The 67,223-nt window shown below is 35.4% G+C and overlaps 5 protein-coding genes across 10 annotated transcripts in view; 1 reads left to right on the top strand and 4 right to left on the bottom strand.

Moving 5' to 3' along the window:
• The window catches only part of LOC120777937 (probable serine hydrolase), a 3,019-nt gene extending 2,640 nt beyond the window's left edge, over nt 1–379 (bottom strand). The window contains exon 1 of the mRNA XM_040109536.1: nt 359–379. The gene's annotated coding sequence lies outside the window, so the exon portion shown is untranslated. The remainder of the gene's footprint in view (nt 1–358) is intronic.
• A 6,579-nt stretch (nt 380–6,958) lies between these two features.
• Nucleotides 6,959–22,038, bottom strand: LOC120776633. 2 transcript variants are annotated; one of them, XM_040107449.1, is made up of 11 exons: nt 21,416–22,038; nt 20,384–20,509; nt 19,482–20,021; nt 16,204–18,759; nt 16,035–16,146; nt 9,472–9,584; nt 9,194–9,413; nt 8,938–9,130; nt 8,391–8,881; nt 7,564–8,330; nt 6,959–7,496 (listed from the first exon to the last, which is right to left on the bottom strand). In XM_040107449.1, the coding sequence occupies exons 2-11, from the start codon at nt 20,498–20,500 to the stop codon at nt 7,194–7,196; spliced, it is 5,412 nt and encodes a 1,803-aa protein (XP_039963383.1). In that variant the 5' UTR covers nt 20,501–20,509; nt 21,416–22,038; the 3' UTR covers nt 6,959–7,193. The 2 variants fall into 2 exon arrangements, with proteins under 2 accessions (XP_039963383.1, XP_039963384.1); XM_040107450.1 differs by lacking the exon at nt 20,384–20,509 and having other exon boundaries at nt 21,416–22,037.
• A 721-nt stretch (nt 22,039–22,759) lies between these two features.
• On the top strand, nt 22,760–24,959 carry LOC120777758 (IST1 homolog). Of its 4 annotated transcripts, XM_040109258.1 has the most exons (6): nt 22,760–23,064; nt 23,126–23,517; nt 23,575–23,858; nt 23,975–24,064; nt 24,421–24,483; nt 24,597–24,959. In XM_040109258.1, the coding sequence occupies exons 1-6, from the start codon at nt 22,883–22,885 to the stop codon at nt 24,810–24,812; spliced, it is 1,227 nt and encodes a 408-aa protein (XP_039965192.1). In that variant the 5' UTR covers nt 22,760–22,882; the 3' UTR covers nt 24,813–24,959. The 4 variants fall into 4 exon arrangements, with proteins under 4 accessions (XP_039965192.1, XP_039965194.1, XP_039965195.1 ...); XM_040109260.1 differs by lacking the exon at nt 23,975–24,064; XM_040109259.1 differs by lacking the exon at nt 24,421–24,483 and having other exon boundaries at nt 22,761–23,064.
• A 48-nt stretch (nt 24,960–25,007) lies between these two features.
• Nucleotides 25,008–26,093, bottom strand: LOC120777759 (ribosome maturation protein SBDS). Its single transcript, XM_040109262.1, has 2 exons — nt 25,868–26,093; nt 25,008–25,798 (listed from the first exon to the last, which is right to left on the bottom strand). The coding sequence occupies exons 1-2, from the start codon at nt 25,996–25,998 to the stop codon at nt 25,171–25,173; spliced, it is 759 nt and encodes a 252-aa protein (XP_039965196.1). The 5' UTR covers nt 25,999–26,093; the 3' UTR covers nt 25,008–25,170.
• Nucleotides 26,094–29,687: 3,594 nt separating this feature from the next.
• On the bottom strand, nt 29,688–43,899 carry LOC120777875 (radial spoke head protein 3 homolog A). 2 transcript variants are annotated; one of them, XM_040109433.1, is made up of 5 exons: nt 42,946–43,899; nt 38,621–39,075; nt 36,359–36,443; nt 30,332–30,744; nt 29,688–30,267 (listed from the first exon to the last, which is right to left on the bottom strand). In XM_040109433.1, the coding sequence occupies exons 1-5, from the start codon at nt 43,567–43,569 to the stop codon at nt 29,745–29,747; spliced, it is 2,100 nt and encodes a 699-aa protein (XP_039965367.1). In that variant the 5' UTR covers nt 43,570–43,899; the 3' UTR covers nt 29,688–29,744. The 2 variants fall into 2 exon arrangements, with proteins under 2 accessions (XP_039965367.1, XP_039965368.1); XM_040109434.1 differs by having other exon boundaries at nt 43,063–43,899.
• Between the last annotated feature and the right edge of the window lie 23,324 nt (nt 43,900–67,223).

The raw sequence follows: 67,223 nt of genomic DNA, 5'->3' as shown, positions 1-67,223 counted from the left end.
AGATGTCGCTTGCAGTCTGTCACGCTCTATGTGTACCGAGCGTCATTTCCAATGAGATGTGAGTTGGGCATCTCTTTATCTCTGATTCATCACTTTTCAAACTTGAACGCCGTCTTGATATCAATTTTTCCAATCCAGTCGTGTACCAACTTGACAATAAGAGTAAAACAGCTGATCACAAAATTGAGGAAACAAAAACTGATAGAAAATGCAATTGTATCAAACAATTTCTGCATAAATTAAAAAGTCTATTTTTCGTATAGTGCAGAACAAGTAAAACTTAATAGGGATAAAAATGCAGATTTTGAGTATATTCTAAAGTTGTTTTCGTACAAGAAGATGTCCTTTCGTGACTCACCTCTTTTTACCCATTCCATCCTTCTATTAAATTATTAAATTCGTGCAAAACTTCTATGAATTTTGAGTGCTTTCTACGATAACGGCATCGTGAAGCTTTTGTAACTAATGGAAGGCACACGCATCAATTATTGTACCAATTTCATCGAATTGTACAACTGATTGTTATGTATATGGGGTAGTTGTATGAGTTGTACCAACTGATTGGATGAAAAACAAAATTTTTTGATATTTTGTCAAGTTGGTTGTGTTAGTTGGATCGTGTTTGGGTTGGTCGTGCGATTTAAAACGATTTCGCCATTTTATTTCGGCTGTCGAAGAGAGCGCGTCATATATAATAAGTAAAGCAACAACTTCCGAACTCATGTTTAAGCAAGGAAGTGAATATTCAAAATGAAGTTGGCCTCAAAATTGTATTAAAAGTTGTGTCGTATGTAGCGACAAGGGCAATTTCTAGCCCAAGTTGCCAGAGTATTCGAATGGGGATGTTTTCGTATCTCTGATATCAAGCGCCAACAAAGTTATTAGAATTAAACCTTGAACAAATAGTGCCCCTAAGGTATGATATCTAACTTGCGAAAACGGACCATTACTTTTCAAGTCCCCAGAACTTTTGTACCGAATAATTGGTCAAACTCTAGGGTATAATATTCAAATTCAGACAGAATCATTTCCTGATAAAAGTTTGTCATTGAGTCAAATTTGGGTCAATACAAACTTAAATACATTAACCCCCATTTTCCTAGAGTAATGATTTAAGATGAGAGATATCTTATGATAATCAGAGAGCTTCTCTCTCTAATAACATTGAGCCCTTGTAACTAGAGTGGATAAAATCGGGCCAATACTACCCCTAAGGACATATACATAATTTAGGAATTTAAAACTTCCGGTCGAATATATGTATATCGTGTATATCGGCTAACTTAATTCACATTTTTGTTGTTTGCCTATTTTATTGATTCATCACAGTGTATAAGTAGAGGCTTACATGTTCCAACGGCAGTCGGGTCTATGTAACCAGAACGGACACGAATTTTTATTCTGCAAAAGACTGTCAACTCGCCAGAATTCTGCCGCTTCAACAACAACAACAATTAGAGACTTACAATTTGTGAAAGTATCACATTACAATCAGCGTTCTAATTAAATTTTACGCTGTATAGTTTTTCTCTTACTAAAATAATAAAATTCATAAATAGGAGGATGGAGTCATATGTAGAAGTTCACGCAAGTGAGGAAAGTTCTCTGATTGCCATTCACTTGGGAGTGGTCCTAAACTAAGTATTCTTTGGGTAGGCAAAGCCGTACAGTCAAAGTCGTGATCTACTTCGCTGCATATTTCCAGCATAGAAAAATTCACTAAGCTATCTGGCTGCCTCCGGATCGAAAAGTCAACCATATCGATCAAGTTGTGATAGACGGAAGACATGTCTCCAGTGTTTTAGAAGTGCGTACGTTCCGAGGTCCTAACATCGACTCGAACCATTATCTTGTTGCAGCCAAGATACGCACCCACCTCGGTGCAGCATAAAACGCACGTCAACAAACAAGGTTCGACGTCGAGAAACTGCAATCATAACAGACAGCAGAACGATTTTCTACTCGCCTTGCACTCCTGCTCACTGAAAGCACTCGTCAACAACTCGGTATAAGGGAACTGTGGGACGGCATTCATTTCCAATTCTTTAGCATTGGCTTTCGGGAAAGGCAAAATAACAGCTGGTACGATGAGGAGTGCCGCGTCGCAGTGGAGAGAAAGCAGACTGCCTACCTCGCAACGTTACAAGCAACCACAACACGTGCGGGATGGGATAGATACCGAGAGCTGAAGAGGGAAGCGAGACGCATTTGCAGACAAAAAAAGGGAGAGGCCGAAATGCGTGAGTACGAAGAGTTTGACAAGCTAGCCGACAGAGGTAATGCTCGAAAATCTATGAAAAGATGCGGCGACTAACAGAAGCTTTCAAGACTAGAGCATATTATTGTAGAACCCAAAGAGGTGATAATCACTCATGCCCACAGGTGCATTTCTTTTAGAAACTATGTGTCTAGTTTGTATGGAAGCTATATGCTATAGTAATCCGATCTGAACATTTTTTTCGGAGATTATGTTATTACTTCATGCAGTAATCCATGTCAAATTTCGTGAAGATACCACGTCAAATGCGAAAGTTTTCCATACAAGCCTTTGATTCCGATAGTTCGGTTTGTATGGCAGCTATATGCTAGAGTGAGCCGATCTGAACAATTTCTTTCGATATTGCATTGTTGTCTTAGGAAATAGTCTATACCAAATTTCGTAAAGATATATCGTTAAATGAGGAAGTTCACATGCAAACACTTAATTCCGATCGTTAAGCTTGTATGGCAGCTACATATGTACATAGTGGTCCGATATCGCCAGTTTCGACAAATGAGCAGCTTCTTGAAGAGAAAAAGACGTTTACAAAATTTCAAAACGATATCTTAAAAACTAAGGGACTAGTTCGTATATATACAGACAGACAGACGGACGGACAGACAGACAGACAGACGGACGTGGCTAAATCGACTCAGCTCAACATACAGATAATTTATAAGGTCTCCGACGCTTCCTTAATATACTCTGTTCAGGCTATAATTATGGAGGGAACACTTCTCCAGCCTGCTGAATGGCAGTAAAAGTATAGCGCCCGGAGAAGGCGAACTCGATTCCCCAATCGATGACGATGGGCCATGAAGAACAACAAAGCGACGGGGGCCGATGGATGGCCGACCGAGCTATTCAAACACTGCGGCGAAGAACTGATAAGGAGCATGCATCAGCTTCTTTGTGGGATAAGGTTGAACGAAAGCATGCCAACGATTGGAATTTAACTGTGCTCTACCCAATCCACAAAAAGGGAGACCCCACAATCTGCGCCAACTACGGCGCGATATGTCTCCTCAACATCGCACATAAGGTTCTATTATTGTGTGAAAGACTAAAGCCCACCATCAACAAACTTATTGAATCTTATCAGTGTGACTTTAGACCCGGGAAATCTACAACTGACCAGATATTTACCACGCGCAAATCTTGGAAAAGACCCGTAAAAAGGGGATCGACACACACCACCTCTTCGTCGATTTCAAAGCTGCTTTTGAAAATGAGCTGCCTTTATGCCGCAATGTCTGAATTTGGCATTCCCGCAAAACTAATACGGCTGTGTATACTGACGTTGAGCAATACCAAAAGCTCCGTCAGAATCGCGAAGGACCTCTCCGAGCCATTTGATACTAAACGAAATTTCAGACAAGGCGATTCCCTATCGTGCGACTTTTTCAATCTGCTGCTGGAGAAAATAATTTGAGCTGCAGAACTAAACAAAAAAGGTACCATCTTTAATAAGAGTGTACAGCTTCTGACGTACGCCGATGATATTGATATTATTGGCCTCAAGAATTGCGCCGTTAGTTTTGCTTTCTCCAGAATGGATTAGGAAGCGAAGCAAGTGGGTCTGGTAGTGAACGAGGTAAAGACGAAATATCTCCTGTCATCAAACAAACAGTCGTCTTACTAGCCTTCTTTTGCATTTTGGAATCCTAAAAATATATGAAATTATTATAAATGCACCAAATTTGATGGATTTACAAAATTACTCACTTTTCTTGCTTGTCCGTTTTTTGCATTGTGAGGTTTGCTTACAGACATCACAAATTTGTGAGCATTTGTGCTTTTGAAAGTACCTCAGCCAGAGAACTTAAAACATAGAGAAGGTGCAAATTGAATTCTGTATGATGGTTCGATTGGACGGTCAACAGAGCTGATAGAATTGAAGTAAGGAATTCCCAATTCTCGCTGCTATTTAGCAGAAATGAGCACGTTCAATGGCAAAAATATATATATAGAATAATGGCAGATGACAAACAGAGATTGGCACGACATGACTACACGACATGACTGCGCGACAGTGAACTGTAAATGGCGTCGTGAAGCCTGCTACATGAACATTTGTAAGGCGGCAGCGACATAACAATGGCCGGCACGTACACAAAACAACGCAGCTGTCCATTTTGTATATACAAATTATCGTGCAATTAAAATTAAATTTTAATATTTTGTTCAAAGCGAAATTTTTTATGCAAAAAATAAGTAAATAGTAATAATGTAAAATAAGTAAATAATAATGTTATTACAAATGATATAACAGAGCTATTTAATGCTTTTCTTTGTAAAATAACGTCAGGCTTGTTAGAGCTTTGAATAATGTTACATTTTACATTTTAGTGGTATCCTCTTCTCTCCTCTCTACTGTCGTCGGTAAATTTAGAAATATTTTTAAATTAGAGAGAGCGACAACTGAGAGCCTGCTGTCGTGTAGTCGTGCAGCTGCCTAATAACTGTGTCCATAAGAACATGTGTATTTTAATATTTGAGAGATGTCGCTTGAAGTCTGTCGTCTTCTATGTGCTCAGCACATGACGAACACGGAAGATAGAACAACATCGAATCGACGATAAATTGTCAGAATCAAATAGACAGCGAAATTTGTAGATGCCAGAGCTATAATAATATAGGTAGATAAAATGGAATGTATAGCAATTAAAATGGTACTTTTATTTAACAATTCAGTGATCCTGAAAAACCCGTTACACTATTGTTGATTATCAAGTTGCTTGTTGTAGATTATCCATTATTTTTCACATAATTCCGTCTTAACATAGCGGATGTTTTGAATATTACCAAAAAAGTATCAATGGCGACTTTTATTACAGAAAATATATAAGTATGTACATACATGTACATATGTATATGTGTTTAATCTACGAGAAACAATTTCCTTTTTTAGTCCTCTTTGGATTTAGCATTTGCATGTATGACCGCACAATAAAATTAGACGCCAATTCGAATATTCCTGTAAAATTCATTACTGGCATGTGCAGCCGTAACGTAAAATCCTGTGATGAACACGAATGTATCAACAAAATAGCATCGATGATATGTTGCCAAAATCAACCAGATACCGAAATTCATAATTGGCAAAATGGCTCAAAATCTATGTTTACATGTATTCATATATGTCGCAAAATCGGAATTAAAAATCGAATATAATTTAATAATTTCATTAACATTCTTTGACGTGAGGTATTGTTTTTACCTGTAAGAGTTCTGTCAAAATCTTACCCTGCACACCAAAAATGTCAAAAGTTCGCTTTCAATTGACAGAAATTTGAATAATTGTGATATATGCTATGAGTTGTTTACCTTTTACCTTCCTAACTATTTACCTTCTCTCTTTGCAGAACTAAAAGCTTCTGATTAGAATTTTCTCAAAAATATGTATGATTGATCGAATAACAAGAATGATTCGAAACATTAGTAAATATGTACTATATTTATGTAGATGCGCGCATATGAGTGCACATAGGTAAACACACCCCACACACATTTATTTACCCATTTATATATTTGCACGAAAGTTTGTTGTAGTTAACCTTAGCAATTACGACAGTGTACATACATGGAAAACCATTCAAAATTTACATGCAATGTACATACAAACATACTAAAAAAGGGACAACACATGATGGCAGGGAATGTTTTTGTATGTATCATGTATACCATTGTTCAATTACAACATAACCTTCCATTTTATACTACACATAAAAATGTACTCATTCTTTGTAATAACTGCATTTAAAGTTAATTAAATTAACATCTGATTTAAATAAATCACTTTTAAGATGTTTATAGTTAGTATTATTTATTCTTTCGTAACCTTTTATGCACTATATGTGCACTTCGCCACTCCCATGTATGCATAACTTACATGCTTAACCAAAAAAAAAGGTTGCTCTTTCTTATCCCGTATTTGAGACTCCCATGTATGTACCCATATATGTATATATCTCCAACTCCTCACTTAAATGGCTATCCACTATTTGGTAGTCACTTTGTATTTTTGTTTAGTTGTTTATAGAAGAATAAAACTAAAGAACCATTTCGAAATATAACACATTTTTAGGAGATATCCTTCCTCAAGCTGGATTGGTTTGTTACTTGTATGTAGCAATATTGCTTCGCTCATGTTGACATTGCCAATCATCGTGTAGACAAGGGACACAACCAAAGTACTCAATCAGCTGATAGCACAGCAAAGCGGACTATAAACCGTACTTTGGTTTCGATTTCAGAACCTTTTGATGTAATTCGCACGTACATATTTTGCAATACTTTTAAATATAAGATCATTTATTCTACTTTATATATTCAAAATTAATTTCATTACATTTATTTAACCCCATTATATACAATGCTTCTTATGAATTAATAATATAGAATTTTGTCCAGCAAAAAACATCCATGTTTATTACTTCAATATAAAAAAGTTTTAGTATTATCAGTAAAAGCAAAACAAAATGACAATATTTTTGCAACAAATTATTTAGTTAAAAATTAGAATTTGTAGTTTTTATTTTCAGTAGGAATAACGTATCAAATTTAAAAATAAAATTCTATACAATAAAAATTAATTTTGTTTTTATGTGGGTTCCGTTATTTACTTAGTATATATATCTATATATTTAAACCAAATTCTAATGGTACTCATTTACTGATAAGGTTTTCATTCTTTCCTTTCTATGCACATATAAATTATTTAGTAGCTTAAGATATATAAAACTATCTTATAAAGCACACGTATCAACGAAGATAACACAACAAAATAGCTGGGGACTAAATATAAGTGTCAGCATTCACTAAACTAATGCATATATTATTAAATAGACGAGTTGGTGCTTCTAACTCTGCAGTCATAATGAAACGCTAATATAGAGTTTTATCAATCTGCAAAAGTAACCACTTATGTAACTTATTCGAATTTGCGATATTTAGCTTGGTTCCCACTACGTATATTTTGCCCCGCAACTCCCGCTACAACCGACGTTGTTGTGTTCAAATTTTCGCTATTATTATTACTAACTGTTGCGCTGCTCACTTGTTGCAATCGCCTTTTAACGACAATTTTTCGTCCTTGAGTGGGAACTAGGGCTGTTGTTGTTGTCGCCGTCTTTGTAGTTGGTATTTTAACACTAACCAGTTCATCAGTATGTGTACTACTAGCAGTACCGTCCGCATCATTCGGTGTACCATCCACATCTGTATTATCATCGTCCTGAAATATTTTCAAATTTAATTGAAAACATCATTTTTAATAAAAAAAAAAAAAAGTAAAATTGTACCTCTTCGGCAGCTTCTTCACCAGTTTCCTCCTCTTCGAATTCAATGTTATATCCCTCAGGGGGTTCGACAAGCTGTCCATTTGAAGTGGGCAATGGTATTTCCGGCAAAATAACTTGATGATTTGGTCCGTTTCTCTCATTCATTAACTGTTGCAATAGTTGCGAAATGTCTTCGCGCTTGCGCGTTACTGTTAATGTGTCAAACCAATTACTTAACTGTTTGATTGGCAGTCTGTAGTCTCTAATTGGATCTTTAAAAAAATGTTCTACATATTGCAATAGGTATAGACCACAATCTGTGAAGTTATTTTGCTGTGGCACTTTCACGCAATGCCCTGGCATATTATCTTTGTTGAATACGTGGGGAGTAACATCTGACATTTTCGCTCGATATTCACAGGTCAGGTAGTCTCGTAATGTGGCAACAACACGACTACGAGAAGCTCCCGCCAGAGAATCGAAAATTAATATTAACGGTTGTTTAATTGCTTGAGATTTAATTCCGCTAATACTTGTATTGCTATTTGACAAACTATTGTTGGCTGCCGCCACCCCTCCACTTATTGTAGCAGATACAGCCGAAGTGCTTGCACCACTGTCAAAATCGCTATCATCTGATGCTAAATCACTTTCGTCGCCTTCTGCTTCATCACGTTCGCTGTCATCATCACCTACTCCACACACTTCTGCTAACATCGTACTGCTATCCCGTTTGGAGAGAGGTGTAATTGTCGTATTACCAATTTGCAGCGAGACCTTTTTCCCTTCTATCAAGATAATTTCTTTATTAATAAGAATTGAAATGCTTAAATTATATAGATAGTTACTTTGTTTTTTTAATTGTTGAGGCTCCACTGGGATATTAGTATCATATGTTACAGGACCTTTCATCGTAGGGAAACATATAATAGCTAGGAACCAATGCGATTGCTCATTAATTGGTATAATGATGAAGTCCTTCTCAAATAGATTAACATTTTTTGTCCAATTTTGAACACGAGCATGCCGTTTCTGCGCTGCTGTCTGTTTGACATCTTTATCTGGGTTGTGATGATGCCGTGTCAGCGTCGTTAAACGTTTATAAAAGAATGTACTGAAAATGAAAGCCCGTTCACGCTGCGCCTCTGGGACCACATTATTATGAACCCATTTTAAATAAAAGTCGATTATTATATCGTTTAAATACTGGTCCGTGGCGAGGCAAAGATAGTCTTCGGTATTGATCGAAATACCACCTTTACCAGGCGGATAAATCAGCAATTGTTTTATTTCGTTGGGGTTAAGTTGGGTCGTGGTTACACATGTTGTGGATGCGGTTCTGTAATGTAAATTATTATTAGGTCTATTGTGACGGAATATTTTACAGAAACATACTCGTTAGTTTTATTTGATATTTGTCTATCAGTTGCTTCTGCACGTTGTAAAAGGTCTTGTGCATCTACGTCAGATATTTCGTCGAAGAAATCCCAAATTGATTTTATTACATTACGTGATTGATCCGAGCATGAACTAAATTGCAGAATTATTTTACGTACTTGGTATGGACCATTGGGTGAAAAATAAGCAGCTATTAAAAAAATAAATAATATATAAGCAAACAATTTTCGATATTGAATTAAGTGTTATTTACAGCCATCAAGTGTTGTGCCATTGTCCTTCATTTGTAAACTGTTCTTTATGTACTGGGCACAATTACGTAAAGTGTAGAAACACAGCATAGATTCCGAAACTTTCGAGAAATGTGCAATAATTTTTACAACTTCCCTTTTATGTATATGCAAAGGGAAACTATCATTTGGATTATTAACCAAAGGAGCTACAAGGCAAACACCCTTCGATGTGAATGTCACCTGAAAACAACAACACCGTTTTACGCATGTATTTTTTGGGAACATCAAGAAAACTTACCGGCTCCTTTGGCTCATAGCGGTATGTTCCTATTCGTACAACTTTGCACTGCAACGCCGTACTTAGCTTATCGGTGCAATTAGATAGATCAGTCACATCATCACGTTGAAAATCTGTAAATAAAAACAAAAAGGTTAAATTCTTCTTTTTTTATGATGCGTCTATTAAATGTAAATAGGTATTATTCACAATGTTATAATAAATACAATTCCGGTATAAGAAATTGCTACTATCACACGTTTTTTCATGTTCTTTTGAATGACGTTTAAGCAGCAGAGGTAATAATTGTGGACGTTTCGTAAATTTGTTAATTTAAATTCCTACCTTCCAATTCCATCGCTCTGCTTTATCTGTACTTTTAATTACACTTTTCTATGCATCAAAATTGATTTTAACAACAATTTTACGACAATATGATTAATTTTCTCCAAGCTATTGGCTTTATCAAATTTTCTGACTTTACTTTGATTTTAACTTCGTCAAGTGATGGCGACGACCTGTGTCGGAAGCGACATCTGACGGCATTCAAAAGAAATGAATTCGAACAAGATGAAGAGTATTGCCATACCTAACAAGTAATGATGAAAAAAAAAGTTACCAAAACTAAAAGTACTCGTTACTTCTGCAAACAATGTATTAGTTTAATATCATACTTGTTTTTTATTTCTTATATTAATGTTTATTTATTCATAAATAAACTTAAAGTTTTACAAATACATATTACATCATTGTTTATAATTTTTTTGTATGTAATGTTCTTACATTGGGAACTCGTAAAAAGAAACCTAATTGACATTTGGGATTTATTATATCCTATATATATTTTCAGTTGACTTTGGATGTCTTTTGAAATAAAACTAAGGGCGAAAAGTTCTCCAAAAGGACAGGACAAAACTGAAGAAACGAGAATTGTCAGACCGCTCTTTTTTCGCAACCATATAAACACTCGAAAGTAAATCAATAATTAGTATTAAAAAATTACTTGCTAAGACCTTTTATTCTAATGCAAACGGTTAAATTCGGACAACATTGAGCATACCTACGTATATTAAGGATGTGTCGATAGCATACAAATAACAATTTATCTAAAGTAAGTAAGTTCCATAACGTCAAAGGCAGCTGGTTTTTTTTTTGTTTTTATGAATCAAAAATAAAATTTTCAAAATTTCAATCAATGAAAATTCGCTTTTTAATGATAACTAAATACGAATAGATTGTAAATCATACAAAATCATCAAAATGTAAACAGAAAATTCATGAGAAATACAAAAAAATAAAAAAAAATATCTTCGAAACGAAGAATTGTGTTGAGGCGACAAATAGGAAAAATGAAAGAGTTACATTAATGAATTTCACTTAATTTTAATTCCTTTATGAAACCAAAATTTAACTCTTATTTTCATAAAAATAATTATGTTTTTTAACTTCTAACTATCACTAGCTAACCAAGTTTCTGCTGGGAAAGCGTTCCTTAACCCAAAAATCTAACAGAAGAGAACGAAATTTGAGATGTGTTTTGAATTGTGAAAATAAAAATTCTTTCGATTAATTTTCAAGTGTTGATATTTTAGTATTTTCTTTTCTATTATTTTCTTCTTTCTTTTTACTAGTTCTCCGTTTCCTTACATTATCGTTTTTGCGTTCCTGGTAGCTACTAGCAGTTACAAATTTAAATAAATATTATTGGCTTTATGTTAAAGATATTTACGAATTTATGACTTCTAATATTTTGTATGACGCTTTAGAATCAATAACGGATTAGAGTCCTAAAATATTTATGCTTACTTCCTTTGGAATATCAACATAAATATCTTGAATTGTTTGTCATTAGTAGAAATATTTTTAATTTTTATTGAAGTACTTTACATACACTTATGGTCAAAATAATAAGTGTGAGTTTAGCTGGTACCGTTTTTCATCAAATAGTGATGCAACTGTTACTTTTTTTAAGACCTTATTTTTAGAGTTGGACTAAATGATAGCTAGCTATTATTTTGATAAATGCTTTTTCTTGTTTTGAAAAATATTTCAGTTTTAATATACGGAATGAAATATTTTCGATATATTATATTTCCATTTAATAAAGTAAAGCAAGGATATAACTGAAACAAAATTGTTTTAATTGCAAAAATTTCAAAGTTATTAAGTAACAAGAAAAAACGTTAACTGCGGCTGCACCGAAACTAATATACCCTTCACAGGTGCATTTTTTTTAGTAACTATGTGTTCAGTTTGTATGGAAGCTACATATGTATGTACATATATGCTATAGTAATCCGATCTGAATAATTTTCTCGGAGATTATATTATTATTTTAAGCAGTAATCCGTGTCAAATTTTGGGAGGATACCATGTCAAATGCGAACGTTTTCGATACAAGCCCTTGATTCCGATCTTTCGGTTTGTATGACAACTATATGCTATAGTGAGCCGATCTGAACAATTTCTTTCGATATTACATTATTTCTATGAACAATAACTCATAACAAATTTTGTGAAGATATATCGTCAAATGAGGAAGTTTCCCATGCAAGCATTCATTTCCGATCATTCAGTTTGTATGGCAGCGATCTGAACAATTTCTTCGGAGATTACATTGTTGCCTTAGAAAATAATCTATACCAAATTTCGTGGATATATCTTATCAAATGGAAAAGTTTTCCATACCATCACTAGATTCTGATCATTCAGTTTATATAGCAGCTATATGCTATAGTAAGCCGATCTGAACTATTTCTTCGTATACTATATTATTATTTTACTAAATAAACTGTGCCAACTTTTGTGAAGATACATTGTCAAATGTGAAAGTTTTCCCATACAAGAACTTGATTCCGATCGTTCAGTTTGTATGGCAGCTATATGTTATAGTGGTCCGATATCGGCAGTTCCGAATGAGCAGCTTCTTGAAGAGAAAATGACGTTTGCATCATTTCAAAACGATATCTTAAAAACTGAGGGACTTGTTCGCATACATACAGACGGACAGACAGACAGATGGACATGGCTAAATCGATTCAGTTCAACATGCTGATCATTTATATATATACTTTATAGGATCTTCGACGCTTCCTTCTGGGTGTTATAAACTTCGTGACAAACTGTTCAGGGTATAAAAACTGCTTACACCTATTATTTTGGCCATAAGTGTACATCCCTCAATCACTAAAATTTTTTTTCTTCTTTAATTTCACTATATACCGCCTTGTTTGCTGCGCATTAATTTTCGAAAGCCTTACAGTACCGTATACTCTCAAAAACTACCATTTCTTCAAATTTTCATAACGTTCAATATACATACATAACATAATAAAAATTATATTTTCATACTATTCTTGGTTTTGAAGATATGTATTTCAATATGTATTCCACGGAGCCACTAAACTATATACATATGTAAGTACATACAGTTACGGACAATAAAATAGAATCAAGGGTTTTGCTTTGAAACAATAGATAGTATAGTTTTTTTTTGCAATTTTTGCGATTCTTTTCCATAATAACAAAAGCAACCATGTGTACTTCTAAAAAAAGGGAAAGGCTAACACTGTCGAGTTTTACAGTGAACTGTAATTTTAAATAAAGTGTAAATAACGTACCTTAGCGACAAAATCAACCGCGAAATAATTTCATAAACGGAAAATATTGTATTTATGAAGCATACTAAATAGTATACTATTATTGTAATATACATATATATTATATATTGGGGCTGTTTCTCATGGTGTGGTGTCGCACTTATTTTTTGGATAAATGAAAACATAGACGCCATGAATACGTTAAAATTCAAGACGAAGTCATGCTCCCATATACTGAATGGAATATGCCTTTAATTTGGCAATACCAACAAGACAATGACCCGAAACATACTTCAGGTCTTGAAATAAATGGTTTTCAGATCATGGTGTTGATGTTATGGCTTGGCCTGCACAATCAACAGATCGGAATGCAATCGAAAATTTATGGAAAATCGTTAAGGAAAAGATTGTACTTATTAAACCAAAAAATAAGGAGGAACTCTGCGAGTATATTCAAGAGGAGCTACTCTATCGCAGAGTACTTGCCTTAGTATAATTCAGTCTATGCTTAGAAGATGTGCAGCTGCATTAGACAATAAAGGATACGATACAAAGTGCTAACAATTTTTATACTTTTAATGCATTGCTACAGAGTTTAATAGTTTTCATGACTTAACGGTTGTACGTATTACCTAAAACCAAGCGAGATAGATATAAATGATCAGGATGACGAGAAAAGTTGAAATCTGTCTATCCCTTCGTTCGTCCATGCAGGTTGTAACTTGAGTAAAAATTGAGATATCTTGATGAAACTTGGTATGCGGGTTCCTTAAAAAAAAAAAATTACGAGTTCGTAGATGGATAAATCGGGACCACTGCCACGCGCACTAAATGCCATTACCCGAGAACCTATAAAGTGCCATAACTAAGCACTAAATAAAAATAAAGAACTGCAATTTGGGACAGGCGATCAGCTTTTGCAAAAAGTGGGCATGGCCCTGGACTCTAGTTTAATGTACATACATATCTACTAAGCATTAAAGCTACAATAAACAAATTCGCTTAGGGTAAATAATATAATAATAAGTCCTATTAACAATGCGAAAATGGATGAAATCAGAAGATAGCCCCGCTCACTCTCCATATAACGGTACTGTTAAAAACTACTTAAAATTCAACATGTCAATAACTAAATACGGTAGATACATAAAAATTTACCTCCAAGATGGTATGAGAGGACTTTAGCCGAGCCGGTGTGAAAATTGGACGATGGGCGGTGCCACTGGACCAGACCGACCGATTTCAAAAGAATGAATTACGTCACATTAATTTTTTATTCCTATGTCACAGTACGAAAATGGACGAAATCGGACAATAACCTAAGCCCACTTCTCATATAGCACAATTTTGAATTTCACTTGATTCTTTCTCTTTTCAATGGTTCAAATCCAACAAAAACTGTGAAATCCCCTAAGTACCGAATGTTTGGACCCCAGTACCTATAGTTGACTTTTGATCGAAAATGTCAGTTAATGTGCGAGTTATAAAATTGAAATTAAAGGATAATCTTTCTCTTATAATGGTATGTTTGTATGTCAATAATAGGTTGAATCGGACCAATGCTTTCCTTAGCCCCCTTATACCTATGTAATATAAAGATTATCGAACTTTCGGGTGACTTTGACAATGAAAAAGAGAGAGCACGTTTTACTCATAACGGTGTACTTTTGTGACTAAAAAAGACAAACTTGAGCGAAAACAAAGCAAACTCTTGTCTTCTAAAAATTACAAAATGCATTCATTCTGCCGAATTATAAATGCAGCGTACTATATATCTACGCAAAATTGTATCGTAGACAAAACTGGCGTAGCTGGTCTGTATTACAATAATATACATTTGCTCTAATAATCACCACAATTGGTAAAATTAATTATACGTTTGTTTTGCAAAATATCATACTTATAGAGTAATAATATATACGATACAACTGTTCCCACGACAGTCTGGTTTACGTAACCAGAACGGACCCAGATTTTTTATCCGGTCAAGGACTGTCAACTCGGCAGAATTCTGCCGCTACAATAACATATTAGTTCAATAAAATCCCTATATTAGGTATGCGCACCCTATAGGATTTGAACCGTTTTTTTCATTTTCAGAACCAGACCAAATTATTATCAAGAACTTTATTTGATTGAAATTTCTTTTAAATTTTTAGACATTTTCGATATTTCGTGATGTTAATTTTGAGGAGAGGTGCTCAACTTGAAGGTACTATTGTTGAAAACATTTTTCCGACATCTTCATTGGTATTTAAATTATATATTTTGCAAAGTAAAAGAATTTGAATTTGAAAGGATTTGAATACGTCAAATGTTATAAAATAGACGTCGTTATCATTTTAAATATATAATATATGTATGTATCATGAACTTTATCTGTATATACGAGAACTAGTTTCACATTTTGTACACATCCCTTTCTCTTCAAGAAGCTGCTCATTCATCGAAACCGGCAATATTGACTGAACGATCAGAATGCAACGAGTACCCGAATGGATCTAATCACCTCTTTTTATGCACAGCAAATTCCATAAAGTGAAGGATATTGTAGTTTTCGTGTAGGCAAAATTAACGTTTTTCATCGTTTCTCTTTTACATTATTTCTTAATTCTTTAATATCGCTGTGTCCTTTAAACTTATCTCCCTTATTATTGTCTTTATATGAATTCTTTCTGGAAAATGACCATACATGCATACATATATCTGGTACCAATAATAATATTAGAATAAAGTGTTACCTTCAAATTATTGTATCATGGATTCGCTTATAAATTTTCATTAAAATTAAAAGTTTTAAGTGATATAGGGAAACTCATATAAAGATGATGGGCAACAATAAGGTGCCATATCTTAACGGTGAAACTTGGATACCTAGAACATTTTATTCATGCACCCTATTAATTTGCAATATTTTCAGAGCAAATGGAAATTTTTAACATTTCATATTATATATTTATGTATGTACGTAGCAAAACTACTCACCTGCGTAAATTGCATTTTCATCTAAATCTGGCATACTGTGTTCAAAACTTAAGGGTTCATAAGTTGGCGTTTTAAAGGCTGAAGAACTTGCAGCATTGGACATTGTAGAAAACTGAAAATTCGGAAAATGTTTTGATTTGCAACATAAAATTATTTATAATATGCTTACCGATCCTGATACCTTATTTGACGATTCATCGTCATCCTCTTCGTCACTGCTAAGTGTGAGAATTACAGGTTCCACTTCGGCGGTTCGACGCCCACTACGTGAGCCGCGTCCGCGTGCAGTGGCGCCAAGACCTCCGCGACCTCGTGCCGAAGCAGTACTACCAGTGCTACCGTAGGAATTTAGCGCATTTTTAGCTTGAGAGCGTGCTAATGCGTCACTGCCTCTTCGTTTATCACTTGCCATAAATTCACTGTTGGAAATCGACTTTGACAAAGTTGAATCCACTGCCATTGAAGCGTTATTATTTCCTAAGTTCTTGACAGAAGGAACTCGTTTTGGCGGTTCGAGAAAAACTCGTTTACATCGTTCACATTTAGCATGATCATAACCGCTGAAGCCACAGCTTTGACATACAGCAAGAAATCCTTGTATAATTTTCCGTGGGACATCCTCCGTTGTGTTAGTGGATGAACTAGAGCTGTTTTTAGTAGTATTTGCTGCAGCATTACTGCTATTTGCATCTTTATGTGTCGATTCGTTAACAACTGCGCTGGGTGTTTGAGCTGGGTTACTTGTCACATTTCCATAATTGGTTGTTACTGTTGACTGACCAACAGTTCCTTGCGGCACATTTGTATTTCCTGTACTACTACCACCTGAAGATGTATTAGATGTTGATAAGTTGTTGCCACCCATTGGATCCTGTTGTCTATTCATTTGCAAAGTTTGTTCGGCACGAGATATTAGTTCGCTTGCAGATTCCTGAACCGAAAATCCGACCGTTACAACAAAATCGATATTTGCTCCGGGATTTTCTACGCATTGTATAGTGGTCGAACTATCAAAAGGCACGCCTACTTGTTCAAGCAAATCTTGAACGGTACATGATTCTCGTGGCAAGGTGAAGGTTATCAGCCGCTGTTCACCTGACACTAGTATAACCAACATTTTGGCACTGTTTCTATCCTTTTCGGCCATTTGGGTATTATTCCTATTTTGCATAACATGTTGTGTATGAATTTCGTAGTTATTATGTGATGTGCGATGCACAGCTGACGACGAAGTTGTCGTTGTCAGTGCTGTTTGAGATTGTTGCGTTTGCTGAGCCGACTGAATTGGTTGAGGGGCAACTCGTGCAACTGGGACTATTCCAGTATTTCCGGAAGAATGCGCTGGTAGTATTTTGTTCGAGGAAGGAGGTCCGCTTGCTCGCAATGGTGTTTTCATTTGCAAAATAGTAGTTGTCGTTGTACTAGCCGAGCCGGGATTAGGGGGATGTCTTTTGCGATATTCAGCTAAGGTGATACAAGCGCCGTTCTGAGTCCGCACTAAGCGTGTGTCATCATCATCTTTGGCAAAGTAACTTGTCAGAGTGGTACCCACAGGGTTAGCAATGTTGGAGGTCGATACTGGTGGTTTTTGCTGATCTTTCTTTACAACTACTGCTTGAATGCTATCTTCTAAATCTAATTCATAGTTGCCACTGCTATTACCACTACTGCTGGAATTGTTACCATTATTTGTATTTCCACTGGTGGACACTACTGGAGTGCGGAAACGTGCCCCAACTATTTGTGTTGAACGCTGTTGTGTCTGCGATGTACCCGTTACTAATTGCAATTGTTGCTGTTGACTATCACCAATATTGCGGTAAACATGCTTTACTTGTCCTTGTTGGTTTAAAATTGTTATGTTTTTGTTCATTGCATTCTGCATGATCTGTTGAGATGGAGTTATTTGTTGTTGAGCTTGCAACTGTTGTGATTGTTGTTGTGGTTGTACTACTGGTGTGGCTACTTGTGTGTTTCTACTAGCAATTACAGCACCTCCACGTGCTCCACGAGCCGTTCCACGTGCACGTGCACCACCAGCAGCTCCTCCCCTAGGCCTGGTTGCTCTGGGATTTTGTGGTGACTGTATTGGTGTTACTAATGGAGGTCGTATAGCTCGACCTACTGTAGTAACTGGCATACGTGCGATTAAAGTATGAGTACTTCCAAGAGCACTACCTCCTCGTGGTGATTTATTACGAATAGCACCACGCATAACCCCACCACCGGACACCCCTCCACTCATGGTTGAGGCCACTAAATGTTGTTGCGGTGTTTGCTGTATGGTCATTTGAGACTGTTGTTGTATTTGGGGTTTCAACTGTTGAGGATTTTGGACAGTAGTTGCTTGAATAGGATGAAATACAACATTTTGTTGCGTCGGCGTTTGTTGATGTTGTTGTGCCGTCTCTTGCGGCGAGGCACCAACTCTCGTCTGAACTAAACGTGCTGTTGTGTGAATTGGACTTGTCGTGGGAGTTGCTTGTAATTGTATGTGTTGTTGCTGCTGAGGATGTTGCTGATGCGCTTGTGGAGACTGCTGTAGAATCGTTTGCGTTTGAGGTTGCTGTTGCTGTTGCGGAGTATACAATACACGATTAGTATTGTATATAATACGTTGCTGTGGCATTGATTGACGCATAATTATTTCTGGGTGTTGTGGCGATTGAATTAATACCTGTTGCCCCGATGGTTGTTGTAATATAACATGTGCATTGTTAAGCATCTGAAATAAAATAGTTTAATCAACGTAGAGCTTAGAATCAAAGTGTCTTTAAACTTCACACATTTACACATTAAGGTGCATTAGTTTACAAATAAAAAAAAAGTTTGATGTTTGGCTTGTTACTTTTAAGTATTTATCTTTTTAACTTGTCTTAAATTTAAAAATCGTTAACTTTCTCAATAATTTCTTCGAATCATAGGACACTAAAATACTTCTATTGAAGTGATCTCCACCACTTAAGCTAATGAAAAACTTGACTCGTTTTTTTAAATGCCCCTCTATAAGTGACCATTAATAGACTTTTTTTTAATATTACTCAAATAATTTTCTTGTTATTCCTTGTCTTCCTATTCTCAATATAAGCAACTCTAGAGCTCTTCTAATTAAAAACACTCGTTCGTAATAAGACGGTGCCTTAATGAAATGAAAGTGAAATAAGTTCAATATAAAATTATTTAAAAATTCGAGGTTTTAATTATTTTTATATCCCATTACAAAAGGTTCTTATCCGAAATAGGATATGCTAGCTGTGAGTGATTTATTGGGAACTGATACGTTGGACTTAACACTGATCTGAGATTTTAGCTGAATATTATGATCGAGAGTATTTCGGCGCTTTATTACTTTGAAATGGTCAATATGAACTAAAATTTTTGTTAAAAATAAAAAAAATATGAAAACATGACTAAGTTGAGCCCAAATTGCTAGCGTTTATATCTTACTTGAGTTTGTTGATTTTGTGATTGTTGCTGGGGTTGCATCCGATAAACTATTTGTTGAGTTTGTTGTGGCGTCTGCATTGAATGTTGCTGATGTACAATTTGTTGCTGTTGTTGCTGCTGCTGTTGATATTGCTGTTGCTGAACATGTAATTGTTGCTGTTGTTGCTGTTGATGTTGCATCTCCTGTTGTTGTTGTTGCTGTACTAAGGAATTCGGTTGTAATATTTGCTCGGTGGTATAATATAATTGCGGTTGTTGTTGTTGTGTTTGCTGGGCCAACTGGTGGTGATCCTGCTGCAACTGTTGGCTTTCATGCACATAATGCTGCTGTTGTTGTTGATGATGATGGTCATACATAACTTGTTGATGTTGAACTGTTTGTTGTTGTTGCTGTTGTGAGATTTCATCTCCTATTATATATTGAGTAGTTGTAGCTGTGGGCTGCTGCTGGTATTGCTGCTGTGTTGGTACACTTGTAGTTTGATACACTACCTGCTGCCCTTCGTTCAACATCAGTTGATCATCCGGCAGAAGTAATTGCTGGAAAAGTAATTTAGAGTTTTATAAACCCAAATACAAGTAAATAGTAATTCAAAAACAAAGAAACATTAACAAAACCACAATAAAACAGAAACAAATTTGCTAAAATCGAATATGAAGTAAGGTAATAAGTAAATATTATTGTTTTATATTTTGGTTCTGAGTGGCCTGGATACTAGGATGTAAAAGAACTAAAATAAACTAATATATTTTATTATTTAAACATTTTCTAAATTTGGTGTTTTATTGCAAATTTTAACGAAAGAGACTTATTTAATTTAGAATTATTTGTGTTTGAAGCTTGATAAATATTACTATTTATTTATTTAAAGAAATGTTTTGTTAGGTAAAAATATAACAACCTGAGGTCGGTTATGGCCTCCGACTCCAACATCTTCACTAGCAACGTGAACAACTTGCACATCTGCGTAGATTTGCTTTAATTCTTCAAGGTTTTGTATTTGGTAATATTGCGCCATTTGGACTTTCTGTAAATTAAGACAGGTAAAATATATATTTCTTCTTTACTATAGTGTACATTAACTATTAAAGCTTAAATTTGATTCGTCGGTTTTTCCTTTCTATTAATGGTATGTGAAAGATAAGTTATGTTAACTAAAATGTTATTTTGCTAACTCCTATGACTTTATATCTAGTATAGTCATCGAAACCCTACGTACTCGTAAGATGTTCTTTCCAGACAGAATATGTATTTATAAAAATATTTAAACAACATTTTTCATAACAAGGCACTTTATATTATTTATTATTATACTATTCGTCCTTGAATTTAGTTATTTAATATTATTAAATTTAACATTAAATCTGTGTTTTTAAATACATTGTTCATATCTATTTCTTTTAAAGTATCTCGCATTACTACGAGTATACGTTAACAAAGTTTCTATCAATAATTTATGCACGTGAGCCATTTTTTTAAATATTTCTTTGGTATACAAATATGTATTTATAACACAATACACATAAAGAACATCAGTAAAACGACTTTTAATAAGAATTTTATTTAAAAGTAAAGCACCTAGAGTATTCTACTTCACCAAATACTATTTGGTGGCAGAAGGCTATTCCAGTTTCAATAATAGGTACATAAATTGCCTTCTATGAAGCACATATTGAATATATTTTTACATAAATAATCGCATAATATTAAAAATCTTAATTGATTTGCAAATTTAAATTTTCTTCTTATACTATATAATATTAAGGATCACGTCTCGGAATTTAACTTCACATTAAGAAGCACTATTGGAAGCATTCGGCTATATTTACATACATATACGACCTCGGCTTGTGAACAAATTGATACACAACCACTACATAAACATTCACTAAACTTTTTCTACATTACACAATATTAATTACGGAAAACTCACATTTAATGGCACAGTATCGTACTCAACGATTTATTTTTGCAGGACCAATAGTTTTCCACGTTGTTTCTACATAAAACTCATTTTGTTGAACTCCAAATATCACTATGAAATTGAAATTAAGTTCCACACAAAAATTGCTTTCTTCTTTCGTGAAATCAAATATGGCGTGGAAATGGAGTAAACTCCTCGCACCGCACCGCGACGAGTGACATTTTCTGTTGAACGTTTTCGAAATTTCGAACTTCGAAAACGCGTACAAGGTAGCCACCGCTTTATTATCACAGCGACACCTACGTAGTAAAATCACTTTGACATTTTCTCTTTCTCTTCATCCCTTCTGCATAATAATATGCAATTTCCAAATGACATTTCGAGTCGTTTGTTTTGGCATGGCAAGTGGTCCCACTACTACGTTTATATTTTACCAGTAGGAAAAAGAGGTACCACAAAACCTTATTTCTTAATATTGAACACCCGCGATAACATTTTATTCCTAAAATTGTATAGGTTAACAACACAATATTCTGATTATAATACATTTGCTTTATAATTAGTTTTAACAATATTTTCCCGTTTATAACCGGAGATTATCCACAAGCAATCGTTTAAAACTCAACCTGAAGCGACCGTCAGATAGTTTGTGTATATATATGTTCACAGTGACGTTTGTAATGACAGCTTTTACATTTTATTCTTGGTTTATAATTTCCTTTTAATCCCCATTCTTTTTGCACTCCCGCATTGTTGCCAGCTGACAATTTATTACCACTTAAAATTAAAAAAAGATTATAATACAAAATTATATATAAAGCCTAAAATGCTTCTTTACTGGTTTAATCGATATCTATTAATATTATATTCACAATTTTTGAATCCAACCAATGATTATAGGTAAAAATATAAATAAATATCTAACTATAGTTATTCCCATATTCTACATAAATATTTATATTTAAGTTTTCTGCTTTTCCTTATAACTAGATCTTAATCTTAATTAACCTAATATTTAAAGTTATATAGGTAGAAGTTTTCTTGTGATATTTAGCGGCAGAAAATATTTCCTAAATTTTGCAAAAATCATCAGGCTTGTCTGCTACTAGAAATATCCCAAATATAAATATACCAAAATAATTTTGTTAGGTAATTTTTTGAAGAAGTAGATATAGTTTTTAAACATTTTTATTTATGAAGTATTTATTTTACTAAGATTCAATTTTGAAAAAATATAATAATATAAGTTGTTAATGAGAAAAATATATGGGTAGTTTAATTTAATAACAAATACGCTGAAAAGTCTTTATAGTACGGCAATATTTATATTGAACCGTCATTTTTTACTTTTCTAAATATTTGCGTCATTTGAGCGAGTTTAATCTAAATGAGTCACTTGGAAACTACTTGTTTTTATTAAAGTTTCGATTTAGTTATTTCTTGTTCGCTGGTGTTGTAATTATTTCAGTATTAAAAATGTTCTCTAGTGGACCGAATTATACGAAATTAAAGACAAACCTTCGTCTGGCTTTAAATCGCCTTAAATTGCTTGAAAAGAAAAAGGCAGAACTAGCACAAAAGGCTCGTAAAGAAATTGCCGACTATTTGGCTACAGGTAAAACTGAAAGAGCTCGTATTCGTGTGGAGCATATAATTCGGTAATTTGATATTTAATTAATCACATTATTTGATGGTATAATTTTGTGTCTTATCCAAAAGTGAGGATTATCTTGTGGAAGCTATGGAAATAATAGAAATGTACTGCGATTTGGTGCTTGCGCGATTTGGATTAATTACGCAGATGAAAGAACTAGATGATGGAATAGCAGAAGCGGTATCTAGTTTGGTTTGGGTGTGTCCTCGTCTACAAAGTGATGTAGCTGAACTCAAGGTGATTTCCGACATTTTTATTACTAAATATGGTCCCCAATTTGCGGAGCATTCACGCACTGCCACTGGAGAGCATCATGTGTCCGGAAAATTAATGAACAAACTTCAACTACAAGCACCACCGAAACTTCTTGTTGAAAAATATTTAATTGAAATTGCAAAAAATTATAATATTGAGTATGAACCCGATCCACAAGTTATGCAAGACGAAACTCCGAATGGTTTGTTAAGCTATATGGTTCCAGGCGTTTTTTGTATTTATATATATATTTAATTAGGAGCTGAGGTACAGGCACATTTGATTGATTTATCCGATAGAAACAATCTTGGAGGCGGTGGAGCCGTGGGACCACCCCCACAAATGGGATTCATCGGATATCCGTCGCTTCCTCCATTGCCTGACCCACCAGCAGCGAAACCATTCAATTATCCACCACCATATGGTCAAGGGTCTGAAGCTGGTGGTGCTAATGGAGGGCATCCACAACATCCTTTTTCTTACAATATACCTCCAACACAGTCTAGTTATGAGCAAAAAGATTTAAATACTTCATTTATAAATGTAAGTATATAAACTATTGAATAATTTAAAAATTTACCAATCTTACAAAACTGCATGAAAATTTTGTTTTGTTTGCTTTTATAACACAACCTATCTTACTGCAATAACATATTTAGAATGAGTTGACCAATGACCTTTCGTCAAATGCAGCAGAAGGCGCAACTTCTTGTAATTACACCGAAAACAGTCCTGATGAAAATATTTTGGTATGATTACATACACGTATTTGAGTGACTACATCACTTAAACTAGTTTATAGTTGTTGTCAAAACCCTTGTTTAATTTAGTTTGTTTCATCGATTCTTACCATTTCCGTGTTCACATTTTTTATTAACTTCCTAATGATTTCTACTAATTTTAATAGTATTTGAATAAAACGCATCAAACTTATTAATCCATTCACACTACCAGTATAAGTTTCTTTGTTAAATTATATATTGGCTTGCACACCCTTTTTTAAGTTATTTTTTTCATCTAAATGGATGAATTATTATTATACTGATTCTATCAATAATTTGCTGTATTTTATGAATTGCTTTTTTTTAATTTTCCTCAAAACCAGCGTCCTAAACCATATGATGACCCCCCACCACGATATACATCAATTAATCCTGTAAATATGCAGGTAGTTTTTTTTCTTTAATTTTAATTTTATCATTTTTGTCCTTGATTCTTTAAAATAAATGGATACATACGCTATTTGGCATAAAATTGTGGATACATTATATTTAATTTCAGGACAAAAATAAGCCAAAACCACAACCCCGACAAAAATTGCCGCCCCCGGGTCCAAGTGCACCACCAGCTACATCAGACATACCAAATTTGCCCAATGTTCCTCAGGAGATGCCTGATATGACTAGTGATGAAAACAAACCCAACAACACCGATAACGACGACATAGATTTCGACGATCTGTCACGTCGTTTTGAAAATTTGAAAAAACGCAAATAAACGAATAAAACTTATATAGTATATTCGAAATATTGTAGAATATTATATGTTTGTATAAGAGTGAAGTTGAATATGACCCATAGTATCACCATTATATATATATATATTAAATTGTTATTAATATAATGATTAACCTGGCTATTATAATTGTATTCTCTTCTATTAAGAACATGGACGCAGAATGTCGGTGTTATCAAAACCAATCGGTCGGTTTTGAATATTAATTTACGAGGAAAAAGAAGAAACATCTGGAATTTTTCCTTCCACTAATTTAAGATCGTAAATGTGAAAATAGTTTAACTTTGAGAAATGAAATGCGTTGTTATATTAAACATTTTTAACGAATATATTATTTAAATTAAAAAATTTCTTCGTTTTCCACTACTTCCTTTAGTTCGATTAGTTCAACAAGTCCTTTGCCTCTTGTTTCGTTTCGTATGAGATCGTCGATAACACGGTAATTCCCAGGGTCTATAAGCAATGTCATATGCAAAGTGGCATCATCCCATTCTTCATGCTCAACTTTAGTAGCTAATTTACTAACAGATTCTTTTAGCCGATGGCCTCCTTCTTTACCAGCAAAAGAAACACGGAGCTTCATACGTGAGCGCTCTAATGGTATATGCTCACGTAGTAATTTTATAGCATCCAGTGTTTGTTGCTTTGCATTTTTGTTCATTTTAATGGAGAAATGGGCATCCTTCAACGCTTTTTCAATAATGGTTGCCGGATAAGGTCGGCGAGTTTCGGGATTAACACATAACGCTGCCACACTGTTTATAATGCTATTTAATTGGGCATCTAAAACAGATTGCCGTTCTTTCTCAGACACTTGGAGTTCTCCTTTGGCTAAAATCTCCTTGCATACTTCGGTTTCGTCACATTTTCCAAATGCTTTGATTAGTTCTTCCTTTTTTGCAGCTTGCCCTTTGGACACATTTGTGAAAACAGTGTGCGTCTGAAGAACCTCGTCAATATCTTTTTCTCTGAATATAGAGTTGAATACAAGAAATAAAGACGTTACCAATAAACAGACTAATTTTTCTCATACTTACGTGTTATTCCGCCAGGATAGTACTTTATTTTTGTAACAAGCAATTTCAAATCGTTTGCCACCTTTTTTTAGTCTTACAACTGCTACATTTGTAAGACGTATTTGGTTTGTTGGAGTAAAGATTTTCGACATATTAAAAGTTTAACTTAAAAATTTTATAAATGGAAATAATAATTTCTGCAATTTCACATTGATTCAATGAGAACTTTCTAATGTTGTGAACACGGATGTCAGAATAAAACCGAATCGACGATTAATTGCCAGAACAAGCAGACACCGTAATTCGTAGTTGCCATAATGTTTCAGTGGCAAGTGACATGGCACACATTACATTTTCTGGTTTGGTAACGATTTACCGTCGGACAAAGTGAGATCTTTAGCAATAGCAAAATGAAATGCTACGGGAGTAGCGTAGTTTTTCAAATACTGAGAGACAATGTTCTAGCAGAGAACTTCAAACAATCAAAATCCTGTGTAAGCTTGGTTTATTTTGCTAGTCGGTCGGTGCACCTATTCTGTGGGTCTGGTCACATTGGTATAGCCGGTAACGAACTGGCTGATGAGCTTGTCCGCTTCGCAGCCTCCACCAATATGGTAGGACCAGAACCCTTTACTGGGGTGGGTCCCCATACCTTAAAGGCGTTGCTCCGCAAGAAAGAAGGAGTGGGCAGAGAAAAGCATTGGCAACGAGTACATGGTACGCGACATGCCAAGTTGCTAATTGGGAGGTACAACCAGAGCAGGTTTAAAGTTGTAATTAACCTCCCTAGGGATAAACTCAGGCTACTGGTCGCATTTTACACCGGCCCCTGCAAGCTGAATAGGCATTTATATAACATGGGCCTATCCTCTTGCGCTAACTGCCGGTTCTGCGACAGGGAGCCTGAAACATCGGAACACCTGCTAATCGACTGCACAGCAGTCTGTAGACGCAGGATAAAGGCCCTTAGATTCATGTTTCCGGATAGGGATCGCACCCCTCACTAGCACCCGGCAGAATATTGGACTTTATCAATGTGCTGGGGCTAAGAGAGTCCTTGAGAATTAGGAAAGACCAAAGGTCGCGGTGCATTCCTCATTTATCCATTTTATCTTATCTTAATCGGTTTTTGCGCAAGAAATAAATTTAAAAATTTTATTGAACATAAGAGGAATCTTAAGATATATTCATGTATGTATTTTTAAATAATTAACTTATTACATTCTCCTTCTTTACTGACGTAGACACCGTTTACGCGATTATAGCCGAGTTAACAACAGCGCGCCAGTCGTTTCTTCTTTTCGCTACGTGGCGCCAATTCGATATTCCAAGCGTAGCCAGGTCCTTCTCCACCTGGTCCTTCCAACGGAGTGGAAGTCTTCCTCTTCCTCTGCTTCCCCCGGCGGGTACTACATCGAATACTTTCAGAGCTGGAGTGTTTTCGTTCATTCGGACAACATGACCTAGCCAGCGTAGCCGCTGTATTTTAATTCACTGAACTATGTTAATGTCGTCGTATATCTCACACAGCTCATCGTTGAATTTCTAGGCATTGTTGATGGTGCTTATACTGGTTCCAAGACAGACGAAATTATCTACGACTTCAAAGTTATGACTGTCAACGTTAAGGTGAGAGCCTAGTCGCGAGTCCGACGACTGTTTGTTTGATGACAGGAGATATTTCGTCTTGCCCTCGTTCACTGCCAGACCCATTTGCTTTGCTTCCTTGTCCAGTATGGAGAAAACAGAACTAACGGCGCGGGTGTTGAGGCCCACAATACGCATATCAATATCATCGGCATACGTTAGCAGCTCTACACTCCTATAAAAGATTGTACCTGTTCGATTAAGTTCTGCAGCTCGAATTATTTTCTCCTGTTGTAGATTGAAGAAGTCGCACGATAGGGAGTCGCCTTATCTGAAAACTCGTTTGGTATCGCACGGCTCAGAGAGGTCCTTCCCGATCTTGACGGAGCTTTTGGTGTTGCTCAACGTCAGTTTAACAGCCGTATTAGTTTTGCGGGGATACAAAATTCAGGCATCGTGGCATGAAGGCAGCTTCTTTTCATGCTGTCGAAAGCAGCTTTGAAATCGGCGAAGAGGTGGTGTGTGTCGATTCTCCTTTCACGGGTATTTTCCAAAATTTGGCGAATGGTGAATATCTGGTCGGTTGTTGATTTTCCAGGTTTAAAGCCACACTGATAAGGTCCAATCAGTTTGTTGACGGTGGGCTTTAATCTTTCACACAATACGCTCGATAGAACCTTATACGCGATGTTGAGGAGGCTTACCCCACGGTAGTTGGCGCAGATTGTGGGGTCTCGGGGTTCACGCGCCAAATCTTGGAAAAGATTGGCTGTCTATTGTGCGATTTCTTCAATCTACTGTTGGGGAGAATAATTCGAGCTACAGAGCTGAATAGAGGAGGCACAATATTTTATAAAAGTGTACGAGTATAGCTGCTGGCGTATGCCGATGATATCATTGGCTTCATTGGCATTGGGTCTGGTAGTGAACGAGGGCAAGACGAAGTATGTTCTGTCATCAAACAAACAGTCGTCGCACTCGCGACTTGGCTCTCACATCACTGTTGATAATCATAATTTCGAAGTCGTAGATAATTTCGTCTATTTTGGAACCAGTATTAACACCAATAAGATCTCTCGAAATAAGAATCAGTCTCGAAATCCAACGCAGTATAACTCTTACCAACAGGTGTTATTTCGAAGTGAGTACGTAATTGAAAAGTCAAGTCCTCTCTCGACGAACAAAGACCAAACTCTATAAGTCACTCTTTATTTCCGTTCTCTTATATGGCGCAGAGGCATGAACGATGGCAACAGCTGATGAGTTTTCAAGAGAAAAGTTCTGCGGAAGATTTATGGTCCTTTGCGCATTGGTAACGGCGAATATCCCATTCGATGGAACGATAAGATGTACGAGTAATACGACGACATTGACATAGTTCAGTGAATTAAAAAAAAGCGGTTACGCTGGCTAGGACATGTCGTTCGTATGGATGAAAACAGTCCAGCTCTGAAAGTATTTAATGCAGTTCTTGCCTGGGAAAGCAGAGGAAAAGAAAGACCTTCACTCCGTTGGAGAGATCAGGTGAAGAAAGACCTGGCGGCACTTAGTATCTCGAATTGGCGCCAAATTGCGAAAAGAAGAAATGACTGGCGCGCTGTTATAAACTCGGCTATAACCGCGTAAGTGGTGTCTACGCCAGTAAAGAAGAAGAGTCTAGACCAGAACAGAAAATTTCAATTAATTGAAGATTTACAAATTTTAAGTACGACAAGTAGATTCACGCAGTTGGTTGTGATTAATATAATAGTATATAAAACAAATTTATTAATATTAGTTTATTATAATATTGAATTATATATTTAATTATATAAGAAAGAAACAGTGCTCATAAGCAATATTTTCATTTTAATACGACAGCTTCAACGACCAGAAAATTTTAGAATAAAAAAGCCCTAAATGTTAACCGACGTCATAGTAACACTACGAGAAAACGCGTAAAAATGTAAAATGCATTAAAGAGCGCTTCATAGTGTTGCTGTAATTTGTTAATTAACATTTGTGCTTTTTTTATTTACAAAATTCCCTAACGACGTATCCTTCGGCGTCAGCAGCAGATTCAGAATAATTTTGAATGATTTTCATTAATTGTTTGATGTTGCCGAGTGCCACATACATATGTATGTATGTACTACATATTCGTCAACGCGTAAATTTTAATTCAGCTTCATATGAACTCTTACCTACATACATACATACATATGTATTCTTGTATTTGAGTATCCAAATTTTTCATTTCAATTTGTTTTGTTAAGACATAAATTTTAGGGAGCAAAGAAATCAGTTAACAGTAAACAAATTTCAGTTTTGATCACACTTTCTTTGATATATCGTCACATTTATCTGTTTTCTCACTGCTAATATCACTTGACTCACACGTACATATTTCTTCTTTTGCTGCCTCTTCCAAGATATCATCCTCACCACGTTCCATTACGGTTTCCAGCGGCATTTCTTCTTTGTAACCAGCATATGCAGTTGCACGCTGTTTGATGATCTCCTGGATGATGGCGGTGAGTATCTCACGGGAGTCCACGATGTGACCAACTTCCTCTGCTACTTCAACTGTTAGCCAAGGTGCGATGGTTTTCATTAGGTGTTCCTTCTTTGCTGCGTCCGTTGCTGGTTCAAGGTTGTCCAAAACCTCAGGTAGTAAACCAGCAATATGGCCTTGCAATAATTTAGCAGCGGTTACACTCTTCTGCATTTCTTCATCTAATTCTTTGGCTATTGTATCCTGTTGCAAACGGCGCTCTTTTTCGGCTTGTAAACGTAATTCCTCGGCTTCAAGACGACGTAGCTCAGCCAACTCAGCTTCTCGTTGAGCAATGAATCTGTAATGATAAGATATTTAATTACATGCATATGCAAAAATTCTATGATAATAGTTCGTTTTACTCGGCTTGTTTACGCCGAAGTTCAGCAATCTCTTGTTCATGCGCAACCTCCAGCATGCTTTGTTCGATACAAGCGTCGACGAGTATATCGATAAGTGGTTGAGCCTCAGCATCAAAGTGGAAAAGTTCTCCATCGGCAATTTCGGTAGCAGCATCTACACCCACTTTGGACGGGATATAAGGTGGTTCAGGCGGTTTTTCAAGGAACAAATCGGTCTGTGTGTCTACAGAGAATTCCGGAGGTCGTTGTACAAGTTCTTCCAAATATTTTTCAGTTTGAATAACTTCATGCCGTCGACCGTTAACAGGCGGTGGAGTTCCAAGGATATTGCGTTGACTTCGACATACCTTTTGTTTCCTTATGGCATGACGTCGACGAATTTCAGCCGCTTTATCAAAAGGATCTGAGTTTTCCTTTAAAACAAACGTTCAAAGAAACATGATTAATTTTTATCAATTTGTTTTAGAATTTTTTTTTTAATCATAAAATAATTACAAAATATGTCCAAAATAATAATAATTAGGTTAAATTATCATTATTATAATTAAGTAGATAATACAATTATGTTTAAAATATTATTTTAATTATTAGTCGACACCTCTTTTGTATACATAAATTTGTCTATAAATAAATAGATTTACAAAATTAGAAATTTATCCGTATAATTAGTGCTGAAAACAATTGTTCAACAATTTGTATGGGTTCAATATCAAGTTCAAGTAGCTGTTTGAATATAATATATATATATATATATATATATGAATATAGAATATAAATTTCGAATTTTGACAACATTAGTAAAACAGTATTACAAATTAAAGTTCTTTATTAAAATTTTGGTTTTCTGCTAATAAAAGTTTAAAAAGCTAGAACTGTAAATTGTACACAGTTTTCTTAACACAGTTTTTGAAAATTTGTCCGTTTATTAGATATCATTTGAACGAAAATCAAAATAGTATCCATGTCCGGTCCTTATATATATAAATATTGGTTTAATAACTCTCCTAGCCTCCTTTAATCTAATCAAATAATTGTCGAACTTACGGTTGGCTCTGTGCTGTCAAGTGGGTATTATAAAAATGTATTGTATTTAATTTTTCAGTATTTTTTATGAATATTGAAAATATTGTTTTGTCTAGCGTTTTCTTTTCTCGACGAAAATATTGCCTCATTATATAGCGAAATTGTACAAATCTTCCATTACACCCTGCAAAAATGTTCCATTTTTTAAATGATAAAAGAACAAAATGGGAGGATGGGGTCATGTGTAGAAGTTCACGCAAGTGAGGAAAGTTCTCTGATCGTCATTCACTTGGGAGTGACCAGAAACGATTCTTTTACATATGGCTCAAGCAGTTTAGGACTTCTGGCCTTTGACCACGTATCCTCTGGGTAGCCTAAGAACATCCGTTTGAAGGCGAAACATCCTCTACATAGGGTTGTGCTCTGGGCTTGGGACCCGCCACGTAAAAAAAACACCCCCAATGAAAAGATGCAGCAAGCCTCGGATGAGTAACCCCCCTTTTGATAACGACCATGGTAAACGAAATAAGGACTACGAATTGAGGGCATGCACCTGGAATGCCCGGTCCCTTAATTGGGAAGGTGCCGCTGCACAGCTGGTTGATGTCCTCGTTAGAGTAAAAGCTGAAATCACCGTCGTCCAAGAAATGCGATGGACGGGACAAGGACTGAGACCAGTAGGTCCTTGTGGCATTAACTACAGTGGTCATATAAGGAGCGCATGTTTGGTGTGGGATTCGTGGTGGGAGAGAGACTCCGTCACCGAGTACTAATCACAATCCGCATCAAAGCGAGGTTCTTCAACATGTCGCTGATTTGCGCCCACGCCCCGACTGAAGAGAAGGACGATATGACCAAAGATGCCTTCTATGAGCGCTTGGACCACACATATGAGCGCTGCCCCCGCCACGATATCAAAATCGTGCTTGGCGACGTTAACGCCAGGGTGGGCAAAGAAGGTATCTTTGGCACGACGGTCGGTAAATTCAGCCTCCACGAGGAAACATCCCCAAATGGGTTGAGGCTGATCGACTTCGCCGAGGCCCGAAATATGGTTATCTGTAGTACTAATTCCAGCATAAGAAGATTCAACAAGCCACCTGGCTGTCTCTGGATTGAAAAGCCACCAAAAAGATCGATCATGTTGTGATAGACGAAAGACACGTCTCCATGTGCGAGCGCTCCGAGCTCCTAACATCGAGTCGGACCACTATCTGGTGGACACAAGGAAGGTTCGACGTCGAGAAGCTGCAATCACAACAGATAGCCGAACGATTTTATACTCGACTTGCACTCCTGCTCTCTGAGAGCGCTCGGCAACAACTCGGTATAAGGGAACATGAGACGGCATTTCAAGCTCCTTACGTACAGCTGCAACCGAAACCATTGTTTTTCGGAAAATGCAAAAGAACAGCTACTACGACGAGGAGCACCGTGTTGCAGCGGAGAGATTTTAAGTGTGCTCTGCCCAATCCACAAAAAGGGAGACCCCACAATCTGCGCCAACTACCGTGGGATAAGCCCCCTTAACATCGCGTATAAGGTTCTATTGAGCGTATTGTGTGAAAGATTAAAGCCCACTGTCAACAAACTGATTGTACCTTATCAGTGTGGCTTTAAACCTGGAAAATCAACAACCGACCAGATATTCACCATTCGCCAAATTTTGGAAAATACCCGTGAAAGGAGAATCCACACACACCACCTCTTCGTCGATTTCAAAGCTGCTTTCGACAGCACGAAAAGGAGCTGCCTCTTTGCAGCGATGTCTGAATTTGGTATCCCCGCAAAACTAATACGGCTGTGTAAACTGACGTTGAGCAACACCAAAAGCTCCGTCAGGATCGGGAAGGACCTCTCCAAACGAGGTTTCCGACAAGGCGACTCCTTATCGTGCGACTTCTTCAACCTGCTGCTGGAGCTGCAGAACTTAATCGAACAGGTACAATCTTTTATAAGAGTGTACTGTGATATTGATATCATTGGTCTCAACACCCGTGCCGTTAGTTCTGCTTTTTCCAGACTGGGCAAGGAAGCAAAGCAAATGGGTCTGGCAGTGAACGAGGGCAAGACGAAATATCTCCTGTCATCAAACAAACAGTCGTCGCACTCGCGACTTGGCACTTACGTCACTGTCGACAGTCATAACTTTGAAGTTGTAGATAGTTTCGTATATTTGGGAACCAGTGTAAACACCGCCAACAATGTCAGCCTGGAAATTCAACGCAGGATAACTCTTGCCAACAGGTGCTACTTCGGACTGAGTAGGCAATTGAGAAGTAAAGTCCTCTCTCGACGAACAAAAACCAAACTCTATAAGTCACTCATAATTCCCGTCCTGCTATATGGTGCAGAGTCTTGGACGATGACAAGAACTGATGAGTTGACGTTGTGAGTTTTCGAGAGAAAAGTTCTGCGAAAGATTTACGGTCCTTTGCGCGTTGGCCTCGGCGAATATCGCATTCGATGGAACGATGAGCTGTATGAGATATATGACGACATCGACATAGTTCAGCGGCTACGCTGGCTAGGTCATGTCCGAATGGACGAAAACACTCCAGCTCTGAAAGTATTCGACGGCGTACCCGACGGGGGAAGCAGAGGAATAGGAAGCCCTGCACTCCGTTAGAAGGACCAGTTGGAGAAGGACCTGGCTACGCTTGGAATATCGAATTGGCGCCACGTAGCGAAAAGAAGAAACGACTGGCGCGCTGTTGTTAACTCGGCTATAATCACGTAAGCGGTGTCTACGCCAATTAAGAAGAAGAAGAAAAGAACAAAATGACACCCTATTATAAATCAGCTCAATACAAAAAACGGGGGCAACTGACACTCTCACTGTTGGAGAAGGTAGAAAATGTTGTACTTTGCCTGTTTAGAAGACAACACTTTGAGAGTAGAACAATTGAAAATGAAAAAATGTTAAGAATAAAATATACAACTTTGACAGCCCGAGCATAGGGCAGCATAAATGCAAGATTTTTGTGAGAAAAGAAAACGGTATTTGTTACAGCTTTATAAAATGTAACCACCTAGTTCAGTCAGCCCTGTCAGTTTATCGTATTTTTCTAAAAACTTAATTTTTCGAATCCTGCAGTTATGACCTACCAGATTTGTGATCAAATCAAAAATCATTTCGCTAAGCCAAAAACGATGCAAATTTTGATTAGCGTTGAACTTTTTTAAATAACTCCTTTTTACCAAGTTTTAATTTTTTCGCCCATATGTTGTTGTACGGACAATATCTTCTAGTAAATAATATTTTTTATGTTCCATTCACTGAGGAAAAAATTCTGCGTGGAAATATTTTTTCCATTTGAGAAGTTGTAGCTTAATGGTCGACGTACATATGTATATGAAAACGCTTCAGAGCAATATAGCCAGTACACTGTTTTTGCACTTCTAGTCGACTTTGTAATATAACGTAAGATTAAGGCAGAATAAAAATAAGCAAGAATACGATAACAATTATACAGCGTCCAATAGGTAATCAACCAGCAACGCTCGAGGAGCTCGAATACTGTTGTCTTCAGCGAACTATAGCCTATATTCCAGTCGAAATGCTGCACCGGGTCATCGAAAATTAGCGTAAACGGAAGGAGCTATGCAAATTATGCGAGTTGGCTATCCACTCCTATTAATGACTAGAACAGTTAAAGAGAAAGCCAAATAAAGGGTGATTGAAATTCTTGTGTTGTTATCGTAATGTAGCAGAGGATCTCAAGATCTCTTTATTGATTGATTTAACACATTTCGATTCACGTTTTGGGTATGGACCGTGTGAATGCTAGATTGGTACCAAACTACCTGGATTTTTGGCAAAAATAACGACGAGTATAGGCCAAAAAAGAGATGCTTGAAATGGTAGATGAGAACCTTACGTTCATCAAAAATATCAATTCTGGTGACTAGACGTGGGTTGGTGAGGATGACCCCGAAACGTGAGTCATCGTTCAGCCATCGTATTCGCCAGACTTGGCGAAAATGGAAATGTGCCATGAATCATTTAAAGGTTATTCGTTGAAGGCACTGAGTCCGAGGCTTATAACAAGTGCATGAAAAATTGGTTTAATCTTTGTCACGTTTGTATTCGCTGAGGAGCCTATTTTAAACGCAATAATGACGCGTTGTGTTAAAATAGGTGAAACTGTGGTTTTTTTGTCAGTCCGGGTCAAATTTGATCGGTTTGCATGTAAGCTAAAGACCGATATGCATATCTTATATATGTATATAAAAATTAAAAATAAACGCTATTTCGTTATGTGCCCGTATAACGTTCGAACCACAGCGCTGAAAAACTTGAAAATTTGCACAGGTACATATGTATACCTTTAATCCTGCAGAAGGCCTTAACGGAGGCCTTTTTTGCAAAATTACCGTCGGTTATGCAATCTATATAAGTACATATTATACTAGTATGTATGTATGTATAATAGAAAATCGTGTTAGTGCACAATTTAAAACTTAAAAAAATGGTTGAACTGATTAGGGTGAAAATTGGGCAGAGGTAGCTTAGAACCGGGGTACGGTTCTCGTCTTTTTATCTTTTTATGTAAAAAGTCAAAACAATTCATATAAAAAAATTATATTTCAAATCATAAGAAAGTTTTCAATTTTCATGTAATTTGTTTTTTAGTTTTTGTTTGCATATATATGTATATATATCTATTATACTGATTATTGTTAATGAGAAAGGCAGTTTTTTGCGCTCGGGAATTTTACTATCAAGAAAATACGTCTTATTATTTTCATTAAGGTATCTCATATATTAACAGATATTTTCGATAAAATGACAGCCATATTCACTGAGGTTTATATGGCCCATATTTTCGACCAATTTCAGATGGAAGGTGCCACAACTTGAAAGCACTATTTATCTCTTTTTAACTATTATAAAGTGAATGGTAATGATCTTAGTCATTTGCAAACTAGTTCTAATTGATCAAGTAATATATATCTATAAAATATAGGTAAGTATTGTAATATGATATGAAGTATTCTTACCAAAAGTTGCTGCGTACCAAATACGGATCCACGTATTACACGGCGGTCGTACATGACATTGCGGTAAGTTTGTGGAGGAATATCTCTGCAATGAAATGAAATGTATTATCTATAAAATTTAATCAAAGTATTCACAAAACATTAAAATATAATATGATTTGATCTCCACCATTTTTAAGCGAAATTTCTGGATGTTAACATGAAGCAAAGCAGAGTGTAGGGGAAGAAAAAAGCATTTTTAACCCTTCCTTACTTTGACCTTTGTTTAAATGTACGTCCAAATAGTAATCTAATCTAATATATAGACGATTTAAATTAAGTTCGATGGAAAATCACATTTGACTATAAACATTGATCATGGGAGTAGCCAAGTATTAAAATTCTAGTGCGAAAGTAATCTGCATTCACCACTGCCCCGTCAAGACCAATATCAACAATAGTGATTTCTCAAATAAGTCAATATGGAATTTTTTAAAATTAGATAATTTATAGCTCACATCTTTTTATTACGATTTACATTTACTACTTTTTTAAACCAATTAAACTTTGATCGCTGTTGAAGACAGGTGAGGTGACAGAAGGTGACAAAAGGAGAAGTGGTTGACCTCGTGTGTTTCCAATCAATTCAGCTATAAAAAACTTTTCAAAAACGCATTCGAAACACCCCTTTTATTAAACTTATCCCCTAAGTTTTTTCACCACAATATGGTTAAGTTCGAATATCCTTAATATGGTGATTTCTGCCAAGCCCGTTGATGTTTTCTCAAATATGTACATACATACACGCTCTTTCGGTTAGCTTTTCTCTCCTTATGCACATCGTTGAGTCATATATTTATCAGTACTCATATTAGTGAAAGATTTCTCAATAAAAAAGTAAAGGATAAATTTCGAATCGTATTACGTCAAAACTAGTGATATCGGTATGTAGCTTATCCCAGTACTGAAATTCCGAATATGTGACCTGGTCTACGAAAAGGGGGCTAACGTGCGAAAACTAGTTTTCTGGGAAAAGCTGTTAAAAATAATCGTCAGTTTCTCATTATCTCATTAATTGTTCTCCTTTTTTTGACACCTAAGCCCCCTTTTCGTAGACCAGGTCACATAGATTGATTTTTGTGAGTTATGTTAATTTTAATTAAATATCTCCGGTGTTTGGTTTGAAACACCTTAAACTAATCGAGATAGATAAAGAGTTATAAATACAATATTTATATGAAGGTATGTACATCAATACGATAAAAATGAAGGGTGTCTGTCTATCCCATCGTCAGTGCAATTGAGCTTGATAAAGTTTGGTACATACATAAGCTCTTTGGCATTCTGTTGGAGTTGGTATTCCAGATGGGCTAATTCGGACCATTGTTACTCGCAAATGTTGCTAACCAAAAAATGATAAAGTACTATAACTAATCACAAATTAAGCTACAAATTTTATCAGATTGGGAAGGAGTCGGCACTACAAGGCCCGAGAGCTCCTTTATTGCCCAGATTTTGCTAAACTGAGGTTGAAATATCTCGGTAGACACACCTTCGGTAAAGAGGCTGGAATTGATATTAGCTCTAGGTCTCGTGACCCATATTAGGAGTTATGCCACTAGGATCATGTGCGCTACTTTCGTTGCGAGTATCGACCCTACGACGTGACCTATTAGAGATAAAAGCGGTAATTTTCTTTTACTTACAATGGATAAATCAAACATAAATAAAGATATTGAATTAAAACTTTGCACAAAATTGCCTTCAAGGCGTGGCTCGTATTCAAATGGTCAAAACTCCAGAAATATGGAAATCTCAGTGATCTGTGAGATATCTTTAATGAAATTGGGAATAATGATATTAAGATTTTCCTAAAGATGGCAAAAATGGTCGTTACCTTTCCTTTTTTACTTTTGGCGCAAATTGGTAAAATTATTCCATAAAATTACCTCACCCTCCTCATACATTTTATAAATTACCTTATTCAAATGGACTTTGTGTGAGTAATTTTAATTATGTTATTTCGAAAAGCTACATATAACAGCTATCAATATAAAATTTCCGTAATGAGGGTAAAGATATTGTAATAGAAAGAATTTTTTTCATGGTAAATAGGATAAAAACTAAAATTATTTAAGCGAAATTAGTGCACTTAAAATAGAGCGATTAATGAATTGATGACTAAAGCCAAATTTGTTCGGTTACCAGTCGGTTGAATAGTGGATTTTATGGTTCATGTGGGGTGATTAAATAATCTAAAACATCAGTCGTAGAGCTTATTACCTTTTTGCACGATGTTGCTGTATTTGTTCACGAAATTGTTGTTTGGTGAGGTTTACACCACCCGTCAAAGGATCTCGAGATGGAGGCGATGGCTGACCACGCCGTACGCCATTTGTTGCCGAAGCATTAACATTCACAGATCGGCTTAGAGTGGTACTTGAAACTGTATTCACTTTAGAGTTAGCCCTTACACTTTTTAACTGGTTCGCCGACACTACTTTATCGCATGTGGAGATCTTTGCCGACGCTACAGAGTTATTATGGAATTTGTCATTATCCTTGTCGGTTGTTGCGGCATTGCTACCTGTCAGTACTACTGGATGTGAGGAATATGCATATATGTGAGGTTTTAGAAACCAAGGTAACGGCGGCTCTTTCGGAGGTGGTAAGAACACACCAGTGGGTACTGTAGTGATGAAGAGGGGTCGTTTAACAACATTATCATGTTGACTTGCCTAGAAGTGTGATGAACAGTTGTAGTGTGCAAGAAGATGACAATTGATGAGAAAGGTTGTGGTTACTACAAATAGTAGACATATACATTTTAAAGATAGTTTTGTTCGCAAAGTTTTCAAAATCGAAATATTTACAAAAGAAAGCGCCATTTTCTTTTAAACGTCTTTCATACAAAAATCTACATAACACTGGTAAACACTATTTTTGTCGCATGAAATTTGTGAAAAATTTTGTTGTTATGGTGTATCCTCATTAACAATATAGGATAATAATTTCTTTTCAATCACGTCCAATTTTTTTTTGTAACAGCTACGTATTCATTTCTGACCTCATATATCGGGTGATTTTTTAAGAGCTTGATAACTTTTTTTAAAAAAAAAAACGCATAAAATTTGCAAAATCTCATCGGTTCTTTATTTGAAACGTTAGATTGGTTCATGACATTTACTTTTTGAAGATAATTTCATTTAAATGTTGACCGCGGCTGCGTCTTAGGTGGTCCATTCGGAAAGTCCAATTTTGGGCAACTTTTTCGAGCATTTCGGCCGGAATGTTGTCTTCCAAAGCTGGAATAGTTGCTGGCTTATTTTTGTAGACTTTAGACTTGACGTAGCCCCACAAAAAATAGTCTAAAGGCGTTAAATCGCATGATCTTGGTGGCCAACTTACGGGTCCATTTCTTGAGATGAATTGTTCTCCGAAGTTTTCCCTCAAAATGGCCATAGAATCGCGAGCTGTGTGGCATGTAGTGCCATCTTGTTGAAACCACATGTCAACCAAGTTCAGTTCTTCCATTTTTGGCAACAAAAAGGTTGTTAGCATCGAACGATAGCGATCGCCATTCACCGTAACGAAACCCAATTGCTGCGAACGGCGACGAATCGACATTTCACGGTCTTCAGCCACACTCTCAGAAACAGACGCAATATTCTCTTCTGTACGCACTGTACGCATTCGTGTGGTTGGTTTAATGTCCAATAAAGTAAACTGAGTGCGAAACTTGGTCACAATCGCATTAATTGTTTGCTCACTTGGTCGATTATGTAGACCATAAATCGGACGTAAAGCGCGAAACACATTTCGAACCGAACACTGATTTTGGTAATAAAATTCAATGATTTGCAAGCGTTGCTCGTTAGTAAGTCTATTCATGATGAAATGTCAAAGCATACTGAGCATCTTTCTCTTTGACACCATGTCTGAAATCCCACGTGATCTGTCAAATACTAATGCATGAAAATCCTAACCTCAAAAAAATCACCCGATACATACAAGCATTTTTTTAATAACGTCATTTATACGTCTGTATGACCATTTGTTTTTTACATCGTAATAGCCTTGACAGACGGCAGCGTTAATCCGGATTAACTGCGCACTTAATCAGATCCAAATTTGTAGGTGACAGACGGCAGCTATGCGAGTTTGAAACTCTCATAAACAGCTCATTGTCCTTTTTATAATATTTTCAATGAAAATTGATAGAAGATAAACATTACGGTTGTTAGCCGACCAATTTCTACCAAACCATTTTTTATTACAAAAGCATATCAACACATTATTTTTAAAACTGCATCATAACATAGAAGTTTTATTGATATTATATTGAGAATTTGATAAACAGCTGTCAGGGTTGCTTGTATTTCATTCACAATAGATAAAAATTGGCCATTTTTAACAATGTTGCCAACGAAAATCTCACAAACTCCCTAAAATTTTGAGAGTTATTTTTGGATTCAGCAACGGAGTTAGCTGTGGTAACTCCTGAATTAATCCCGAAAAATGCAATTAATCTGGTTTAACGCTGCCGTCTGTTAATGCTATAAACCAGCCACGAAAGTGTTATGAGAACCTCTACAGTTTTTGTTTTGTTTGTGGAGAATTAACATTTAAACCTTAGCGTCGTAATTTCATGTCTTTGGTTGAACAGTGCTGTTTACACCATTTTGGATTTTCTGTGAGGAATCAACATAAGCCCTGGATTCCACCTTAATTGTGTAACGTGTGTGAGTCTCATTATTTTGGGCTAAGTAAAAACCTAGAAATATGCCATTACCAATGGTTTGGACCGAACCAAAGTATCATGTATGTAATTGTTATTTTTGTCTGACGCAAACAAAACTCATTACACACTACTCAGGATCCAAACTTGTCTTCGGCCTATATACACATTCTACATAGTACCGAACTGCCTGTGCCAAAGCTTCCGAATCGATTAGGAAATCAGTATTTTACTCCGAAACTTTTTCTAAGTCAGCGTGATGAAGTATCTGAAGACAGTTAATATTTGTAGGTTGCCAAAAAGGGCCACTGGTCAATTTAACTGAAAGTGCTATATTTGGTCAATTTAACTGAAAGTGCTATATTTGAAACGACGAGGACTGATAGCGAACTTGAAATAGATGCTGCATTCAGCTATGAAATCTGATACTTAAACCATTTGTGTCTAAAGGTAGACAATAGATTCTTCAGATGCTAGGAAAAATTTGTTCCAATTTAAAGGGAACAAGGAAAACAAAGTTCGTTAAAGAAAATATGACAATAAATGGATTGATATTTGTAATGCTTTTCTTAAACCTAGCGTATTTACAAATATATTTGAGTAAGGACAATATATTGAATTGGATCCAGAGTCAAAGTTCTTAATATTATTCGTCTTGAAATGAGAAATTTGTTTTTGTATTAGATGCACCAAAAAGAGAGGAATACGCAAGAAACACGAAACCTATCAAGGCTTGCTTCTGGCGCACTTGATGTTGGCTTGACTTGATGTCTAGAACCAAATTTAATATTACAAACTGTACATTTTGTTACAAAGTATAGTTCACTTATATTCTCTAAGCCTATGCACGAACAGATTTGTTGGATACAATCGGCGAAGATTTGAAGACGCGCTTTTCTAGAGAAGTATTGGATGTATTTCAACTGAGTTTGCTACTTCCAAAAAAAGTATGTGCTTTGAAAACTAAAGAAATGGAAAGTCTTGTTGACTGCTTGATATACTCGTATATGTAGATTCAAAAGCCTTTTGAATAATGGCAACGTCGTCCGATGTTTGAAGCTTAAAGATGAACTTGATATCTGGCAGTGCCATTGGGCGGAAAAGCAAAAGTCAAAAGACAACAAGTTACCGACTGCTGCATTGGAAAAGTTGACGAACTACGATGTAGATCTACCTATACCCCATAATTCATAGTTTTCTTCGCATAATCTGCACACTTCCTGTGCGAGCTCTGAGCGCTATTTTTCGACACTTGGCCGCATGAAAACGTGGCTGAGGACAACCATGCTACAAGATAGATTGATCAGCTTAGCGTTGCTGCACACGCATCATGACATTGAAGCCACTGCAGAAGTTCTCAAAAGATTTTCAAAACTTGGCCCACATCGTTTTGTTTTGGGAAATTTTTTCAATTCAATACACGAACTGACTACAGTTTATACATTGTAATAAAATATGTCACTGTCAATTTAGGAGGATTTGATATTAGAAGGTCGATTACACTGTATAAAGACTACTATATTCAATATAATAATCTTCATGTTTCAAGTAAATGTTTTTTAGTTTTTGATATAAAGCAATAATTCCTATTCCTCAAAATATACACCTAAAACTTGATATGAGTTTTCATGTGACAAAAACGATACAATTTTGTTAGCCAGTGTAATTCATTGGCATACGTATGCATATAATACATATGTATGTAGTATGTTCTGCGTTATGTAGTAGGATATATATACATTTAACTCTTGTGAAAACTTTACAGAAGTAACGATTGAGAAGTGTACGACATTTACAATTATGTGTATGAAACATTTTAAGTAAGCAATTAGGCATTTTTTAAATCACAACTAATAGTGTAATGCCGTACATTTGAGGAATGTCTAGATCCGGTCCATGTTTCTTGACCAGCTGCCTCATGCAAATTATGTAGCTTTCGATTTAGTTTCGCTCTTAACTGCTCATTACTCTCGATGCTTGGTCTTACCAAAGACAAATTGTTCATTTTCTTCGATGTGGCGCTGTTTAAATTATCCTTTAGGTGATAATCCCGCTGTTGTGGCCATAGAGTACCTTCTCCATTTGCAGCATGTTGATAACCAGACCACGATAATTCCGAGTTGTCGGCACGACGTATCGGGCGCACAATTGCGTTAGGCTTTTCTTCGCTGTTAAGAACGGTGAAGGCAGTAATAGGTTTATAAGGATATATATCCAGTTTTTGTGAACTGTCGATCTCGTTATTGAAAGTATTGAAGTTCGGTCGGTAGGTGCTGGCGAATGAGAAATTTCGAGGACGTGCTGTGGAGCTCTCTGAATCCGGTCTTATGGAATTTGATGGAGCTATATCGATTTCATTGGGATTCGGAATTGTTGTGGTGCTGGAATTGTTGTTGGGTCCAGAGTCAAGGTGAGGGCTAGGTTTTTCTGCTATAGAAGAATCTGGAGGAGAGTGCTGAGGACTTGTGGCATTTTGTTGGTCGTCAAATTTCATAATTTTCTGACAGCACTACCCGATTGTTTTCTTAACTTTTTAAAATCACTTCGGTAGGCAAACAAAGTTTTAAACATATTGCACACTTTAAAAACAGGACATTTTCACTTTGAACTTTTATTATTAATGAAAATTTAAGCACATACAAATAAAGGTCAGAGGTCACTTAGTTGGGCACAGTTAATCGATACACGAGTTTTTGCTTGTGTTAAAGCGAATTCTACTTCACCGACATTGTAGCGAATTAAATGCTTCAACGTGCTTGCCGTATATTAACAATTTAGCCGTTACCGTTGGTATAGCAATTGACGTCTAATTGCGGGCGTACACTACGGCTATCGGACACCAAATGGCCAAAACACAAAAGTCTCGCGACAAACGAACCTCGGTCAGACCGAATGCCCAAGGGTTCGGAAAATGCCGATGGTCAATTGGGTTGTGAAGAAGCATGGCACTGGGTTAAAGTGCGCAGGTGGAATGAACGGTCAGAACACCGGCTCCCCTAACGTACTGTGTTGCTCAGAGTTGGTCAACAGCTGGGAGTCATATGTACATAAATATAGTTAAAACCGCACACAAACACATATGTATAGACAGGGATGAATAAAAATAGATTAGTTATGCTTGCTAGGCAATCATATACATATATACACATTGTACTTAACTACGTAGATTATTGAGTGCATCTAATAGCTAAAACAAGGTGTTAAATGATAATCGAGTTATTAGAATTGGAAGTACACTTAATTATTTCAATTAATAGAATTTGGATTTCTTTTTATTGCTTAAATAACTTCAGTAAGTAAGTAAAATCAAAGAGCGATCTCCTTATTATATATTAAAGTTAGAAATAAAACATTAAGTTATCGAGTTTTGACAAATTACTTTTTTGGTTATAAAATTAATGTATTTTGAAGATATTCAATTTCTTACATTTGGATAAGCTTTCCTTACCAACTTGTTACATAGCAAGTGCTTAGACTCGATTTTAACGCTTTTTCTTTTTTAGTATGCTATTTACGAAAGCATTTAGTATGGACGCTTGTCGTACTGCATACCTACATACATATGTATATATTATTATATTTGTATTAAAATATTCGGAAGATGTTAATTTTGTATAAAGCTTCAATATTTTCCAATACAATACAGTTACAATATGTATGTATGTATGTATATGCGAGTAAAAATGCGTGGACTGACTTTTCTTGGTTGCTTTTTATACTCTCGCAGCATGTTGCTGTAGAGTATAATAGTTTTTTCACTTAACGGTTGTTGAAATCTTTTAAAATTAATCGACCGGCCAGACTTATGAGAGAGATTTAAACTTATGGAAAAGTCGCAAATTTGGAGAAGTTGAGTTCTACACAACACAGCTGCTATCCGGAACGGATATTTCAGAAAGTACCTTCATAGAATGGGTAAAGTCGAAGAGCAGGGGATTATCCTTAAATCTCTCAATGAGAAAAATAGAACGCCACCCTGAAGTAATGCAAACGCGGTTCCTGATTGGGTGACGGTTCCTTAGAGGTAGGGTTTTTAGTGACCTGCTCTGAAAACATTTTCCACCCCTTCTCCTGTAAGTAAAAAACTTATGGAGCTATAAATTGGGTTATGTATTTATTAATGATCAGGTTGACAAGACTAATTGAGACAAGACTGAGAAATTCACTCAGGACAAATATTTTCAACACCCCCTTCGAAATCGCGTTATAATCCCACTCACTCCCTGTATATTGGTTATGTTGAAAACTACAAGACTAGAAAACTTAATAAATAAAAGGGGCTAGAGTCACTTAGGTTTGCATCTGATCACAATATTACAATATTCACAAATTTACGTAAGATCATGGCTTTGAGTGTATTTTATTAATGTAAATAGTTAATACAATCAGTCCAGAGCTTTCCTTGCGTCCAACATATCCTGCAGAAGGATTTACGACTTTCCATCTGACTTTAAACCGTTTATGTTGGTCAAAATGTGTAATATTTGAATGATATTAAACGTACCATCTCTCTCTGGTCTAGATCTTGGTATAATCTCCATATCCCTAATACAATGAATTGCAATCCTAAGGTTGACGTTTTCCACGTTTATCCGGGTTACAGTAATCAAATTCGCCCAGCACAAATGTTATGAAAATGGATGAAATCGGATGATAACCCCGCTCACACCTCCATATAACGGTACTGCTAAAAAATACGAAAAGCGCAACAAATCAATACCTAAATACGACAATGACATTAAATTTTACGTCCAAAATACTACGAGAGAGCTTTAAGTGGGCCTGTAAGAAAATTGGACGATGAGCGTCGCACCTCCCACTTTAAATGAAAAAACATATCTCGGGAACCGACTGAGCGATTTTGACAAAATTTTATATGTGGCAAGAATGCATTTTTTTATGTCACAGTATGAAAATGGGCGAAATTGTACTACAACCACGCCTACTTCGCATATAGCGCAATCTTAAATTCCATTTGATTTTTTCACTATCCAGTACACAAATCAGGAAACAATCGACATTACGGGATACAATTTCGCACTAATAATTCCTTTAAAGAATGCTATCTTATGACCGAAAATTGCCCAAGTCCCAACAAAGCTGTCCAAGCCCCTAGGTGTCGAATATGTATCTATAGTTGATTTTTGGCAGAAAATATAAGTCAATGTATAAAATATACTATTGAAATTCGGAGAGAATCCTTTCTTGACTGTAGTAATTTTATGTATCATCGGATTTTGTGTAAACTGGTGTAAACCGGGTTGAATTGGTTCAGTACTTCTCTGAGCCTCAATATAAAAATTAATTATAACAATAAAAAAAGGGTTAAGTTCGAGGTGCACTTGAACAATTTATACTTTTGCAACTTGCCAGAATCAAAGCCTGGAAAATACATTAAAATGCAAAATGTCAACCAGAGGATCGGAATCTAGCAATTTTATACATACGTACATCTACTATATATTGGGTAGTCGAAAAAGTCTTTTCGCATTTCTAATCAAACTTCAACTTATTTTTTTTTTATATTTATACTATTATAATAAATAAATAAAGAAATATGTACCATTTTGGTCAACTAATTTTTGCCATTTTTCCGCTGGAGATTTTATTCTGTCAGTGCAGAACTTTTATCAGTCAACATTTTGGTCGACCACTTTTTGCCATTTTTCCGCTGGAGATTTTATTCTGTCAGTGCAGAACTTTCATCAGTCAACATTTTGGTCGACCAATTTTTGCCATTTTTCCATTGGAGATTTTATTCCGCCAGTGTAAAACTTTCATCAGTGTAAATCGAAATTTCCAGAACGGAAGCGAGCGAGCCATTGCTGTGCTACACGATACAGCATCGTCTCCGTAAACTTCACAAGTTGGCTTGCATTCTTCCCTTTTTTATAAAAAAAAATTCAAAATATAGCGAATTTCTTCATTATTTTTACTCATTTTTGAACAGCTATAACTTTTTTTTGATTTCCCCGAATTTAATTTTTTTTGGTTAAATGAAGCTGTATGGTATGACACAATGTGATTGGTAGCACTGGAGATATACGACTGCAAAGGCATCTATTGACAAAATATAAAAAGACTTTTTCGACTACCCAATATAACTCTTTCACTGACCCACAAATTCGACAGAAGATTAGTCAGAAACACTAAAATCATTATACGTAGTATATGGGAGTTGGGGTAGTATCGACCCAATTTTATCTATTAACTATTATCATGCCAAGAAAATGTTCCCTGGGTCGCATTAAGGTACATCATACCTCAGCAATCATTTGGAGTAAAGTCACAAATCCGATGCCCTGGTTGACGTTTTACAGCTTTAAGTATTTCCCGGGCTTTGATTTTTGCTAGTTGTTCGGCTACACTTGAACTAAGCCATTCCTTACTTATTTTCTATTTGAAAACAGCAGTAACGAAAAAATATACGATAACAATAAAAGAGAGGGAATTGCGGAAACATTTGCGTGTGATTGAAATTAATGAAAAAATAAATTTAAGGTTGTGTTGTGGTTCAACGGTTCATGACATTTGCCCTTGAACAAGGTAAAGAATATTATGTAATAAGTTGCTCTATAAAATGAAATGAAAACTTACAAAGAAGAATGCACTAATTATGGGTAGAATAGAATGACGAATAGCACTAAATTTTTGATTTGGGTATATGGACTGATTAACCGGTTTTGGGTAAATTTCAATTAAAAGTGAAATTTTTCTAATTTTATTTGAAAAAAAAAATATATATATAGCCCCCCAATGATGAACTATTGCCAAATGATTTTTCTACATTATTGGTTACATAATTGAATCATTTGATGTGCCTTTCCATAAGATGGTTTGTGGGTGTATTAATTAGTGGTGTTGCAAACAACCGTTGGATTAACAAAAATGTTATACTCTAATAATGTGTTGTAACAGTATATTGTACAACAGAAGAACATGAAATGTATGTATGTATGTATATAAAAGTAAAAAAGTCGTTCGAACTTGTTAATGACATTCGCAGAAAATGCTTATAGCAGGGTGATAATTCGTAAAGCATTTCGGTTGTATAGACACATTCATCTAAACTTATGTACAAAGAAGGCGAATTGATGGTGTTACTAATAATATCATTCTATTAATTATATAATTTTGCGAAAAACCTCCCTCAGTGGTTATTGTATTCACAGTATATTCTAATTTGTGGAAGCACTGAAGACTCGCATCTTTTTGCTCAAGGATGTATTGAGCCGATTCCACCCATTTTGGATACACAGAATTACTACTGCAGTAAAAGGATTCTGTCTGAATTTCTATTGCATATCTCACACATTGACCGATATTTTCGATCAAAAGTCAACTATAGGTATTCACACACACACATATTCAGTACCTAGGGTTTTGAACAGTTTTGGTTGAATTTGAAGAATTTTTTGTCAGGTGGCACACACTAAAGACAAAGTGCAAAGTTGTATCCCATTATATTAATTGCTTCTTGATTTGTGTACTAGAAACAAAACAATTCAAGTCGAATTTAAAATTGTGCTATATGAGAAGTAGGCGCGGTTGTTGTCCGAATTCGTCCATGACATAAGAATCTAAAAAGAGTGCCACGTACTAAATTTTGTCGGAATCGGTTGGTCAAGTCTCGAGATATGGGATTTCACCAAAAGGTGGGCGGTGCCACGCGTATTGTCCAATTTTCATACCGGCTTTCATAAAGATCTCTCATACCATCTTGGTAGTAAAATTTAATGACTCTGGAGTATTTAGTTTTTGTTTTATCGCGCTTTTAGTAGTTTTGAACAGTACCGTTATATGAGGAGCACATGATGAGATGACCCCGCTCTATTTTTACACTGTCGGAAGAGGTTCGTATAAGATTTGTGCTCAGCGAATTTGGTTCTTGTAGCTTAAGTTGTTTAGGAGGTATGTACATTAAACTTGTTAGTGGGCGGACCACTCTGTAGCAACTGTTTCGAAGAGTATAAAAATAAATATCAGACCACTCGTATTCCGAACAAGTTTCAAGTGGTGTTTACTCATTGGGAGCCAAGCGAAAGGGGAAATCTTTCTTTTGAAATGTGTTGGCTGAGATTATTAAAGAAGAAGAAACGAAAGACAGGTCCACCTTAAACGACTTAGTTTACTATTTTTAGTGAAAAATAATGAACAAATTTCATCCAAAACTACCTAAGTTTGCACTGCAGGTATTTTCCATTCTTGCTATATTTACTTTTGCTAACTAGATTTAAGCACCAACAAAATCAAGCAACTCAAAAATTGGGGTTGTTGTTGCATGCACAATGTGTAAAAAGTCTACCATACCAATAACTGAATCTTTTGTTTTGTATCGCATAGAAAGAACGCAGAAAAGAAACGATTAAAAAACACCACATCAGTTTTTGAGTTCCAATTCAATATACCCGAAATGAACATTAATTTCAAGTGTTGGTTGAAAAGGGCAATTGATAAATACATATCTAGATGTACGAGACTATCTTATCTACAATTGTAGACGCTAAGAAGTGTTCAGAAATCTGAACAATGAGCTTTTCTTTTATAATAAAGGATAATTTATTTCTAGCTGCCAATATTTCTATAAGGACCAGCAGTTATCTGCCATCATATGACGATCCAACAACCTTGATATCATTTTTTCACTCTTCCCGTTCCTGACTATAGTTTCCTAAATTATCCGAAAATTTACCAGATGGTTACGGATATACCATATTCATATGACTCATATAGCATATTTTGCATAATTTCTTCATAATTTGAGTTTTGAGTTTAAATTTTAACTATCAATATTGAACTTTTCCAAGCTTCAATTCCGGAACCGGGCTTTGATAAGTATGTATATGTTTTCATGAATCGCCTTATTTGAGGACCAACAAACATTGCACCTTCAACTTATTCATAACAAGTTTCGAAAATTACCTATAAATGTAATTAAAATAATATCTTTCCACATCTATGGTTTTGACACGTTGTTTCATCGTTAAGAATGATCACTCAATTCATTACGAGAAAATACAATAACTTTGGTGTAGATGTTTCAACCTCTTATTCACATCTCTTGGTAGGCTGCACCGATTTGACGACAAATGGTTTCTGAGGAATCCAAGCGAATTACTTTTTGAGTAATCCATGCGAGACTTTTTGTAGACTGTAATTTTAAATAACTCGACGTTTGATCTGTAGTACAACATAAAAATTTTCACATAATTTTTCGCATATTATCGATAAAAGTGGATATCACGTGATGTTTGTATGCAGAAAACGTGCACAGAACCCTAATCAACACTGGACAACTAAACTTTTATAATTAACAAGTTGATAATTAAATATCAAAATATTAAATATGCAATTACCTTTAAAGCAAAAAAAAATATTTGCTTAGATATCCTCGGCAACAAAAAATAATTAGTTTTTGTAGAACTGTGTTATAGTTTTATCCGAATTTCAATTTGAAGAGAAGACGCGATTTTTTGCGAAAAACCTGCCAATTTGTTATTTATTACGGTCACCGAATTCGAAAATTAAAACGTTGAAAAAATTGATGTAATAAGTTCTTAAGACAGGTATAAATACTTGTATGTATACTAGGGTGATTCAAAAAAATAGTTTTTTTTTCGAAACTCATAGGTTTTTGGAGAGGCTTTCCTAGAGGTGTCTAGGAACCTATTTTTCAGAGTACCAAACGAAAAAGAAATTTTTTTTTTTGATCCACCTTAATATGCATTGATGTTTGACGATGAATATCTCGTAAACTTAATCGCAAAATCATAAGAGACCATTTTTGTAGAGCAGTAAATTTCTTACCAAACTATGAGTTTCATCATTCATAATAATTTTTTTTCATTGAGTTATAAAATTCATAAGATATAAAAAAATTTCCCAAAAATAATCAAACTTCAACCGTATCTTTTAAACGGTTGGGTTTACGAAAAAAGCGTGGATACCCTTTTTGTATAGCATTTAATTTACTACAAAATCTAAGGAACAAGATATTTTTTCAAGTAGTTGGAAGGGAGATATAAATTTTTCTATCTGATAATAAGAAAAAATAAAAAACTGTATGTAGGAGGACCTTCCCGTTACAATTAAGAACTCATGCTTGGAGAGGCTTTCTTAGAGGTGTCTAGAAACCTATTTTTCCGAGTACCAAACGAAAAAAAAACAATTTTTTTTGAATCACCCTAATGTATACTCCTCCTTGATTTTGCTCAAATCGACTTGAATATTCTTGAGTTATATATCTCACACATTATTTGCGTAAAAAGTCAACTATAGATACTGGAGTCCAAATATTCTCGGTCTCGAAATATGCGATTTCACTTAAATGTGGGCGAGACCACGCCCACCATCAAATTTTTATCCCTTTAGGTTGTAAAATTTAATGTCTCTGGCGTATTTAGTTATTGATTTATTGCACTTTTAGTAGTTTTTAACAGTACCGTTATATGGGGAATGGACGGGGGTTTTTCCGACTTCCGATTTCATCCATTTTAACAGTGTCGGTAGCGATGCTTAAGGTATTTGCTCTGAGCGACTTTGGTTATTGCAGCTTAGAGGGCAGCGCGATTCCCATTTTTTTTTAATTTTTAGTCCACAGGTGCCCCTTTTTACTGTGATCCCCAAAGGAGTTAGAGTTCGGTGTCTTAATGTATGTGTAATTTAGTGCTTAGTTATAGAACTTTATAAGTTCCCATTTAATGTTATGTGGGCGTGGCAGTGGTCCGATAGCGCTCATCTACGAACTCAACCTCCGATTTTTGCCAAAGAACACGTGTACGATATCTCATTTTTTACTCAAGTTACAGCTTGCACAGACAGACCGACGGCCTGCCTGCTGATTTTGACTCATGTACTATTTTGATGTTGCAAAAAATGTTAAAACCTAAAGCCAATAGTAAACACATTCTGCAGATATGTAAAATTTGGCATTGTATGTACGTATACATTTTCTGAATAGTTCTGCTGGTAAATATTAATACATACTTACATATTATATGTACGTATATAGGTTTATGACTTGTAAAGGTCAGCAGGCCATTAATTACTTATGTTAATTAGGAAAAGAAAATAAGAAAACCGAAAATCGCTTACGCACTGGTAATAAAGTATTTGAGATTTATTTTCTGAAGAATGACGAATATACTATAACAATGCCTTCTCTTTTCCAAGGGTAGTTTAATTGCATATTGAGCGTATGAAAAATAAATGATGTAATTAAGTTGTGTCCAAGCCAAGGATGTATGCAAATAGTTTTATAACAGTGTGCGAAAAATTCTAATGAAATTCGATTAGATGAGACATAAGTAGCTATTAAGGATATTTATACCCTGGACAGGGTATATTAAGTTTGTCACGAAGTTTGTAACACCTAGAAGGAAGCGTCGGAGACCCTCTATATAATATATATGTATATAAATGATCGGTATGTTGAGCTGAGTCGATTTAGCCATGTCCGTCTGTTTGTCTGTCTGTATATATACGAACTAGTCCCTCAGTTTTTAAGATATCGTTTTGAAATTTTGCAAACATCATTTCCTCTTCAAGAAGCTGCTCATTTGTCCGAAATGCCGATATAGGACCACTATAACATATAGCTGCCATACAAACTGAACGATCGGAATCTAGTGCTGATATGGAAAACTTTTGCATTAATAAGATATATTCACGAAATTTGGTATAAATTATTTTCTAAGGCACCAATGTAATCTCCGAGAAAATTGTTCAGATCGGATTGCTATAGCATATAGCTTCCATATAAAAAGAATGATCGGAATCAAATTCTTGTATCTAAAACTTTGGCAGTTGACATGGATTACTGCTTAAGGTAATAATATAATCTCCAAAAAAATTGTTCAGATCGGATTAATATAGCATATAGCTTACATACAATCACTGAACACATAGTTACTAAAAGTAATGCACCTGTGAAGGGTATATTAGTTTCGGTGCAGCCGAAGTTAACGTTTTGTCTTGTTCAACATTAAATTTATTTAGCCATTAAAAATATGTTATTTTTCAATATTTTGATTACTATAATCTAACAATTACAAAACAGATTTTGAATATTTGTTGTAATACATTGTGACAAAAGAGTATCCGGAAATTTGAAACAAAACGCAGTGTTGAAATAAAACGTTGTCGCCTTCAAAGTAATCTCCACGAGATAGAATACACTTAGGCCAACGATTTTTCCAGTCTCGAAATACTTTTATTAATCACTTTTTGGAAAGGTTTTCTGCTGCTTCAGCGAATTTTGTTTTATCTCTTCGATTCACTGAAAACGGGTTACTGTTATTTTCGTTTAAAATATTATCATTTAAAATCCATGAATTGTTCTTCCACAATTCCAGCCGTTTTCGACGAATGTTCTCACGCAAATGCCTCAATACGGCCAAATAGAATTCCTTATTGACCGTCTGTCTCTCCGGAACAAATTCATGATGAACCAAGTCACGAATATTTTTGAGCGACTTTGGCGTGTTATTTTTTGTTTCGGCTTTTTTTCCCCTCCATTCCGATGATTGTTGACTTGTTTGTATGTCAAACTCATAAACTCATATCCCAACGACATTTATAATGCTCTCCATGAATGTGGGATCGAAATTTACACAATCAACCATGTCCAAAGATAACTGTTTACGGTACTCTTTTGGAAAAAATTCAGCTTTGTCGGAACGAGTCGAGCAAGAACGCGTTTTATACCTAAAATATCCACCGAAATCATTCGAACGGACTCGCGAGATATGTCGAGCTGACGATTTCAACCACCATAACCTTCACCGTTTTAATATTTTCATCAGTTAAAGAGGTCGTCGTTCAGAACGTGACATGTCTTCAACGATCTCGTTACCGTTTTTGAATACTTTGCACCAATCGTAGGCTAAAACTGAATCAGTGCCAGCCTTTTCCAACATGCCCAACGATTCCGCACACGAAATTTGGTTATAAATACAAAATTTGAGACAAATTCAACAACAATCGGAACATACTACTGAGGGGTACCGATGAGGAGCAGCTGCTGTAAACAAACTGGTTGACAGGTCGCGCTCATATCAATTAAGGACAGTCTCACCAACTTAGCAAAGTACATTTTTTCTGAAATATCATATAACCGAACTCAATTACAATTTCCGGTTGCTTTTTTGTCACAATGTACATGATTACATACAAACTATGTTAATTTAATTAATATCTTTATATTTTGTATTTCTTTGAATAAGGGCAGATGTAGAAGTTGAAATCCAATTCCGACTATATGCATTACCAGACTCGTAATGTCAGTGTCTCATCAGACATATGGTGGAAGTATAAATAATATTAAAAGATTCCGTAAATTAGCACAATTGGTTTACAGTTCCGTTTCCCTAAGGACTTCTAATTTAAGTTTTACCATTTTCAAATAAAAATCTCAAAATATTTCACGGGACTAAAACCTTCCTTAATAATTTTCTTTTGTGTTGGGTTACATTGGTTTAATTTTTTAGTTTGTACTTACTTTTGCATTTTGTTCGCCTTTCTACCCACTGGTTTTGGCGGCGATGACCACCAAAAGGAGTATTTACAGGGCGGTGCCGGACAACATTGCATACCGGCGCTCCATGTTAGTTCCATTTCCTTAACCTCAGTTCGTAATGTCGTTTTTGGCGCATTGGCCTCCAGCCCTAGTATATTTCCGATTCGGCCATCCTCCGTGTCCGAACCACCTTTAACGCGTCTAAAATTGCGTGTGGGGATTGTTGGCATTTTAACAATTCTTAAATCTGCGCTTTTAATTTGTTTATATTTTATGAAGAAAAGTTTTCTTTAAATATATGAACGTTTATATAGGTATCAATATTTTTGAAATAATTTACAATTGATAGTTTTTTCACTGATTAAAGAACTTGAGTAATTTTTCACATTACAATGCAGTAGAACTTTACACATTTCATTTTGTTTATAAAAAGGCGGTACTTTTTTTGTAATAAAATTTTTGTTTTATGATCAAATACACATAAATAGAACTATGCTATGAGTATTTGTAAATAAACAGTCGTAACCATAGCGAATAATTAGCGATGCCACATAAATGCAATTGCCTACAAAGTATTGAAGTTTGCCTGAAGGACGGTTATTTATACAAAACGAAGTGATTTCTCACACAATATACCGTTCACAAATAGAAAAGATTCCTACAAGAACTTAATTTTGACCGGTAAGTTTGAATGGCAGTTGTTTGCTATATATAATGCTCCGATCTCAACAATTTCTTCGGAGATTTCACCATTGTCTTATTTAATAATCCATGTCAAATTTCTTGAATATATTTTTTCTTCAAATGAAAAGTATTCCTTGGGATCTGATCGTTCAGTTTGTTTGGAAGCTATGTATATGCTATAGTGATCCGATCGGAACAATTTCTTCGAAGATTAATAATGCATGCTTATGTCATGAACATATCTATTCTAATGAAAACGTTTTCCATACAAGCAACTGATTCCGATCGTTCAGTTTGTAGTGATCAAAGATCAAATATGAGCGCTTCTGACAAATGAGTAGCTTCTTGGTAAGAAAAAGACGTTTGTAAAATTTTATGTCGATATCTGAGGGACTAGTTCGCGTATATACAGAAGGACAGACAGGCAGACAGGGTATACATACATACATTTTATAAAATCTTCGCCGTTTCCCTCTGGGTGTTACAAACTTACAAATTTAATATACCCTGAAAAGGGTTAAATTCCTGATAACTGACTACTATCTGTCCATTCGTTCATGCCATCTTGATAAAACTTGGTACATGTTTTCTTTAGTGCTAGGAGTAGAAAATCTTAATATGTTGAGAATACTAATTTGTAGTTTTCACATGAGGGAACATTGAAAAATATACCACGCAATGAGCAAAATAGGGAAAAGGTACAACGAATGTTTTTACAAGTACATATAAAGGGTGATTCTTTTCGAGGTTCCTTACTTTTTTAAAGAAAAAGCACAGGAATTTCAAGTTTAATGGGGAGTGTTTATTATCATTCGAAAAGACATTTTTTGTCATTTATTTCTTGAAGATTACCTCTATCAAATGTTGGCTGTCGCTACGTCTCAGATGGTCCATCCGTTGAGTCCAATTTTCGATGACTCGTTCGAACTCCAAGGCCTCAATCGAATCGGGATTGTCAGCATAGACCTTAGACTCTACAGAACCTCACAGGAAAAAGTCTAACGGTGTGATGTCACATTTACTTGGTGGCCAATTGGCAAGCTCAAAACGTGAAATTATCTGCTCACCGAAGTGTTTTCTCAATAAATGGATTGATGCGATGCGATCGCCGAGATCACGAGCTTCGACATCAGCTTTCAGACATCAGATAGTCGGATATCACGGCGCGATAACGATCTCCTTGACGGTTATGTTCTAACCTTCATTATTTTTGAAGAAATATGGACCGATGATTCCACCGGTCCGCAAATCTCATCAAATCGTTGCCTTTTCTTGACTTGACTTTTACTTCTGCCCCTAATGGTACTGTCAGTGATCAAGTTCACCTTCGAGTTTCAAACGTCCCACGACGTTCTCATTGTCCAAAAGGCCTTTAAATCCATCTATCAAGCAGTCAATAGAATTTTCCATTTCTTTGGTTTTCAAAACACATACATACATATGTACTTTTTGTGGAAATGTCCCCCATTTCTCCCCTCTGAATTCGCAACTGTCTTAATGATAGTGATTGATTTGTATAGGGAATGCTCATTGAAACTTTAAGAGTCTATTTTCCTAATGTAATAATATTAGGTAGTAATATAAATTGGAGGATGGAATCATGTGTAGAAGTTCACGCAAGTGAGGAAAGTTCTCTGATCGGCATTCACTTGGGACTGGCTAGAAACGATTCTTTTACATATGGCTCAAGCAGTTCACGACTTCTGGTCTTTGACCAAGTATCCTCTGGGTAGCCTAAGAACATCCGTTTGAAGGCGATCTAAAGTGAGAAGGCGAAACATCCCCTCCGCAGGGTTGTGCGCTGGGTTTGGGACCCGCCACGTAAAAAATCACCCCCAATGAAAGGAGTTCTTTCCGCTGGTGGGGGAAAAATAAAGGTCTTTACTTGAGTGAGAATATATTCACTCTAATTTTATTTTGAAATTTTCATTGCTTATATACAATTTTTAAAACTATCTTAAATAACTAAATATATGTGTATGTGTATATGTTTGTATGTGTTGCACACCACATGTCATCTGATCTGTAAATTTACGACTTTTCGTTTGCCCATGCAAATTAATTACTAGGCCAAGTTCTCGTGGGCAACTGCCTCGTTTTCTTTATTTTGTCTTCTTAAATACAATATTTTTCTTAAGCCTAGATATAAATATTAATCTTACATTCTAAGAAGTATATCTACAATCCACTTAATATAGACCATATGTTATAAGTGGAAAGGGTCATCTTACAATCTATGAATTACATCTTGGGACCACTTAACGCGGACCGTATTAGCAAAGTACAATGTCAGTACAAAGAACAATCTTATTCATCTTCTTGAATTCAACGAATTAAAAGAACGCGGCTGCGCTGGCTAGGTCATGTTGTTCGAATGGACGAAAGCACTCCAGCTCTGAAAGTCTTCGACGCAGTACCCGCCGGGGGAAGCAGAGGAAGAGGAAGACCTCTACTCCGTTGGAAAGACCAGATGGAAAAGGACCTGGCTTCGCTTAGAATCTTCAATTGGCGTCACCTTGCGAAAAGAAAAAACGACTGGCGCGCTGTTGTTAACTCGGCTATTACCGCGTAGTGGCGCCAGTAAAGAAGAAGAAGAATATAAAACATACAAATTCATACTAATTTTAAAATTTTTTGATAACGCGCTTTCCTTGATTTGTACTGCAGCTTGTATAGCCCAATTTTTTATTTAAAGGTTGGTACGCAGCTCTCAAGTAATTGCTCAAGAAAAAAAATACATTATTTCTCAAGTAATTTTGGCAGCTGGTTACGCATTGTGAATGATCTACATTAGAAGAGCAAGAGAGAATAAACAAAGAAAACAAACTTTGTGCGTAATATGTATGTGTGTATGTGTATGGTAACATAAATATTTTCATTGAGAGAGAAATGTTGTTGATGATTGGTAGGTTTTATACAACATTTCAAAATGGAATATACTTCATAATAATGATTTCAACTAATTTAGGATGAATTTGACGATTACTTCGAATTTCCTTCAAGAAACAATCGTTGATTTGATGTTTCATCGCAAAACAAGGTTTGCCAGAGTTCACATTTTACTGATGTCAAACATTGGTACTAGATTTCTTGAGAGCTTTGTACTAGCACAACTAAGTTTGTCGCATTAAATTATCTTGACCGTTATCTTAAGCGTTCCTTTATATATGAAGTTTTTACGTTTCCTGAGAGCTGCGTACTTAAGCAAGCATCAAATATTTTGCCTGATTTCAAATCCTGTCACATTAATTTTCTTATTTGTATAAACTTTTTTTATTAAATTATTTTTTATTTAACTTTCATTATTATTTCTCTCATTATTTACATTTTTTTCAATTTCAATTAATTAATTTTCTTATTTGTTCCTTTAATTTTTCCTTTGATATGTATATGCCAAAGGAGGAGCATCTGTGAATACAGTCAGCATCAAAAGAAACTAAATACAGAAGACTTCTTTATTATTTTCTTTTGTTTTATTTAAATTTGTGTAGGTGGTATAATATAACAATGGATGTAATATAACAATTTATAGATTTTTAAAATAGTATTTAATACTTTTCAAGTTTATGGAAAAACAAAAACAAAATTCTTAAACAACTGTAGTTATGAACAGAAAGCTTATATACTTTATATTTCTGGTATCAAAAGAAAATGTTCAAAAGATGGAAACATATTTTTAGCGCTTTGGTTGCTTTCAGCTTGCTCTAATTATGTAAATTTTTGTGTAAATGACACGAAATTTAATTGAGAAGATTTTCTGTTACTTGGGGTAAATTGTTTTGTCATTCTTTTGCAATAACATTCTGGTGTATTGCCTTCTTGCTATTGTCCTTCTTCTAATTTATATGACCACGTGCACTTGTATATGATCGATGTGGCAGAGAATGTAAAGTCAGAGAATGTAAAGTATAGAGAAGGTGCAAATCGAAATCTGTATGACGGTTCGATTGCGCGGCTAACAGAGCTGATAGAATCAGATGGAGGAATTCGCCGAGCTCTGGCTATTTAGCAGAATTGAGCACGTGCAGTGGCAGAAATATATGTAAAATGACTGAGAATAAATAAAGAGAATTGCTTTGTAGAAAAATATACAAAGTATATAAAGTCACACAGAGAATATAAAAAAGCATTCTCTGAGTGACATATACATGCTTATTTTGGGTTATATGAACCATTGTCATGTGACATGTATGTATGTATGCGTGATTACTTTGTGTTATAAGAACCATTGTTTTCTGAAGAATGGTAAACATTTTATGTGATAAAATTAAATAAAAAATAATTTTAAATAAATTATTATTTCAAAAATTATATTAATTTCGTCTATTATGAAATGAACTTAAATGTACTCATATAAACACTTCCATTCATTCCTTTCATTTCTTCAAAAAAAATTAATGACCTTCATGAAATATGCATATTCGCATTATTTCGTTATCATTTCCATATTTGCACCAATAGAATTTCTATGGCACATGCATATGTACATATATTATTTCTTTGGCACAGTTGTCTGTATGTTTACGAAAGCAAATGCGAGCCATATAAATATGTACATACATACATTCATAATAACAAGTGTCGCACGCTTCTTTCGCATCTCCGTTGTCACGGTCAACCAATGGCCGAAACTTGCGTTTTGTCAAAGAGTCAAGTGCTGAACACATTGAGCGCGACAGACTGCAAGCGACATCTGTCAAATACACACGTTCTTATGGACACAGTTATGTAGTTGTGCAGCTGGCTCAATAACTGTGTCCCTAAGAACGTGTGTATTCTAATATATTCGTTTGCAGTCGGTCGCGCTCATTGTGTTCAATACTTCTATGTGTCGAAACACTGACGCGACGGTAAAGCGCCACAACATTGTGTTGTTGGTAGAAAATCCGAGCTGTGCCGAAAGAAACTAACAAACGATCGCCGATTGTTACCGCTTCCCTTGCTGCTCGAACAGCGTCGCCTACAAACCAGCGTAAATATGTATGAAGATGTATGCGCGTGCATACATATCGACGCAGATTTTTGCGAGTCACGGAAAAATATTTTAGACAAATATTGTAAATCGACAACGGCTATGTTGCCACTTTTGTCACTTCTTTCTGTGAAGAAGCATCAGAAAGTTGTTCAATTTATGATTTTTAGCTTTTGCCATCGTCGCGAAAAGACGCTTGTAGGCAAAGGCATGCTCGGGGAGATGTTACGGCGTCTGTTTTTATGAATGAAGCGAGGTCGCTTGTGGCATATGCGCCTGCGTTTATGAATGAAATCGTTTTTGTTGTAAAATTTACTACATTTGAACTTCGCCAATTTGGCAGCCATATTGACTTGTGGTGCTTTTGCTATTTAGACAATTGTTGTTTTTGTAGAACAATGCTTCAATTTATTGTTGGTGACATATTCACATGTGTACGCATATGTATGTTTGTATGCTTGTGCATTATTTGTTCGGAAGTGTATGCAAATATATGTACATATATTTAAGTATATATGAATGTATGAACATGCAGATCAATGCGCGCGCATGTAATACATTATATTGATAAGTGATAAAATCATGATTTGAATTTCTGAATGCGCACATGCGAATACATACATAATAAGATTATGATATGAGCATGTGCAGAGACATAAGATTAATATGATAGAAGATGTACATACATGCATACATACATACATATGTATATATTGTTGGGATTAATTTAATTTCTATTAGTAGGAAATATAACATAATACAAAAATATTTATTAGAATAGTATATTATGTAAAAATCAAAGAAAATTATTAAATATGCTAGTCCAAATTGACTATAAATATTACTATGCATGCATTCATACAAAATATACTCATATCATAATTATGTTTACATGTCAATATTGAATTGCCGACGGCAAAACGCAAAAGCATACATATTTGCATACATTGCGATTCCCAAGTTGAAAGAAAAATTGAAGCATGAAAATTTCACAATGCTGTTGTTGGGAGCATCATAAGGAGCATGCATACATATATTTATGTCTCTTCATATTCTTGGGCATGTGAGACAAGAACATAAAAAATTTGTTTATGTTCTTTGTGTGAAAGGTGTGTTTTGTACACAGTTTTCCCCGTTCAAAACGAAATAAAATATAAAAGGAAAATATGTAAAACGAAATTCTTCGTTGGGAGTGTATTTCTGTCTCTTCATATTCTCTGCTTCGGTATATATGCCATGTCACCATATGCCGTAAATACATATATTTATTTCTCTTTATATTCTCAGTTAGAATATGTGAGAGAATTGTAAAAATGTTAAAATTGTAAGGCGAATTCCCACATACAATGTTAACAAATGCGGCGAATTCCTTGGATTGAATCTAACGAATGTTCGCAGTCGAACCTGCACCTTCTCTATGTTTTAAGTTCTCTGGATGAGGCGCGTTCGATTGGCAGTAGGCACAAACACACACTCGAAATGTTTTAAGTTCTCTGGTTCAACCAGAGAACTTAAAACATAGAGAAGGTGCAGGTTCGACAGCGAACATTTTATAGGATTTTGGAACGGAATTCACCTCACAACCTCAGAATTGCCGATGTGAAATGTTAACATTTTTAACAGTTCTCCACATACTCAAACAGAGAATATGAAGAGAAATAATATATGTATGCATGGCCATGAGTACACTCCCAACGAAGAATTTCGTTTTGCTTTTCGTTTATATTTTATTCTATTTTGAACAGCGAAAAATGTGTACAAATACAGCTCTCTCACACAGAGAACTTAAAACATAGAGAAGGTGCAGGTTCGACTGCGAACATTTGATAGATTCGTGAAAGGGAATTCGCCGCATTTGTTAACATTGTAGGTCGGAATTCGCTTCACAATTTTAACATTGTTTACAATTCTCTCATATATTCTAACCGAGAATATGAAGAGACAGAAATATATGTATGCATGCTCCTTATGATGCTCCCAACAACAGCATTGTGATATTTTCATGCTTCAATTTTTCTTTCAACTTGGGAATCGCAATGTATGCAAATATGTATGTATGTATGTATGCTTTTGCGTTTGCCGTCGGCAATTCAATATTGACATGTAAACATAATTATGATATGAGTTAGTTTTGTATGAATGCATGCATAGTAATATTTATAGTCAATTTGGACTTGCATATTTAATAATTTTCTTTGATTTTTACATAATATACTATTCTAATAAATATTTTTGTATTATATTTCCTACTAATAGAAATTAAATTTATCACAACAATATATACATATATGTATATGTATGTATGTGTGCATGTATGTACCACTTCTATCATATTAATCTTAAGTCTCTGCACATGCTCATATCATAATCTTATTATATATGTAAGTATGTATACGCATGTGCGCATTCAGAAATTCAAATCATGATTTTATCACTTATCAATACACACATTACATGTGCGCGCATTGAGCTGCATGTTCATACATTCATATATACTTATATGTACACATATTTGTATACATTGCCGAACAGATAAGGCAGAAGCATGCAAACATACATATACGTACACATGTGAATATGTCACCAACAATACATTGAAGCATTGTTCTACAAAAACAACAATTGTCTAAATAGCAGAAGCATCACAAGTCAATATGGCAGCCGAATTGGCGAAGCCCAAATGTAGTAAATTTTAGAACAAAAACGATTTCATTCATAAACGCAGGCGCAAATTCCACAAGCGACCTCTCTTCATTCATAAAAACAGACGCCGTAACATCTCCCCGAGCATGCCTTCGCCATACAAGCGTCTTTTCGCGACGATGGCAAAAGCTAAAAATCATAAATTGAACAACTTTCTGATGATTCTTCACAGAAAGAAGTGACAAAAGTGGCAACATAGCCGTTGTCGATTTACAATATTTGTCTAAAATATTTTTCCGTGACTCGCAAAAATCTGCGTCGATATGTATGCACGCGCATACATCTTCATACATATTTACGCTGGTTTGTAGATGACGCTGTTCGAGCAGCAAGGGAAGCGGTAACAATCGGCGATCGTTTGTTAGTTTCTTTCGGCACAGCTCGGATTTTCTACCAACAACACAATGTTGTGGGGCTTTACCGTCGCGTCTGTGTTTCGACACATAGAAGTACTGAACGCAATGAGCGCGCCCGACTGCAAACGAATATATTAGAATACACACGTTCTTAGGGATACAGTTATTGAGCCAGCTGCACAACTACATAACTGTGTCCATAAGAACGTGTGTATTTGACAGATGTCGCTTGCAGTCTGTCGTGCTCAATTTGTTCAGCACTTGACTCTTTGACAAAACGCAAGTTTCGGCCATTGGTTGACCGTGACAATGGAGATGCGAAAGAAGCGTGCGACACTTGTTACTATGAATGTATGTACATATGTATGTATATGGCTCGCATTTGCTTTCGTAAACATACTGACAAATGTGCCAAAGAAATAATATATGTATGTACATATGCACATATGCATGTGTCATAGAAATTCTATTGGTACAAATATGGAAATGATAACGAAATAATGCGAATATGCATATTTCATGCAGGTCATCAATTTTCTTTGAAGAAATGAAGTTCATTTGACACATCTTCGCTTTGTAATAGACGAAATAAATATAACTTTTTTGAAATAATTAAAAAATTAAAAAATAAAATTAGTTATTTTTTATCTAATTTTTTACGATTTTGTAAAAAACTAAAATTTTTACAGTTTTTCTGAAAAAAATGGTTCATATGATACAAGATCACGCATATGTATGTGTCTCAGAGAATGCTTCTTTACATTCTTTGTGTGACTTTGCATATTTTTCTCCAAAGCATTTCTCTTTATTCATTCTCGCATGAATTCAGTCGTTTTACATACATTTCTGCCACTGCACGTGCTCAATTCTGCTAAATAGCCAGAGCACGGCGAATTCCCCTTTGTGATTCTATCAGCTCTGTTAGCCGCGCAATCGAACCGTCATACAGATTTCGATTTGCACCTTCTCCAGAGAACTTAAAACATGGAGAAGGTGCAGGTTCGACAGCGAACATTTGATAGATTCGTGAAAGAGAATTCGCCGCTTCACAATTTTAACATTGTTTACAATTCTCTCATATATTCTAACCGAGAATATGAAGAGACAGAAATATATGTATTTACGGCATATGATGACAGGGCATATATGCCGAAGCATAGAATATGAAGAGGCAGAAATACACTCTTAACGAAGAATTTCGTTTTGCTTTTCGTTTATATTTTGATCCATTTTGACAGCGAAAAATGTGTACAAAATACATCTCTCAAACAGAAAACATAAACAAATTTTTTATGTTCTTGTCTCACATGCCCAAGAATATGAAGAGACATAAATATATGTATGCATGCTCCTTATGATGCTCCCAACAACAGCATTGTGAAATTTTCATGCTTCAATTTTTCTTTCAACTTGGGAATCGCAATGTATGCAAATATGTATGCTCTTTTGCGTTTTGCCGTCGGCAATTCAATATTGACATGTAAACATAATTATGATATTAGTATATTTTGTATGACTTGCATATTTAATAATTTTCTTTGATTTTTACATAATATACTATTCTTATAAATATTTTTATATAATATTTCCTACTAATAGAAATTAAATTTATCACAACAATGTATACATATGTATGTATGTATGTATGCATGTATGTACATCTTCTATCATATTAATCTTATGTCTCTGCACATGCTCATATCATAATCTTATTATGTATGTATACGCATGTGCGCATTCAGAAATTCAAATCATGATTTTATCACTTATCAATATAATGTATTACATGCGCGCGCATTGATCTGCATGTTCATACATTCATATATACTTATATGTACATATATTTGCATACACTTCCGAACAAATAATGCACAAGCATACAAACATACATATGTGTACACATGTGAATATGTCACCAACAAAAAATTGAAGCATTATTCTACAAAAACAACAATTGTCTAAACAGCAAAAGCACCACTAGTCAATATGGCAGCCGAATTGGCGAAGCTCAAATGTAGTAAATTTTACAACAAAAACGATTTCATTCATAAACGCAGGCGCATATGCCACAAGCGACCTCGCTTCATTCATAAAAACAGACGCCGTAACATCTCCCCGAGCATACCTTTGCCTACCAGCGTCTTTTAGCGACGATGGCAATAGCTAAAAATCATAAATTGAACAACTTTCTGATGATTCTTCACAGAAAAAAGTGACAAAAGTGGCAACATAGCCGTTGTCGATTTACAATATTTGTCTAAAATATTTTTCCGTGACTCGCAAAAATCTGCGTCGATATGTATGCACGCGCATACATCTTCATACATATTTACGCTGGTTTGTGGGCGACGCTGTTCGTACAGCAAGGGAAGCGGTAACAATCGGCGATCGTTTGTTAGTTTCTTTCGGCACAGCTCGGATTTTCTATCATCACATACATAAGTGCTGAACCAATGAGCGCGACACATATTAGAATACACACGTTCTTAGGGACACAGTTATTGAGCCAGCTGCACAACTATATAACTGTGTCCATAAGAACGTGTGTATTTTAATATTTGACAGATGTCGCTTGCAGTCTGTCGTGCTCAATTTGTTCACCACTTGACTCTTTGACAAAACGCAAGTTTCGGCCATTGGTTGACCGTGACAACGGAGATGCGAAAGAAGCGTGCGACACTTGTTATTATGAATGTATGTACATATGTATGTGGCTCGCATTTGCATTCGTCAACATACAGACAAATGTGCCAAAGAAATAATATATGTATATGCCATAGAAATTCTATTGGTACAAATATGGAAATGATAACGAAATAATGCGAATATGCATATTTCATGAAGGTCATTAATTTTTTTTAAGAAATGAAGTTCATTTGACGCATCTTCGCTTTGTAATAGACGAAATAAATATAACTTTTTTGAAATAATTAAAAAATTAAAAAATAAAATTAATTATTTTCTATCTAATTTTTTACGATTTTGTAAAAAACTAAAATTTTTACAATTTTTCTGAAAAAATGGTTCATATGATACAAGATCACGCATGTGTGTCTCAGAGAATGCTTCTTTACATTCTTTGTGTGACTTTGCATATTTTTCTTCAAAGCATTTCTCTTTATTCATTCTCGCATGAATTCAGTCATTTTACATATATTTCTGCCACCGCACGTGCTCAATTCTGTTAAATAGCCAGAGCACGGCGAATTCCCCTTTGTGATTCTATCAGCTCTGTTAGCCGCGCAATCGAACCGTCATACAGATTTCGATTTGCACCTTCTCTATACTTTTAAGTTCTCTGGTTAAGGTAAGTTCTTTTAGCCTCTATGTGGTTTCGCCAGAGAACGTAAAGTATAGAGAAGGTGCAAATCGAAATCTGTATGACGGTTCGATTGCGCGGCTAACAGAGCTGATAGAATCACAAAGGGGAATTCGCCGTGCTCTGGCTATTTAGCAGAATTGAGCATGTGCAATGGCAGAAATATATGTAAAGCGACTGAATTCATGCGAGAATGAATAAAGAGAAATGCTTTGAAGAAAAATATGCAAAGTCACACAAAGAATGTAAAGAAGCATTCTCTGAGACACATACATATGCGTGATCTTGTATCATATGAACCATTTTTTTCAGAAAAATTGTAAAAATTTTAGTTTTTTACGAAATCGTAAAAAATTAGATAAAAAATAATTAATTTTATTTTTTAATTATTTAATTATTTCAAAAAAGTTATATTTATTTCGTCTATTACAAAGCGAAGATGTGTCAAATGAACTTCATTTCTTAAAAAAAATTAATGACCTTCATGAAATACCTATGCATATTAGCATTGTTTCGTTATCATTTCCATATTTGTACCAATAGAATTTCTATGACACATGCATATGTGCATATGTACATACATTTATTATTTCTTTGG

This window comes from Bactrocera tryoni, chromosome 5 (assembly GCF_016617805.1).
Source record: "Bactrocera tryoni isolate S06 chromosome 5, CSIRO_BtryS06_freeze2, whole genome shotgun sequence".
Lineage (NCBI taxonomy): Eukaryota > Metazoa > Arthropoda > Insecta > Diptera > Tephritidae > Bactrocera > Bactrocera tryoni.
The sequence above is the reverse complement of the archived record's forward strand: the minus strand, read 5'-3'. Positions and strand labels throughout refer to the sequence as shown.

Coding starts and splice junctions, on each gene's coding strand:
- LOC120777759 (XM_040109262.1), bottom strand. CDS start 25,998: ATGTCGAAAATCTTTACTCCAACAAACCAAATACGTCTTACAAATGTA. Junction 25,799..25,867: donor CTATCCTGGCGGAATAACAC/GTAAGTATGAGA, acceptor CTCTATATTCAG/AGAAAAAGATATTGACGAGG.
- LOC120777875 (XM_040109433.1), bottom strand. CDS start 43,569: ATGAAATTTGACGACCAACAAAATGCCACAAGTCCTCAGCACTCTCCT. Junction 39,076..42,945: donor GATCTAGACATTCCTCAAAT/GTACGGCATTAC, acceptor TCACACTTCTAG/GCAAGTCAACATGATAATGT. Junction 30,268..30,331: donor CTTCGGCGTAAACAAGCCGA/GTAAAACGAACT, acceptor TTATCATTACAG/ATTCATTGCTCAACGAGAAG.
- LOC120776633 (XM_040107449.1), bottom strand. CDS start 20,500: ATGGCGCAATATTACCAAATACAAAACCTTGAAGAATTAAAGCAAATC. Junction 9,414..9,471: donor GCTATGAGCCAAAGGAGCCG/GTAAGTTTTCTT, acceptor TGTTGTTTTCAG/GTGACATTCACATCGAAGGG. Junction 8,882..8,937: donor ATATCAAATAAAACTAACGA/GTATGTTTCTGT, acceptor TTTACATTACAG/AACCGCATCCACAACATGTG.
- LOC120777758 (XM_040109258.1), top strand. CDS start 22,883: ATGTTCTCTAGTGGACCGAATTATACGAAATTAAAGACAAACCTTCGT. Junction 23,065..23,125: donor CGTGTGGAGCATATAATTCG/GTAATTTGATAT, acceptor CTTATCCAAAAG/TGAGGATTATCTTGTGGAAG. Junction 24,065..24,420: donor GTCCTGATGAAAATATTTTG/GTATGATTACAT, acceptor CCTCAAAACCAG/CGTCCTAAACCATATGATGA.